General features: G+C 59.7%; 3 protein-coding genes across 10 annotated transcripts in view; all 3 read left to right on the plus strand.

Moving 5' to 3' along the window:
• The first annotated feature begins 16,294 nt into the window (after positions 1 to 16,294).
• Positions 16,295 to 20,426, plus strand: LOC120398825 (interleukin-36 receptor antagonist protein-like). Of its 2 annotated transcripts, XM_039526500.1 has the most exons (5): positions 16,295 to 16,390; positions 17,257 to 17,317; positions 18,285 to 18,373; positions 19,021 to 19,145; positions 19,408 to 20,426. In XM_039526500.1, the coding sequence occupies exons 1-5, from the start codon at positions 16,360 to 16,362 to the stop codon at positions 19,615 to 19,617; spliced, it is 516 nt and encodes a 171-aa protein (XP_039382434.1). In that variant the 5' UTR covers positions 16,295 to 16,359; the 3' UTR covers positions 19,618 to 20,426. The 2 variants fall into 2 exon arrangements, with proteins under 2 accessions (XP_039382434.1, XP_039382433.1); XM_039526499.1 differs by lacking the exon at positions 16,295 to 16,390 and having other exon boundaries at positions 16,790 to 17,317; positions 19,408 to 20,425.
• A 2,076-nt stretch (positions 20,427 to 22,502) lies between these two features.
• Positions 22,503 to 28,012, plus strand: LOC120398683 (interleukin-1 receptor antagonist protein-like). Its single transcript, XM_039526238.1, has 6 exons — positions 22,503 to 22,796; positions 24,098 to 24,141; positions 24,664 to 24,788; positions 25,399 to 25,590; positions 27,082 to 27,206; positions 27,663 to 28,012. The coding sequence occupies exons 1-6, from the start codon at positions 22,632 to 22,634 to the stop codon at positions 27,870 to 27,872; spliced, it is 861 nt and encodes a 286-aa protein (XP_039382172.1). The 5' UTR covers positions 22,503 to 22,631; the 3' UTR covers positions 27,873 to 28,012.
• Positions 28,013 to 39,757: 11,745 nt separating this feature from the next.
• Positions 39,758 to 67,572, plus strand: part of LOC120399311 (PH and SEC7 domain-containing protein 4-like) — a 29,212-nt gene continuing 1,397 nt past the window's right edge. Inside the window, exons 1-15 of one of the 7 annotated variants that reach the window (XM_039527474.1) lie at positions 39,758 to 39,775; positions 52,016 to 53,211; positions 57,871 to 57,949; positions 58,394 to 58,847; positions 59,787 to 59,966; positions 60,456 to 60,536; positions 61,029 to 61,141; positions 61,853 to 61,911; positions 63,620 to 63,709; positions 64,388 to 64,431; positions 64,996 to 65,162; positions 65,498 to 65,568; positions 65,963 to 66,108; positions 66,631 to 66,775; positions 67,268 to 67,411. In XM_039527474.1, the coding sequence (XP_039383408.1) occupies positions 52,174 to 53,211; positions 57,871 to 57,949; positions 58,394 to 58,847; positions 59,787 to 59,966; positions 60,456 to 60,536; positions 61,029 to 61,141; positions 61,853 to 61,911; positions 63,620 to 63,709; positions 64,388 to 64,431; positions 64,996 to 65,162; positions 65,498 to 65,568; positions 65,963 to 66,108; positions 66,631 to 66,775; positions 67,268 to 67,411 (2,811 nt within the window). In that variant the 5' untranslated portion in view covers positions 39,758 to 39,775; positions 52,016 to 52,173. Of the gene's footprint in view, positions 39,776 to 39,819; positions 40,114 to 43,972; positions 44,173 to 44,210; positions 44,308 to 47,792; positions 47,897 to 52,015; positions 53,212 to 57,353; positions 57,368 to 57,870; positions 57,950 to 58,393; positions 58,848 to 59,786; positions 59,967 to 60,455; positions 60,537 to 61,028; positions 61,142 to 61,852; positions 61,912 to 63,619; positions 63,710 to 64,387; positions 64,432 to 64,995; positions 65,163 to 65,497; positions 65,569 to 65,962; positions 66,109 to 66,630; positions 66,776 to 67,267; positions 67,412 to 67,572 lie in introns of those variants that run through there. The other 6 variants (XM_039527472.1, XM_039527470.1, XM_039527475.1 and 3 more) reach the window with 6 other exon arrangements.

Here is a 67,572-nt window from a genome sequence, read left to right on the forward strand (position 1 = left end):
TGCAGACACAGGCGGGGTCGGGCTGGCGGGTAGTTGGGGTTCTCCAGGATATCGGCTGTGAGGCCCTGTTGGGGGGTGACTGTGTCTCTTTGGGACAGGATCCAGGCCCCGCTCCTGTTGTTGTCAGTAGCTACCGGTGTGGTGCTTTGCTCTTGTTTGATGATGATAACAGTCGGCTGCGTGCGTGTTCCCTCTGTGTGCTGTCCCGGCTCTGTGCAGATAGCTGACACCGCAGACCCCGAGAGAACCCCCAAAGACCACAGACTCTAGTAAGGTACGAAGGAACCCGAGCCAGGTTTATTGTCAAACGAAGTACAGAAATAGTTTCCTATAGACTCTACAGGACATACTATGAATTTGTGCCCCCTGGCAATGGACACAGCTCAGTCAGTGGCGGGACTTTCCACTGCCCCCTAAGCCAGACAAAGATACGCACTCCGGGACTTTCTTTTATACAGTTACAGGACAGATTACTCATCCCTCCTGACGTATTGAGGTACAGCCCCTTGATTCATTGGGGGCTGTTTCCCCCTTTGATCATGTTGTTTCTATCCATCACGCTGTCCTTTTGACCCTGTCTTTAAGATGCACCTGCTTCTAGCAGCCCTCTTCTTGCCAACTTCTGTGTGTGGGGCCTGCCTCTGGCTCACAGCCCAGCTTTTTGCTTAGCAATGCCTGGAAGTACTTTGGTTCAGGCTTCAGGCCTCAGACTGGGCCTCTGACACAAGAGGTTATGTTTCAGGGCCTCATCTTACTACACCTGTAACGGCCGAGGATTTAAATTTGAAGCCAGGGAACCAATTGGCTAAGATAGAAATGGTCAGTGAAAATGCAAATGACCTGGCTGGCAGGTGGGAGGGGCTGCTGGGCTCAGGATACCTGCCTACCTATAACCAGACCCCTGGGGCTGAGTGGGACTGAGAGATGCTCCCCACCCCCCTGCACTCCTGCACACCAGAGAGGGGGCTCACGCTGGCTCTGATGCTGTGACCAGAGCAGAGAGCTCGCTGCCTGCCCCCACTGGGACAGCCACGGCAACGGATGGGGAGCTGAGACCCCAGCTGAGTGGGGGGACAACCAGGCAGAGCAGGTCGGCTGCCAACCAGGTTTGCCTGGTCCAGACGTGCTGCTGGGAAGTGATTACACAGCAGGGAGGGAGCTACCAGGGACAGGGCTTAGGGGGGCTGTGACCCCAGGTCCAGCCAGCGAGGGGGAGCAGGTCCCACTCTCTGCCCCAGCAGCTGAATTCCAGACTGAGCTGCGGAAGGATCCCTCCTTGGAAAAGCTGAGGGAACTTGCTGGCCACAGCGCTGCAAACCCCCTTGGGGAAGGCTGCAGGGACAGAGTCCTGCGGGAGAAGGGATTCCTGTACCGGGAATGGAAGTAAAACTGGGGGGAATCGGGAGGCAGCTGGTGGTGCCCCAGGAATCCACAGGGTTCTTCCCATTTGAGCTGCTGTATGAGAGGAGAGTGAGGGGACCCCTGGACCTTGAAAGGGAGGATTTGGAGGAGAAGGGGGAAGACCCCCTGGTGGATCTTTTCCTTGAGGTGGGAGCCAATCTCCCCATCAGGTGTTCACCATTTAGAGTTACTGGGAAAGCAGCCCAAACCCTGGAGAGAGAGGTCAAGGACATGCTGGATTTAGATGTGATCCAGCCGTTCAACGGGCCTCACTCGTGGGGCTGGTCCCCAAGGAAGACAGGATGATCTACTTTTGTGGGGACTATCGGAAGCTTAAAGCCATCACCGTGTCTGATGCCCACCCCATGCCTAGGCCTGGGGAGATTCTAGACAAGCTGAGGGGGATGGGGAACTTGGCCCCGGCATACATCGATGACAGGTGTGTCTTTAGCCAGACCTGGGAGGAACAGGTGTCCCAGGTGAAGAGGGTGCTGGGCTGCCTCAAGGAGGCAGGACTGATGGTAAAAGCCGAAAAGTGCAAGGTGGAGATGATCAGAAATTGGCTCATTCCTCAGACCAAGAAACAAGTCCAGGCCTTTATCAGGATGGTGGAGGTCTACCAGAGGTTTGTACCTCACGTTATCCCCCTAGCTGCCCCCATCCCTGAGCTATGTGAGAGGGATAAGCCAGACAAGGTGGTCTGGACCGAGCAGTGCCAGAGGGCTCTCTGTATACTTATACTCTAATTCAGGGCCCGGTAAATCTGGTAAACCCAAACTTTGCCAAGCCTTTTGCAGTGCTCACCGATGCCTCAGATGCAGGGCTGGGCATGGTGCTGATGCAAGCCAATGCTGAGGGGAGGAGACACCCCATCGGGTACCTAAGCAAGAAACTGCTGCCCCAGAGAAGAAATGCCTGGCCATGGTGCAGGCCCTTAGAAAGCTGCAGCTGTATCATTTTGGGTGGGGCTTTACTGCGTATACTGACCACTCTCCCCCGACGTGGTGGCAATGGGCTGAGGCTGGGGACAGAGACACCTGTTCAGAGGGTGGCCAAGGTCCAGATGGGGGCTTTTAACCCAGAGAGCCCGAATTGCAGCCCTCCAAACTGGAGCCCTGGGAAAAGACCCAATCCCAGTTTAAACCCCAGGGGTATTGGGGTGGCAAAAGGGCCTGGGCTGCATAAACCTTCCCACATGCAGCCTGCAAGCGCCATCAAGCACAACAGACCCACAGGAGGGTGTGAAACTGGAAGGGCCTGGTGTAACTCCCACCAGGAATGGGAGAGGTGCTGGGGCCCCCATGGGAACATTGGTGGGTTCGAACTTCCCCAGGTCACCGGCTAAAGTGACCTCGCTCAGTTCAGTCTTGAAGTGAGGAGAGATGTGACAAAGTGGGACTGTTCTTAATGTTTCCTCTGAATACTGTGTGGGTGCCTCAGTTTCCCCTATGCATTTCTTAAGTCTCCAGTGTGCATAAATGGCTAACACTTTGTATCCTGGCAACAAATGACTGGGGCCCTTCCCCCCTGCAAGGGAATAGCTAAAAGTGAACAAAGAGCTCAGGTGACCTCCTGGCCCGGGAAAGAGACAAAGGCCAGAAAGGAAGGGCTGGAGGGGGTTTCAGTTTGGGAGCTGGCTGGGGACAGGGAATGAGGGCAGACGTGGGTGTCTGCCTCACGGGGCCCCAGAATGAATCTGGCTGAGGGGTCCGGTTCTCTGTACCTATGTGAAAGTTACTAGTGACCCCCCTTAACAACTAGCAGGCAGCCAGTAAAGGAAAGCAGAAGCCTCACGTACATAGTAGCTTGAACTTTTAAACCATCTTCTCTCTTCTGTCTCAAAGCAAAAAATTCTTGCTCCAAACCAGTTTTTACTAACCAAATAACAGAAGCACGGGGTTTGACACCCACCAATGAAGTGTTAACACGGCATGATCTTTGTCTGAAAGTGTATAAAAAGTTTGTGAAACTTGTGTGCAGCAAAGTTCTTTGTACCTGAGTACAAGGCTCTCCTTTTTTCTGCAGAATAAAGCAATCTTTCCTTATCCCTGTCAGGCTGTTATTGGCTCTCAGCTAAACAGACCCGATATTTCGGTAACAGTTTCTGGCACCCCCAGACGGGACTCTCCTAGCTCGGACATTGGACTCCGGACGGCTGCGGCGAACTGGGAACGGCACCAACAGGGTGTTTAGCCCCTCTTTCTCTGCTTCACCGCGGCCCCTGGGGTTTGTGCTCCGATAAGGTGAGCCCTAATAGGATAAGGAAACACTATCTGGTTCTGGTTCTGTTCTGTTTAACCGGTTACTGTTGTTTTTCTGCTCTGTTCATTTGGGCGTTAGGTGTGCGGGCGGAACTGAACCTAACGCTCCGTCTCCTGCATGTAGGGGCTGCCAGGGGGCTCCGCACGGCCCCAAGCGCCGTTCCCTGCAGTTCCCATTGGGAACCACAGCCAATGGGAGCTGCAGGGACAGTGCCTGTGGACGGGGCAGCGTGCAGAGCTGCCCGGCCACACCTCTGCGTAGGAGATGGAGGGGAACGTGCGGCTGCTTCCAGGAGCTGCTTGAGGTAAGCGCCGCCCGGAGCCTGCACCCCTGAGCCCCCCGCACCCATGCCCCATCTCCTGCCCCAGCCCTGATCCCCCTCCTGCCCGCCGAACCCCTTGGTGCCAGCCCAGAGCACCCTCCTGCACCCCAAATCCTTCATCCCTGTCCCCCTACCAGAATCCACATGCCCATCTGGAGCCAGGGCCGGCTCTACATATTCAGCCGCCCCAAACAGTCATGCGCGGGAGACGCCCCGGAGCCCCGGGAGCAGCGGACCTCCCGCTGGCTTGACTGGTGAGGGTCCGCTAGTCGCGCGGCTCGGCTGGACCTCCCGCAGCTGCGGACGGTTGGCTGGTCCGGCGGCTCCGGTTGAGCTGCCGCAGTCATGCCTGCGGGAGGTCCACCCGAGCCGCGCGACCAGCGAACCGTCCGCAGTCATGCCTGCGGCAGGTCCGGTCGTCCCGGGGCTCCAGTGGACCTCCCGCAGGCATGACTGTGGCAGGTCCGCCGGCCCAATCTGCTGCCCCTGACGACAACTGCCGCCCCACGCGCGTGCTTGTCGCGCTGGGGTCTGGGGCCAGCCCTGTCTGGAGCCCTCACTCCCCCCTAACGCCCCAACCCTGTGCACCAGCCCTGATCCCCCTCCCACCCTCTGAACCCCTTGATCCCAGCCCGGAGCACCCTTCTGCACCCCAAATCCCTCATCCCCAGAGTCTGCACCCCCAGGCAGAGCCCTCACACCGCCACATACACCTCAACCCCCTGCCCCTTCCCACACCCATAACCCCTCATTTCTGGCCCCATCCTGGAACCCACACCCCCAGCCTAGAGCCCATATCTCCTCCCATACTCCAACCCCCTGCATCAGCCCAGAGCCCCCTCCCATACTACAAACCCCTCATCCCTGACCTCATGCCAGGGCCCGCACCCCCTCTCACATCCCAACCCACTGCCTCAGCCCAGAGCCCCCTCTTGCACTCTGAACTCCTTATTTCTGGCCCCACCCCGGAGCCCACACCCTCAGCCGGAGCCCTCACCCCTCCTGCACCCCAACCCCCTGAGCCAGCCTGGTGAAAATGAGCGAGATAGTGAGAGTGGGGAGAGCAAGCCACAGAGGAAAGTGGGGATGGAGTGAGCGGGGGCGGGGCCTTGGAGAAGGGGTAGGGCGGGGTGGGGCTTCAGGGGCTGGGCAAGGGTGTTCGATTTTGTGCAAGTAGAAAGTTGGCAACCCTACTCATAGCTGATGCCTGGTGTCCTTTCTAGGCAGATCTTGGAGGACTACATTCACTGCTCTTTTCCGTCCAAAGGACATCTCCTTAGGGCAGGGGGTGCCAAAGCCGCAGGGCCTCCCGCGGAGGCTAGTCAGCACCTGCTCCACCCTGTCGCAATGTCAACTGGGCCCTCACAGCTTGCGTGATCCACCCGCATCCCAGGGTGGTTTGCAAGACTCACTGAGGTTGCTGCCGGGCAGGTCACCATGCAGCACACCAGGACCGGGCTCTGTCATGGAATGAGCCTGAAACATTTATTAGAAATGAAGGGAATTCCCTGGCCCACAACTCCACTCCTCCTGCGTTATGACTGGCCAGAGCTAGTCGTCATCTGGAGCGAGGGGACTGAGATGGGGGCTGTGTAAAATGAAAGCTAAAACTTTGCAGGTCTAGAAAACTGACATTAAGGTTCCTAGTTACACAACCCCCGAACCCAGGGCGGGCTGGGAATGCCCCGTTTGGACCTGCAACACAAAGTCTGGATCCCGATCTGGTGTTTCCTAGTCTTTACTAGCTCACCCTGCCTCTTACATTTCAATCTAGCTGGAAATAACCTCCGACCAGCGGCGAAATCGGATATTGCTCCTACTGCCCGGAGAGTTGTTTAAGAAACCGAAAACTGTTTCGCCCCAGAATGGCTTCACTCAGGAAACAGCCTGAGGGCAGTCTCCTAGGGGAGAAGTTGATTTGCACCCACGCTGTAGTCCGGATAGTCGGCAAGCTTCACGGGTGATGCTGTGCTTTGCAACACAATAAAACCTCAGTCCTTTCTGCCTGGAAATCAGCAACGTTCCCCAGGCCTCCGATGTCTGGGGCACAGCGACAGTCACGCCCCCAGGCCTCGTGCAGGGCCTGGCGAGACATTTCTCATAGAAAGTGAGCGGCAGACGCAGCAGTGACTGCTGTGGCAATTTCAGTTCCTGTCGGACCAGGCCAGCTCTTCCCCTTTGGGCAGGAGCAGCAGACACGGCTCTGCGTAAATGGGACGTTCCTTTTGCATCTGCGTCGCTGGGGAACCGAGGGGCGGCCGGCAGTTTCCCTGCCGCTCTCCTGGGAACATGGCACATTTCTAGATCTCGGGTGATTTATTCATGAGTCAAGGCGCCGTTCTGAAATCGAGACAGAGTTTTGGACTGGCTCATCTCCCCCTTCCCCCCCCCGCCAGCTGCTTTTGATTCATCCCCCACAGTCTCTTTTCAGCCCTGCTTTGAATCATGGCCTCAATCCCATTTCCTTCCTCTGTGTCCAGACGCAGCTGTGCCCCTGCCCAGGTCTGATTCACAGCCCCCGCCCCTGCTTGTGGCGGGGGGCCGCTCCTGTCCAAAGGAGTCTTCCGCCCGCCCGGAAGGAGATTGCTCAGGCAGAGAGGAAGAACAGATGTGCCATGGAGGGCCCGATCTTGCGCTCATGGATGTCAGTGGGAGCTTTGATGCTGACAAGTTGGCTCTCTGAAATTCCCAGGCCCCTTGTGCCCCTTGCCCCTCTGGCAGATGGGCATCAGACAGAATCACAGCTGTGTTCATCTGGAGGACATCTAGCTTTGCTGATATGACCACTATTATCTGGACTGGGGTAGCACCTAGTCACGGACCAGGCCCCCACGTGCCAGGCACTGTACATTCTTGGTAGTCCATCGATCCGATGATGACAAATCTGAGCAAATCATCTATTGCTGGTCTCGTGGTGTGCCCTCTGATGACTGTACAAGCCAGTTCTAGAGGTGCACATTTGGCTGCAGATGGTGCATGAGAAGTTCGCAGTCAGTGGGTTGTGCGCTGCTGGTGCTCTGTGACGTCGTTCGCGTGCCTCTTGTAGACGCCGGCAGCCATCTTCCTCAAAGGCGATGCAGGTATTTCTGACTGTTGCATGCCACTGTGTTCTGTCGCTGGCGGCGTCCTCAAGGTCCCTGGGTTTGATACTGCTGCACTACAGATTGGCTTTGATGGTGTCCTTGTAACTGGACATTATTAGGTGTATTACAGTAGTGCCTAGGTGCCCCAGTCACGGACCAGGCCCCCAGGTGCCACGTGCTGCACAGATGCTGAACACAGAGATGGTCCCTACACCCCGAAGGTTTACAATCTAAGCAGACACATGTTCCTTCTGCCTTGTGATGAAGAGCCCCAGCCCTCATCCCCTACCCTGCTTTACTCTCACGCTCACAGAGGCAGCGTGCCCTAATGGATAAAGTACCAGCTGGGGACTCAGGAGCCTTGGGTTCTGTTCCTGGCTCTGGCTTGCTGGGGGCCAGCCACTGTCCCCCCCACCCCCTGTTTACCTGGAAGCTTTCTGGGGCAGTGCCTGTCTCTTGCTCACTCTCTGTGCACTGCCCAGTGCAGCAGGGCCCTGATTTCAGCTGGCACTAATATAATAGGAATGGCCGTGTGTCTGCAGGGCAGATAGTTGCAACCACAGGTCCCATCTCATGATCCTCGAGTTTGTCTCTTTCATCACATTCAGCCAGCGCAAAGGGGTGTGATCGGTGACAACTGTGACTTCGTTCCCCAGGAGGTAGTACTGTAGGCTCTCTAGGGCCACCCAGCAGCCAAGCATTCCTTCCCCATCCTGAGTGCGCCCTCTCACGAGGAAAGAGTGCCCTGCCGATGTACACAACTGGGCGTTATTCTCCATCTAGCTCCTGGGAAAGGACCATCCATCCCTACCACCGAGGTACCTGTCTGCAATACGAATTCCCTCTCCAAGTTCAGACTGCACCACGCTGGGGATCTGCAGCGTATGTCCTTGAGCTCTTGAAAGACCCCGTCACGGGTGGGCATCCAGCGTCCATGAGACCTGCCTTGTGGCAGTGTCCTTAGTTAGTTTGTCAGCAGGGTTGCTATAGTGGTAAATGTGGTATGAACCAGTCATAGTAGCCAGCTAGGCCTAGGAAGACCCAAACTTCTGTGCCCTCCACTGACCATGTATCCCAGATAATGGGATTCCTGTTTTCCCTATCACAAACTCGCAGGGGAACTCAATGATCAGGGAACTATTCAACGTTGGTGAGGCCTCATCTGGAGTACTGTGTCCAGTTTTGGGCCCCACACTACAAGAAGGATGTGGAAAAATTGGAAAGAGTCCAGCGGAGGGCAACAAAAATGATTAGGGGGCTGGAGCACATGACTTACAAGGAGAGGCTGAGGGAACTGGGATTGTTTAGTCTGCAGAAGAGAAGAATCAGGGGGGATTAGATAGCTGCTTTCAACTATCTGAAAGGGGGTTCCAAAGAGGATGGATCTAGACTGTTCTCAGTGGTACCAGATGACAGAACAAGGAGTAATGGTCTCAAGTTGCAGTGGGGGAGGTTTAGGTTGGATATTAGGAAAAACTTTTTCACTAGGAGGGTGGTGAAGCACTGGAATGGGTTACCTAGGGAGGTGGTGGAATCTCCATCCTTAGAGGTTTTTAAGGTCAGGCTTGACAAAGCCCTGGCTGGGATGATTTAGATGGGAATTGGTCCTGCTTTGAGCAGGGGGTTGGACTAGATACCTCCTGAGGTCCCTTCCAACCCTGATATTCTATTCTAACGGCAGCTGTTTGTCCAGATGGGAATCACAATCCTTGCTGGAGAAGACTACATCGTCCAAGTGTGCGGTCGCATGTTGATTATGCAGTTGGAGTAATTGGTCCATCAAACATTGAAAAGGGGGCCACTGCCCCGTGTAACCCGAAGAGCATCGTCTTAAAATGAATTAGGCCGAGCGGTGTAGGGGAAGCCGTCTTCCTCCAAGAGTCCGGTGATAAGTGGATGTGCAAGTATCCCTTTGTAAAATCCAGAGTGGTGATGCACTGGGCTTCTCCCAGCTGGCCTAAGAGTTCATCCATCCACAGCATGGAGTAGGAACAAAGTCCACCCAGAAACACAGGGTGCCGTCCGGCTTTGCAACCAGCACAATAAGACTCCTCCACTTGCTCAGGGATTCCTCTGTTACCCCAAGTTCTAACATGGTCTTGACAGTCCCTCTCAATTTGTCGGGGATTGGTCAGAGCCCGCCCTGTATTACTTTACCAGGTTCTGTATTAATGTGATGCTGGGCCATGGACAAGCTGAGACTACCTTTGGAAAAGTGGCCACCAGCTGAAGCGCCTGTTCCTTTTGCTTCTCTCTGAGGGGCTCTGAGCTTCCTTGCGGGCAGCTGTTAATTTGGAGTTCCAGTTCCAGTTCCTCAGGATGCGGCAGGATGAAGACGCATTCCCTAGCTTTCCAGGACTTCAGCCAATGTGCTAAAGTTGTTGTTCCTTTTTTCCCCTGGTGGTTTGATTAAATAGTTCCTGGTTCCTACCTTCTTCACTACCTCAGAAGGACCTTGCCACTTGGCCATTATCTTTGATTCAGAGCTTGGAAGAAGCAGCAGAACTTGGCTGAAAGGCACATAGTCATTCCTCAGCTTCTTTGAGGTTTTCTCTTCTAGTGTAGGCCCCCATTGCCTCCCGTCTCTCACGTGACTTTGAGACGGATTGTACAAGGTTTTCAGCTCTTGGGGCCTGGCTTCCCCATGTCTCCCACACCAGGTCTGCTATGTCACCCATATGGCAGTGAAAACCTTGTGGAAGCTTGCAGGGCTTCCCTAGGGGTGAAGAGCAGGGCCGGGGATAGTTGGTCCCAGTGTCAAGGGTCATGGGTGATTAATTTCTTGAGCGTTCTCTTTGCTGTCTGATTAAATCTTTCTACTAGGCCATCCATCTGTGGGTGGTAATGCTTTTCGATAGGCCACAGACCTCGCTCATCAGCCAGGGCGTGAAACTTGTCTCTTTGGGGATCCCATGTGAAGGTCTTCAGCAGCTCAGCAATGGTCTTTATTGTACTTAAAGTACTGCACAGGATCTTTACAGGGGGAAAAGCGCCACATTTATTGGTAATACACGTATCAATCAACACTGTATCATATGCATATGATATATGTATTACACTCACGCACTTACTCACACACAAGCACACTCCGTCTTGTTGTTGTTACCAATTAGTTGCTCCCCTTAACTTCACTGGCCAAGTGAGTTGGATGGGGGAGTGGGGTTTCTGGGATAGTTCAGTGGTTTGAGCATTAGCCTGCTAAACCCAGGGTTGTGAGTTCAATCCTTGAGGGGGTCATTTAGGGAACTGGGGTAAAAATCTGTCTGAGGATTGGTCCTGCTTTGAGCAGGCAGTTGGACTAGATACCTCCTGAGGTCCCTTCCAATCCTAATCTTCCATGATCTGGATTGATGCTCCCATGTTGACAAGACAAGACTGTGGGCTTGGCTACACTTGAGAGTTGCAGCGCTGGTAGTTTACAGCACTGGTCATCCAGGTGTGCAGGAGCAGCGCTGGTGTGTGGCCACACTCACAGCTACCAGCGCTGGTGTGTGGCCACATTTGCAGCGCTGTTGGGAGTGATGCATTATGGGCAGCTATCCCCACGTTCAAGTGGCAGCAACGTGCTTTTCAAAAGAGGGGGTGGGGTGTAGTGTGACAGGGAGCGGGGGAGAGAGAGAGTGGATTTTTGGAGCCAACACTGTGTGTTAGCTTCCTGCCTTGCAAAATCAGAAAATGTTCCCGACCCCTTACGCTTAACTCTTAACTGCAAACAGCCTGCATCCAACGGACTCCCTTTCTCCCCCCCCCCCGCCCCCCACAGTTTCTCTCCTCAAGCAAACACTCACTCCCTGCCTGCCTCATTCACAGGGGTTATCTCATTTGATTGTTCACAGTCAGGTACAGATTGATCACAGCAAACAGGAGCTGTTTGTTTTTTAGATAAGCAGCTCCCGGAGCTCCGGAGCTCCGAGTTCACAACAAAACAAAGAGAGGCTGCATAACAAAACAAAGAGAGTAATTTAGTTAAAAGCATTCTGGGATATCTGCTAATACCCTGGAGGCCAATAACAGCGCTGGTGTGTGTCCACACTTGATGAGCAGCGCTGGATCACCAGCGCTGCACTCGCTACACCCCAAGCAGACCAGGTGTTCAGCCAGCGCTGCAGCCAGGGAGTTGCAGCACTGGATGTGCCTTGCAGGTGTGGACAGTTACTAAGTTGCAGCGCTGGAAAGCCTTCACCAGCACTGCAACTCGCAAGTGTAGCCAAGCCCTCAGGGTCCTCTGCAAGACACCTCACATCTATAGCAGCTTCCCTCTCATGCAAATCTGTGTCCATTGGTCCTTTGTGCTGCTTCCTTCTGGGTGCTGTCCCAATGCTGTTCAAAGAGGGTGTTTTCAAAAGAAGGTGCTCACTTCTAACCCCCAAGGCCCTCAATACGTCTGCTCTTCTTTAGTGGGCCCACTTGACATGTTTTATTGTTTTGGGGTCTGGCTTCCATCTCCTCTCCAACTGTTGCAGCTATCTGGAGGTGCTGCCTTCCCCGCCTTGCTCATTCACACCTCGTTTATTCAGCAGGGCAATTGATTAAAAGAGCAGGGGAGAGCTTATTCTACTCCTAGCAAAAAGACATTTTTTTAACATTATACCAAGGCTCAGTACAAAGTTTTCTATATAAGGATCTGATACAAAGTTGTATGAAAACAGAGGCATAATACAAAGTCATATGAAAGTTAGGTGAAGATGTTTAATGCAGAGATTTTTCTACATTTTGGCATTGGCGGACTGGGATGGTATGGACTCCGGGTATTGGGTGGCATAGTCCACAATAACAAGTATAGGCTGGTGTCTGGGGGCGCTCTTCTGTAGGGGGGCTATAAGATCAATGCAAAGGGGATGTCCACCAAGGGGAGGGGTACTCGGATAGCCTGTGGGACCCCCTTAGGGGCCACTGGTTGGTATGTGTGGTATGATGCACAGAAATTTTCAGCTACTTTAAGGACACTGGCCAAAAGTATCTGGCCAGGATCCTCGACTGTGTCGTATCCTTCCTAAGGTGTCCTGCACATGTGCTGCGTGTAGGAGCTTGCGACAGTACTCCCAGGGCACTAGTAATTGTGTCCGTATCTCCTGCATCTGCTTGTCCTGGTCTGTGCAATACAAGTCCATTGTAAGGGCAAAAGGAGGGGACTGCCATGCCCTCCAGGGTGCCCCCTCCTCGTCATCTGTCACTGCTCCTTCTTTGAAGGCCCAGCTCAAAGTCATGTCCTTTCTTTGCTCCAGGCATAAATCCAAGAGGCCTGTTAGACTCTCCAGGTCTAGGCTGGGTCCATGGAAGGCCCTTCCCCGATGTCTTTGGCCTTGTCCACATTGACTAGAGTCAGTGTTCTCCATGACGCCTGTGATGAACTGGGAATGTTCTTAATGTTTTCTCTGAATACTGTGTTAGTGCCTGTGACGTTATTGATATAATCTGGGACCATATAGAACATGGTTGCAACCAAGGTCCTGTAGTGGCACCAAATCTTATGTGAAGGGGGTCATATAAGGTGTCTAAGACCAGGTTATGGGTTACTGGTTGATTATGGTGTCTATATGTATGTATCATTTTGTATTTGAAGTTATGAGTATTGGCTGTATACTGTCTGTATTTCAAATTTGTGCTATGCTTCTGGGAAACATCCCAGACAAGTTGGTGTTAGCTCTGCCTAGCCTGCTTGATGGCCCATTAAGGACCATCAGCTACACAATTGACCCATGGAGAGGAGGCAGATACGCCTTGTAACTCAGCAAAGTATGCAGGGACTTGCCCTTGTGACTCCAGACTCCATTTTGCTGTAATTTTCCACAGTAAGAACAAAGTGTTCTTACACCTGGAAAAAACCTATAAAAGGCTGATGCTTATCTCCATCTTGTCTTCAATCCTGCTTCTTACCTCTGGCGGAACTTTGCTACGAACTGAAGCTCTGCACAAAGGACTGAATGACCCATCCCAGCGGGGGATGTTCCAGAGACTTGATTCGAACCTGCAGTTTATTTCATCACTGCTACAAGCCTGAAGCAAGAACTTTGCCATTACTGTATGGAATTGATTCCATTTAACCAATTCTAGCTCTCATCTCTATCTTTTTCCTTTTATGAATAAACCTTTAGATGTTAGATTCTAAAGGATTGGCAATAGTGTGATTTGTGGGTAAGATCTGATGTGTATATTGACCTGGGTCTGGGGCTTGATTCTTTGGGATCGAGAGAACCTTTTTCTTTTATTGGGGTGTTGGTTTTCATAACCATTTATCCCCAGGACGAGTGGCACTGGTGGTGATACTGGGAAACTGGAGTGTCTAAGGGAATTGCTTGTGTGACTTGTGATTAGCCAGTGGGGTGAGACCAAAGTCCTCTTAGTCTGGCTGGTTTGGTTGGCCTTAGAGGTGGAAAAACCCCAGCCTTGGGCTGTAACTGCCCTGTTTGAGCAATTGGTCCTGAATTGGCGCTCTCAGTTGGGTCCCGCCAGAACCGCATCATCACAGTGCCTCAGGTTCCCCCAAGCAGTTCTTGAGTGTCTGGGTGGTGTGATAAGGGGTTATGGTTGCTGCAGAGCAAAGGGCCAGTGTACCGAAATGCCTGACGCTCTGTCTCCTAGCAATTGATGACCTGGGCCCCTCCTCTGCAAAGGTGCCAGTTGAAGGTGTTGGAGACAAAGAGATCAGGTGACCTCCTGGCCCCAGAGACAAAGCCCAGAGAGGGAGGGCTGGAGGGGGTTTTCAGTTTTGAAGCTGGCTGGGAAATGGAGAGGGACACCCCAACGGGCTTGGGCTTCCCAACGGGGCTGTGGCCTCCCTGGAGGCCCCAGATGGACCTAACTAAAGGGGGTCCTGCTGTCTGTGCCTGCAAGACCTGTTTGGGACTGTGTTCCTGTCATCTAATAAACCTCTGTTTTACTGGCTGGCTGAGAGTCACGTCTGACTGCGAAGTGGGGGTGCAGGACCCTCTGGCGTCCCCAGGACCCCGCCTGGGCGAACTCGCTGTGGGAAGCGCATGGAGGGGCATATGCTGAATGCTCCCAGGAGAGACCCAGGAGGTGAAGCCGTGGGAGCTTCTTGCCTTGGAGACAGTCTGCTCCAAGGGAGAGGAGGCTCCCCAAAGTCCTGACTGGCTTGGTGGGGAGCAGTTCCAGAGCATCACCCAGGGACTCTGTGACAATGGCTATGGAGCGGGCGGCCTCTCTCTGCTCTTTCCTTCTAGGCCAGGAGGTGAGTAGGTTGGAAGAAATGTTAGGGGCCCTGTTCCTGTCCAAGGAGTCTTCCTTGGGCTCCTGCGCTACAGAAAGTTTCTGTAAGAGTTTGTCCAGTCTCGGCCTTCTCGCTGGAGGGAGATCTGGAGACACACGTGCTTTCATCCGGTCTTGGTTCCCGTCAGCAGTCACCATTACTGTCGTTCTGGGATACCATAGAATATCGCCATGGGTGCATTTAATGGGGATTCCCCCCTCGCTTCCCTGCTCTTCCCAGTATCTGCTCCCGGACAAAATGTCTGGTCACGACTCGAGTCTATGAGGGCCAGCGTCCCCGTTGTCAGCGAGAGTGACAGACTATCAAGTCTGCAGCCTTGTCGACCTCTTTCCAAGCTCCGCTGGGCCCTTCTTCCTGTGCAAGCATGGGGCAGGGGGCTGGCGCGGGCCGGGTAAAGTTGGGAGTCTTAACCATGGACCCTGAGAGGGGCACCTGTCACCTACCCTGCCCAACGACCAGTCAGGTGTCTGGGGTTTCTTGGGGTTTGCCCAAGATGGGCCACTCAGTCTCTTTCCTTCTCTAGTGTGTAGGGCGTGAACACTTCGGCAGCACAGGGCCCCCAGACAGCTTGAGCGGCCACGTAGCCCTCCGTGGATCTGCAAACCCAGCTTCGGCCCGCCGGTGGGAGAATCCAGACAGACTGCTCCTTAGCTGGGAGTCCTGCTCTCTGGGATCCCGTCTGAGAGGCTGGCTTTAACCACCACCAGCAGACGTCCTTTAGCCTTTGGGCGATCGCCCGCGCCAACGGTAGGTTTCTTCACGTAGACCTAGCCGGCCCAATATGGCAGCCTTCACCTCGTCACGTCCCCGGCATGCTGCCTGGGCTTCCCCAGTGAGGAGTGGGGCCAGGCGGACTGCCCACGGGGCTGGGGCCATCGAGAGGCTGTGGCCTCCCTTTCGGGAGTTACCAGCAATGACTCTGTTGTCTGTCGTCAGGGTTGGGGTGGTGCCCGGACATGCCGGGGACACGCTCTGCATAGCGGCGGGTCCCCAAGGAGCAGCGGGTGGTCCCAGGCCCACCAGCCATTGGGACGACTGTTGCTGGTGCAATGCCATCTGTGCAAGCGGTTGTTGCTGCGCCTGTTGTTGTGCTGGTGAGTCAGCTGGCTGGTGCAGGAGCCAGTTCCAGGGCAGCTCCAGGCCCCAACGCGCCAAGCGCGTGCTTGGGGCAAGATGCGGGGGGCGCTCTGCCGGTCACCGTGAGGGCGGCAGGCAGGCTGCCTTCGGCGGCTTCCTGCGGAGGGTCCGCTAGTCCCGTGGCTTCGGCGGACCTCCCGCAGGCTGCGGGACCAGCGGATCCTCCGCAGACAAGCCACGGAAGGCAGCCTGCCTGCCGTGCTTGGGGTGGCAAAATCCCTAGAGCCGCCCCTGGCCAGTTCACCCATCGCTCTTTGCACTGCAGCAACGGTTACATCCACCCCACTTCTGGGACTGCCTCATCCGCTGCTCTTGGGGCCGGCTCCTAACTATCTCCCTCTAGCCACCTCCAACTGGCCCAGCCCTAAAATGAGTCAATCGGCCCTTAAACTCCAGGGCGTCTGTTATCTCCCCATCAGTTCCTTAGAGGCAGCCTGGCCTGGTTGTTGCCCTCCACTATCCCAGGCCTTCCTGCCTCTCAATCTCGCTCGGTCCTCCCTCCTTTGTAGCTGTGGCTGCCTGCGGGCCTCTGTGACTGTCAGCCTGGTGCCTCTCTCCCAGGGCTCCACCTGGGTTTCGTGAGCCCCATCATGGGCGATCAGGGCCGTGCCGGGTGGGGGTCCGTGCCGGAGTGCTGCGTGCATTGCCTTCCGGCCCCAGCGCCCTGACATGTGCCGGCCTGGGAGAGTCTGCCAATGACTTTTCCCTGAGTTGGCAGCTCTAGCTTCCCGCCCAGCACGGTTTGCATGTGGAGCTGAGTGTGCTTGAATACCAGGCAGTTCCTCCCGCCTGGCGCAGCATTGTGCAACAACAGCTCCCTGCCAAGCCAGCCCTCCCAGGTGTGACCACACCTCCCCTCGCTGCAAGCAGCATAAATAGCTGGGCGATGCTTGGCTAGAAATCAGACAGGAGGCAGGCGAAGAATGGGCGACCCGGAGCCGCAGGCGGGCCTGGGTACTGTATTGCCATCAGCAAGCGACAGCTGCGAAGGGTTCTCTCTTCTGCGACTGCTCTGCTGGGGCTTTTTTCCTTCCTCTTTTGCCGAGAGTGCACTTGATCTCCTTGTAGCTGGAGCTGGGAGGCAGGCCACCCCGCCGGCATAGGCTGAGACGCAGCTCCGAGACAGGACAGACGTTTGCAGCACAACGATCGTATTTTAAAGCCAGAAAATGGGCTGATGTATAGAGATCTCGGTGGGGAGCAAGCTAGCAGCACTCCACAGGGCCAGCCCACGGCTGATCAGGGTCATGCATCCGACGAAGTGGGTATTCACCCACCCACGAAAGCTCATGCTCCGATACGTCTGTTAGTCTATAAGGTGCCACAGGACTCTTTGCTGCTTTTACAGATCCAGACTAACATGCTACCCCTCTGATACAGGGTCATTTTGATTTTCTTTGAATAAGTGAGAGTTTAGTTGTAACATGGTGAAACCCCAGCTCATTTCTAAACAAATCCCACTCTGGCTCTAACTTCAGCTGCATTTCTCTGGCTGTCGTTTCCATTCCCTCCGAGGTGACACACAGGAAGCCAAAGGTCACCGCAGTGCGGAAGTTGCAGCACTGGTTACGACACAGGCTGCAAGGCGCGTGCAGGTTGAAAATTACGCTGGTGGAAATTTTGATGCCACAGAATGAGTTACACTTTAGAGCAATGATGTACATTACGGGCATGCAGGAGCATGTGACGGCCTCTATAAAGAGACCCATGCTGGCCCAATGGCAGAGTAGATCCACAGAGCAGGGTCAGCGGGTGCAGGATGGGTTGCCCGGTGTGTTGGCTCAGTTACCTGATAGTACTTTTCCTCTTTTACTGTTCAGAGGCCCGTCCGTCCAACATTCATGAAAAGCCAGCCACCCAGCTGAAAGTCCCCAAGTACCGGTAAGTGATTTCTGTGTCCTGGCAGCGCAGGGCTGCAGAGTTCAGATCCATGGCCGAGTGATTGCGAGGATTTTCACAAGGCGGGCCTGGCTCCCTGTGGTGTTTGTTGTTCTCTGTATTGTGGTAGGGCCTCAGAGCCCCAGTTATGGAGCAGGGCCGCGTTGTGCGAGGCACTGGCAGCAGCGACAGGGCGACCGCGAGAGCAGACTCCAGCCCAAGGCGGAGTGGGTTGGGCGTGGCAAAGGGGATGTTCGGTGGGACCAGGCACCCAGCACCCATCAGCTCCTCTGAAATCTGGGAGCAGGATCCCTGAGCTCACTGCCAGCAGAGCGGGGCCTGCAGGAGGCACATGGCTGGGGCTGGGGCTGGTGGGTCTGTGGGGTTGTCGGCCCGTGGTGTCTTGTGGCACTGCTGAGTCCAGGGGCACTGAGGGCTGTGTGGAGAGAAGCTGGCATGGCCCTGCATGGATGCTTCCATTTGAGCTTGGAGCTGGTTATGTCTGTTTAGTTTAGATCAGTTGGGAATCGGCGCTGGGAGGGTTGGAGGGGCGGGGCACTGGGAGAGTTGGAGGGGCGGTGGGGGTTTGGAGAGGCAGGCCAGGGTGCTGGGCGTCGGAGGTGAGGCGGGGTGTTGGAGGCGGGCGGTGGGGTTTGGAGGGGCAGGGCAGGGGCTGGGCATTGGAGGAGGAAAGGATGCTGAGGGGTTCAGTGCTAGGGGCGGGGTACTGGGGTTTGGAGGGGTGGGGCGCTAGGAGGGTTGGAGGGGCGGTGGGGGTTTGGAGAGGCAGGCCAGGGTGCTGGGCGTCGGAGGTGAGGGGCAGGGTGTTGAGGGGCTCAGTGCTGGAGGTGGGGCTCTGTGGGGGTTGGAGGGGTGGGGCGCTGTGGGGGTTGGAGAGGTGGGGCGCTGGGGTTCAGTGCTGGGGCTGGATCTGTTTGCGGCTCATTGGCTCACACTCGCTACCTTTCAGCCTTTGGGACGTGGCCCAGAAGTCTCTCTACCTGCGGAACAATCAGCTGGTCGCCGGCTATTTGCAAGGCCCCAACTCTGCGCTGGAAGGTGAGTCGCATTCGCTGCCCCCCTGCCGCCCCTGCCCTGGGCGGGCCAGGGCCTGGGAGCCTCCCGGGCAGATCCTGTGCTGGGCACCGTACCACCACCCTCACCTGGCAGCCAGAGCCTCCGGCTGTGCCCGCCCTGCCCTGGGTGCCTCAGCACTGCTCTATCTCCCTGGCGCTTTCGCTTGGCTCCCCTGAGCTCCACACAGCTTGCAGCCATTGCGCAGCGATGCTAGAGCTCTGGGCCGCACCCCCTGCTGGAACGCCAGCCCCCCGGTACCCCAGGGCTGGCAGCATGGACCCTCCAGGGACCAAGGGCCGCAGCACGGACCCCCCCGGGGCCCCAGGGCCAGCAGCACGGACAGCCCGTGGCTCCAGGGCCAGCAGCGCGGACCCCCCCACACCCGCTTGTTCTGCTAAGCGCTAATCAGGCCAGTCTGTTTTTATTCCCAGTGGGCCCAATGCTGGGGGCTCTGGCCTCTAGGTCACGTGGGTGGTCTGAGAGCCAGCCGGGCTCTCCCACCCTGGGACTCGCTGGGGACTCTGCCAGGGCGGTATTTTCAGCTGATGGGCGAGGGGGGGCTCGGCCCTGGCCCTGCATTGGGGACAGGTGGATCTGTCCTAGGGCTCACCCCCTCTTTCTCCCCACAGAGAAGATTTACTGTGTCACCAACCGCTTCTACGAGCCGGAGAAGTTCCCCATCATCCTGGGCATCCAGGAGGGGCACCGCAGCCTGGCGTGTGGGACGGGCGCCCTGCCCGTGCTGCAACTGGAGGTGAGTGGGGACCCACCTCAGATCTCTGTGTCCTACGTCCCCTTCCCCCCTCCCTGGGGCTCCATTCTCCCGGCCCAGGCCTAGCTGCAGCGCAGGCTGGTTGTGGGTGCTCCCAGACCCCCCTGCTCCACTGGAGTCCAGATCTCTGCCCGTCACCAGTCCGAGCCCCTCCCCTCCCTGCTCAGTACAGACCAGCCCCAGACCCTGGCTGGCCCCCACGGGAGAGTCTCCATCCCTCACCAGCCTCTCTCCTCCTGCGCAGGACGTGAACATCACGGAGGTGTCCCGGGGCGGCAACGAAACCTCCCGCTTCACCTTCTTCCGCTCCTACAAGGACGGCATGTGGCGCTTCGAGTCGGCCGCCTACCCGGGCTGGCTGCTCTGCACCTCGGCCCAGTCCAATGAGCCCCTGGGCCTCACCCGCCACCCGGACGCAGCCCACATCGTCGACTTCTACTTCCAGCTGTTCTGAGCCCAGCCGCCCGGGGGGGGTGTCCCAGCCCCTGGCTGCTGCCAGCCCAGCCTTGCCCCTGGCTGCGTAGGAGACCAGCTGGGTCGGGAAGGGCTGCACGACCTCTCCCCTGACCCAGCCGCAACCAGCCAGGGTTGTGTTCCTAGGATTCCTGGGTCCCAGCAGGAGGGCCCCGGGGCCTGATCCTGCCGGGGAACTGAGCGCCCGCCCAGTGGGAGTGTTTCAGGGCACCCAGCCCCTTGTAGAGCCAGGCCGTGCACTTCAGCCAACGTGCCCCAAAGAAGGCCCCAATCCTGGGGGCCCATCTCCAGTGCCGTGGGGCCTGGCATGGCTGTCCAGGACACCCAGCCTTTTCCAAAGGGGCCTGTGGGCATCCAGCGGCAGGATGGCCCAGCAGTTAGAGCACTAGCCGGGGACTTGGGAAACCCTGCTCTGCCAGACTCCGTTGGGCAAGTTCCGGAGCCGCTCCGTGCCTCAGTTTCCCCCTCTGTACAATGGGGCCAGCAGCCCGACCCTGTATCCCGGGGCATGTGAGGGTAAATCCATTAGCCACCTGCCCATGGACGAATCCCAGAGTGTGCAGGTGTCTGCCCACGTGCCACGTCAGCACCATTCTGGCTGGGCTCGGTGTCTCCCGGCGGTTCTGCTCTGCACGGCTACGAAAGGGCCGGGTGCCCCAGGAGGGGATCTGGGTGCACCCCCTTGCTGTGTGAATAGCTTGTCCCACCAGAGAGCTCTGGACCCCCCCAGCCCCAGCCTGGCTTTGAATAAACGTGGAAATTAGCTACCCATGCCTGAGCGACACTGTTGAGTTGAGATGCACCTGCCCCGCTCTGGGCCCAATTCCCATCAAACGCCCTGGCTGGGCCATGCTGGAGCCATAACGCCAGGCTCCCCGTTCCCCAGAGCCCGGGGCTGCCACCCCCCCACCCCCAGCCTGCTCCTCACGGCTTCCAGGCTGGATAAACACGGGGCTGGCTCCCCGCAGGGCTTAGCTGGAGTATGGAATGAAAGAGCCAACCTGGGTTCCATTCCCTGCTCAGCCACCCACTCGCTTCCCCACTCTGTGCCTCGGTTTCCCCACCAGTCCCATGAGACTAGTGCTCCAGGTCTATGGCCAGGCCCTCAGCTGGTGTCAATGGGTGCCGCTCCATCGGAGTCAAGGGGGCGGCACCAGGCACAACTCCCACGCATACAGTGCTCGCTCTGTGTTACCGCCCTCCCGGGGGATTGCATGTTCCAGCTCTCCTCGCTCCCTGGGCCTGTGCGGGGAAAGTGCCCCGGGCACTCTCCCCTCCCAGCGTTACGGGCGGGCATGGGAGCAGTAGGGAATAAGCCTGGTGAACACGGGGGCTAGTGCATGGGGGGGAGGGGGAGGCAGAGGAGCTGCCCCAGGGAACGGGACTGGCCAGGTACCAAAACCAGGGGAAGGGATTTTATACAATGTCCCTCCAGCCTGGGGAACTCACTGCTGCATGGTGTCATGGAGGCCAAGAGCTTAGTGAGGTTCCACCAAGGACCCGTTTCTCCCGAGTGAGGCTGTCCAGAGCTATAGGAGAGTGGGTAACGCAGCAGCTGGGAGCTGAGCCCCTTGCCCCTGGCTCTGACAGGGTTGGGGAGAAACAGCTCCCGGGGCGGGTGGGTCTGGAATGGCCCCTCGCAGGGGCTCTCTGGAGCAGCTGGGAGCGGCCCCATGGCAGACAGGCCATGGGGTGGGCTGGGCATGGGTGCAACGTCCGTGCCCATTGGGGATGGAGTCTGGGAAGGCGCATGGCACAGACGCCACTGCCGATAAACCAGTTAGGCCAGTTTGCAGGCAAGGGACTGGGGCAAGAGAGGGGAGCATGTGCGCTGCACCCAGTCCCAGGGCGTCAGTGGGAGCGCTGGGCACGTGAGGAACATGGGGGGTAGCACCCCCAGTGAGCCGTGGGGACCGCCTGGGGATCTGGGCGCCCGAGGTTGCAAACGGACCCCTGCTGCTGGGCAGGGGCTTCCCAGGCCTCCCCAGGACACACACGTCCTTCCTTGTGGGTTTATTCACCTCGTGGGCTGCTGCTCCAGCCCCCCATCAGTGGGGAACCAGCGAGCCTGCCCCAGCCTTTGGAACGCAAGGCCAATGGCTCAGGGAAAACCAAGAGCCTTTCCCAGACAGCTCTGCCCACGGCCCAGGCGCCCATCCTGGGAACCAGGGTGCAGCTGAAATCCAGAGGGGGCTGGGGACACTCGATGCACCCGGCTGGGGGTAGGAGAACCAGTTCATTTGAGGAGGGGCCTCTGCTCACGCTGTGCGTGGAGGGCCAGCCCCACGGCGGCTGGGGCATTTCACCCATCATTGCACCCTGATTCCCCTGAGGCAATGCCGCCCACGGCTCTGGCATCACACCAGGACCAAGCTGCACCCGCAGCCTGCTTGGCAGGTTCCCTTAATTCCACCCACTGACGTGGGAGCAGCAAGATTTCAACATCCCCCAGCTTCCGCAGCTGCCTCCTCCTGGCCTGAGGTGGGGACCGGCCCAGCATGAGCCAGCTGCACATGCAGGGTCCCTCGCCATGCCTGGGGCTCCACACTGGACTCCCCGGCTTTGCATGCTTCTGACACCCCCAAGTACCCCTCCCCACGGATCAGCGATAGCACCAGCCGCAACGGGGGGCAGCTGGCTGGGGACGGCTGGGATCATGACGCAGGCGCTGGGCTGCAGCTGAGCTGACCTGGGTTCTGTGTCAATCTGTCTGGGCCTCAGTTTCCTCATCTCAGTTGGGGTCTGCACAGCCCCCAGCACGACGGGGCCCTGATCTCAGGGCGGGGGGTCTGGGCAGCACCCGGCACAATGAGGCCCTGATCTCGGGTGGGCTTTGGGCAGCATGCGGCATGATGGGGTCTCAGGTCTCTGTCTGAGGATTCCTGCCTTGGGGTTTCCTGACTGACCCAATTCCTGCCCATATGTCACTCAGTTCATGAGCTCTCCCCAGCCCTCTGGTCCGGGACTGGGTGTTGCCCCTTCCTGGAAGCCGCCATGTGTCAGCCAAATTTGCATGTTACATCAGCGCTGTCCTCTCCCAGGCCCATTATCCCAGGTGTAACCGTCACTCCCTGCGCAGCAGGGCCCATAAGAAGCTGTGGAGCTGCTGGGCGGGTGCGACGGCACATTCCAGAGCTCACAGGAACTTGTGGACTGCAGGTACCGCTCTCCCCCGGGTGCTCGGTGCCATGGGCCTCCTCTGCCAGCTCGCTGCCCTGGCGCCCGGTGTGTCCTCTGCTCTCTCTTCTGGCTGGGATGGGGGATGGGCACATACCAGGGGTCAACAGGGAGGGGCAGGAATCCAGTGCCCCACCGGGTGGGCACTGGGGCTGGGTTCAGCTAGGATTACCAGCTGCTGGCTGAACAGCCCTTTGCAGCCTTCATGGCTGGGAGTTACCTGGGCACAGGTGCCTGCCAGGGCTGGCCTGGGCCCGAGCCCAAAGCCTTTGGCATCGCCGGCAGGTCTCCCCTTGGGTTGGCACCTCAGCTGCCGTAAAGCAGCAGAGCTCCACTGACTCCCCTGGGCTCAGGCCCCGCCTGGTCAGAAAGAATGCCTAGGAGGCCTATGAGCTGCCACCATCTCACACAGCCAGGTGTTCACTCTGAAACCTAGTGATGGCCTCAGGCATGTTGCCATTGCGGACTAATGTCTCTGCTGTTGCACATGCGGCCGTCCTGGGACTGTGGGCAGATCCTGGTGCTATAGGCTGTGTTGGAGAAGGATGCCCCAATCTGAATCCCGGCTCCCTGGTTAAAGACATACTGATGCGGCCTGTATCAAAGCCCCACTGCTGGGGCTCGGTCCCAGCTGCAGGCAGGGTCAGGCCTTCGTGATAGCCAGGAATCCTGCTCAGGTGCCGGCCTCTCTCTCCCCCAGGCCCAGCCATGTCCAGCACTCCAGAGTCACACGTGGGTTGGGGGATACCCCACAGATGAGTCCTAGCCCCCAGGCTGTACCATGGAGGCTGGCCATCTGTGGGTCCCTGCCTTGCCAGGCTCCATGGGGCATGGGTGGGTGGCTGTGAGCACAGCTCATGAGCCGTGTCTATACCCTCCACCCACGCACCCCAGGAGAGCCAGTCTGGCTGGAGCTGTAAGCTGGGCCTACCCGCACCTGGGCTTGGAACGGCCTTTGGAGCCCTCTGATGTGGGCTAATGCCACGGGATGGCACCGACAGACCCTACTGCTGTGCCCAGCTCACACTGCTGGCGCTCAGCAGTGGCTCCATGGGCATCAGTGGGCCAGATCCTCTGCTGGTGTCAATTGGTGTTGCTCCACTGCTGCGTGGGGAGCCCAGGGCTGGTGTAGCAGGGGTCTACAGGTCGGGAGTGAGGGGCACCAGCAGGGCTGGTGCAGGGAGCCCAGGGCATCCCAGGGCTTCCTGAGAGGTCAGCAGCCAGGGGCAAAGGTCTGGCCGTGGGTGCTGCCGTCGCTGGTCACCATCTCCCTTTATTGACAGCAAAGCCGCCGGAGGAGGAGAGCCAGCTGGAGACAGTGTGTGGGGTAAGAGCTGGGGCTGGGCTGGGCTGGGGTCTCCCTTCGGTGGATCCACCGTGCTGGGGTGGGGGTGTGGGGAACTCAGCGCTTTCTGCCCCGTCCCAGCTGCCATCTCCCCACAAGGAGCTCTACCTCCCTCTCAGCTGGGGCTGAGAACGTAATGGTGCCGACAGCCACTATGCAGCCTTCCAGATGGCTTGTGGAACTCCCCGCTACTGGACGCCAGCTAAGACACACCCCACCCCCTGAATCAGCCAGGTGCCCCCTGTGTGCTACGGCCCGTATCTGCCCCCATGGCCAGCCCTTCCAGGGGCACATTGGGGTTGATGTTTTTCCCAGGAGGCTGTGATTGGGGGTCGGGGTGCAGAGAAGGGGGTGGGAATGCCTCCCTGCCAGGTCTGTGAGTCAAATGTGGGGAAGTGACTCCTTGGGGCAGGGTCGCCCACAGCGGGATCTAGCTCTGAGACCCCTGCTCTGTGCACGGGGGGTACGACACTGAGCTCACTGACCCCAGTCTCCCCTCTCCAGCTGGGGAGCACTGCAGGAACACCGCAGTAGGCTGGGCTCACGGGACGGGCTGAGGATGGAGCCGGATTCGTACTCGGTCGTGGACCCCAACATAGAGAAGCTGTTCAAAATTTTCTTGGATGAAGGTAGCGACCCAGGGGCTTGGGGCGGCTGTGCCAGAGAGGGAGACATAGACGCTGCTTAGCAACTTGTCTGCAGTGCCCTGTGCCCCCCATGCCCTCAGCGCCCATCGCAGCCCATCTGGGGAGGCAGAGGCTGGGGTCCCTACAGGCCCCTGGTGGTCAAATGACCCAAGAGACCAGCAGCTGGAGGCCCCATGAGGGAGTCTGGTATTAGCAACTGTAGCCACAGCTAGAGAAGCTGGCTGTGATCAGGGCCCCGTCGTGCCAGGTGCTGCCCAGACAGTGCCCGAGATCAGGGCCCTGTCATGCTGGGGACCCTGGTGTCAGGGGGATGGGGACCCCAGCTGTGGGAGTGCAGGAGCAGGGAGGGGGACCCTGGTGGTAGCAGTGGAGGGGTGGGCATAGGGTCCCTGCATGTGGGAGTTGGCAGGGGAATCCTAGTAGCAGGGTTGGGGAAGGGGACCCTGTCATCGGTGGTGCAGTGGCAGGCAGGGGGACCGGAACCCCAACCATGGAAGTGCAGGGGCAGGGAGGGGGACCCCAGTGGCGGATTTAGGGAGGGGGCGGTCACACAGCAGCACCTGGGTAATGGGCTTGTTGGTTTGGTTCCCAGATGATTTGGTTTGGGTCGGGAGCGGGCACGGGAGCGGATTTAACGTTCATGAAGAGGAGTTGATTCCTGGCTCGCGGCCGACCAAACAGCCGTTCCACTATCAGATCCGCGACACCAGCCACAAGGCCTTCTACCTGCGGGACAACAGCCTGGTGGCCGCGAACCTGCAGGGCGAAAACGCCAGCCAGGAAGGTTGGTTGCCTCCAGGGTCCCTGCTGGGGTTTCACGGCTGGTGACCTCACGCCACCCCCTTCCCAGAGCCCCCTACGCGCCTGGCTCCAGCTTCCTTGGTCCATTTAGCTCCCAGGCGCTGGGAGACGCCAGGTGGGGCTCTGTCCCCACACAATGCTCCTGGGAGTTTGCAGCCAGCAATGCCCACCCCAAGGGGCTGAGATGACAGCAGAGCCAAGCGTCCCCTGCCCCACTTGCTCTGCTGGTCTCCTGGTCTCATTCCAGCGGCTGGCACGTTGCACACTAATGGAACGGCTGCTCGGGGAGCCCTTTGCAACAAGCGTTATTGGTCCTGCAACCCCAGGAAGGGCGGAGCATGGTCCTGAGCCCCCACCCAGCCCCTCCACTGTTCCTAGGTGTCACGGAGTCCCCGGGCGATGCTCTGGAACTGCTCCCCAAAACGCCAGTCAGGACTTTGGGGAGCCTCCTCTCCCATGGAGCAGACTTTTTCAGGGCAAGAAGCTCACACAGCTTCACTTCCTGGGTCTCTCCTAGGAGCATTCATCATATGCCCCTCTGTGCGCTTCCCACAGCGAGTCCGCCCAGGCGGGGTCCTGGGGAAGCCAGAGGGTCCTGCACCCCCACTTCGCAGTCAGACGTGACTCTCAGCCAGCCAGTAAAACAGAGGTTTATTCCATGACAGGAACACGGTCTAAAACAGAGCTTGTAGGTACTGCAAACCAGACCCCTCAGCTGGGTCCATTCTGGGGCCCAGTGAGGCAGACCCCCACGTCTGCCCTCACTTCCCATCCCCAGCCAGCTCCAGACTGAAAACCCCTCCAGCCCCTCCTCTCTGCTGAGTTCCTTTCCTGGGCCAGGTCACCTGACCTCTTTGTCTCCAACATCTTTAGCATCCTCTTGCAGGGGAGGAAGGGCCTGGACACTAGTTGCTAGGCGACAGAGGGTCAGCCGGGAACTGAGGCCCCTCCACAGTATTCAGAGAAAACATTAAGAACATTCCCAGTTCGTCACACTAGAGCTGGTGGAAAATCAGGTCCCAGCCTGGGGAAATTCCCACCTTTCGAATTTAGTTTCCACCCCGAGTTGGGGTGAGCAGTCCAAATCTCGCCCAGCAGGGAGGGGCGGGTTGGGAAGGGGGAGAGGTTCCATGTCACTTTCCCGGGAGGGAGTGAATCGCGGTCGCCCCAGCCACTGCAAGGCCTCGTGGGGGCTGTAGTTCACTCGCCTCATTCTCCTCTTCTTCTCCCTGGGCCAGGTGCCCCAGCTGGACTACAGCTCCCAGGATGCACTGCCATGCAAGACCCATGATTCTACCACAGTGCATCCTGGGAGATATAGTCCAGCCAGGGAGCCTGGCCATGGAGGACAGTGGGGCCACGAGGCAGTGAAGGGGGACTAGGAGCAGCCCATGCTGGGAGGTCAGTGACCTGCCCTGGGGGAGGCCCTGACCGTGCTTTGATCACATTTTCCCCTATCGATCTCCCTCTGCAGAGACGGTCAGCGTGGTCCCTAACAGAAGCCTGGAGCGCAAGAGGTGTCCCCTGATCCTGGGCATCAAAGGCGGAAGCCAGGGCCTGTCTTGTGGAACAGCCGAGCAGCCCCGGCTGCAGCTGGAGGTGAGTGCGATGCCAGGGGCCCCCTGCCAGCCCCTCACTGAGTCTCTGCTGCGGGGTTCTCAAAGCCCTGCTCAGAGCCAGGGCTGGACCAGGGCGTAGGCCCTACCAGCCAGCGCGTGGAGCCCACCTCCTGGGGTCATGAGAGTGTCCCACACATTCAGCATTCATCACAGAAAAGGTTCATCTCCAGCTGTCCTGGCTGTGCAGAATGGGACTGGAGCAGAGCCAATGCCTGAGTTTGCAGAGAGCCTGAGCCCACAGGTCAGAGAGGAGGGACTGGCCCTGGCCTCTCAATGTGCCTGGCTGGGTTTTGGCCAGTAGGCCCCAATCCCCTTCCCTAGTCAATACAGACAGTTGCACCTGGGGCCCAGATCCACCTCCCAGCCCAACACTCCATTGTGTCCAGCTGTCCCGAGGCGTTGCTGGTTCTAACCTACCCTCATCCCTCGCCTGCAGGACATGCACCTCATCGAGCTCTTCTACAAGGATGAGGAGGCCAAGCGCTTCACTTTCTTCAAGACCTATAACGGCAGCATGCACCGCTTCGAGTCAGCTGCCTACCCGGGCTGGTTCCTCTGCACCTCAACCCAGGCCAACGAGCCCATCAGTCTCACCACCCGCCCGGGGGAAGCCGACATCACCGACTTCTATTTCCAGCCCAAATAGCCACGGGGCGGGAGCCAGATGCTGCTTCAGCCCTGCCCTCCCGGTGGCTAGCCATGGTGGAGAGGTTAGAGCTACCCACTGTGATGGGTTGGATCACAGAAACCCCCTTGGGAACTGCCAACTGATGTGCCAAGACTACTCCTGCCCCTGCTTTCCTGGCCTGGAAGCTTAGGACTCCAGCACCCTGTCTTGTTGAGCCAGACACTCCCATCTGCTCCAACAAAGACCCAGGGTCTGAATTACTTGCCCCAAAGCTGCAGACTTAACTGAAAACAGCTCACAGAAGTGTTCCTGTCTTTGACATTCAGCTGCCCAACTCCCAATGGGGTCTAAACCCAAATAAATCCGTTTTAAGCTTTATACAGGGTAAACTCATAAACTGTCCGCCCTCTATAACACTGATAGAGAGATATGCACAGCTGTTCTCCCCCCCCCCCCCAGGTATTAATACATACTCTGGGTTAATTAATAAGTAAAAAGTGATTTTCTTAAATACAGAAAGTAGGATTTAAGTGGTTCCAAGTAGTACCAGACAGAACAAAGTGAATTACCAAGTAAAATAGACTTGTGTGTTCTATTTTATGTCTAAGAAACTGAATACAAATAAAACCTCACCAGTTCCAGTAAGCTTCCGTTTACAGACTAGTCTCCTGCTAGTCTGGGTCCAGCAATCACTCTCACCCCCTGTAGTTACTGTCCTTTGTTCCAGTTTCTTTCATGTGTCCTTGGAGGTGGAGAGGCTATCTCTTTAGCAAGCTGAAAACAAGATGGAGGGGTCTCCCAGGGGTTTAAGTAGATTTTCTCTTGTGGGTGGATACCCCTTCCTCTCTCCTATGCAAAGTCCAGCTCCAAGATGGAGTTTTGGAGTCACATGTGCAAGTCACATGTCCATGCATGACTCAGTTTTTACCAGCCAAGCCACACATTCCTGGGAAAGCCCCGATATGGATTAGCATCTTCGAGTTCATTGTTGGCTTAAGTGGTTCTTGACTGGACATTTAATTTGCACATTCCTTTCTCAATAGAAATCAAGCAAGTACACAGCCAATATTCCTAACTTCAAGTACAAAAATGACACATGCATACAAATAGGAGGAATGTATTCAATAGATAGATATGTTTGTGACGTTATTGATATAATCTGGGACCATATAGAACATGGTTGCAACCAAGGTCCTCTAGTGGCACCAAATCTTATGTAAAGGGCGTCATATAAGGTGTCTAAGACCAGGTTATGGGTTGCTGGTTATGATTATGCTGTCTGTATGCATGTGTCATTTTGTAGTTGAAGTTAAGAATATTGGCTCTATCCTGTCTGTATTTCAAACTTGTGCTGTGCTTCTGGGTGACATCCCAGACAAGTTGGTGTTAGCTCTGCCTAGCCTGCTTGATGGCCCATTAAGGACCATCAGCTACACAATTGACCCATGGAGAGAAGGCAGATACGCCTTGTAACTCAGCAAAGTATGCAGGGACTTGCCCATGTGACTCCAGACTCCATTTTGCTGTAATTTTCCACAGTAAGAACAAAGAGGTTCTTACACCTGGAAAAGACTATAAAAGGCTGATGCCTCATCTCCATCTTGTCTTCAATCCTGCTTCTTACCTCTGGAGGGACTTTGCTACAAACTGAAGCTCTGAACAAAGGACTGATGACCCATCCCAGCAGGGGATGTACTCCAGAGACTTGATCTAAACCTGCAATTTACTCCATTACTGTTACAAGCCTGAAGCAAGAACTTTGCCATTACTGTATGTAATTGATTCCATTTAACCAATTCTAACTCTCATCTATATCTTTTTCCTTTTATGAATAAACCTGTAGATTTTAGATTCTAAAGGATTGGCAACAGCGCGATTTGTGGGTAAGATCTAATTTGTATATTGACCTGGGTCTGGGGCTTGATTCTTTGGAATCGAGAGAACCTTTTTCTTTTATTGGGGTGTTGGTTTTCATAACCATTCATCCCCAGGACGAGTGGCACTGGTGGTGATACAGGGAAACTGGAGTGTCTAAGGGAATTGCTTCTGTGACTTGTAGTTAGCCAGTGGGGTGAGACCAAAGTCCTCTTTGTCTGGCTGGTTTGGTTTGCCTTAGAGGTGGAAAAACCCCAGCCTTGGGCTGTGACTGCCCTGCTTTAAGCGATTTGTCCTGAATTGGCACTCTCAGTTGGGTCCCACCAGAACTGCATCATCACAATGTTACATGACATATTTAGCATAAAACATATTCCAGTTATATAGATATATATCTATAGATATATATCTTTGAAAACTCCTGGTGATTCGGGGGAGGTCCCAGATGACTGGAAAAAGGCTAATGTAGTGTCCATCTTTAAAAAAGGGAAGAAGGAGGATCCGGGGAACTACAGGCCAGTCAGCCTCACCTCAGTCCCTGGAAAAATCATGGAGCAGGTCCTCAAGGAATCAATTCTGAAGCACTTAGAGGAGAGGAAAGTGATCAGGAACAGTCAGCATGGATTCACCGAGGGCAAGTCATGCCTGACTAACCTAATTGCCTTCTATGAGGAGATAACTGGCTCTGTGAATGAGGGGAAAGCAGTGGACGTGTTATTCCTTGACTTTAGCAAAGCTTATGGGCTAGATGAATGGAATATAAGGTGGATAGAAAGCTGGCTAGATCGTCGGGCTCAACGGATAGTGATCAATGGCTCCATGTCTAGGCAGCCGGTTTCAAGCGGAGTGCCCCAAGGGTCAGTCCTGGGGTTGGTTTTGTTCAGTAACTTCATTAATGATCTGGAGGATGGCGTGGACTGCACTCTCAGCAAGTTGGCAGATGACACTAAACTGGGAGGAGTGGTAGATATGCTGGAAGGTAGGGATGGGATACAGAGGGACCTAGATAAATTAGGGGATTGGGCCAAAAGAAACTTGATGAGGTTCAGCAAGGACAAGTGCAGAGTCCTGCACTTAGGACGGAAGAATCCCATGCACTGCTACAGACTAGGGACCGAGTGGCTAGGCAGCAGTTCTGCAGAAAAGGACCTAGGGGTTATAGTGGACGAGAAGCTGGAGATGAGTCAGCGGTGTGCCCTTGTCGCCAAGAAGGCTAATGGCATTTTGGGCTGTATAAGTAGGGGCATTGCCAGCAGATAAAGGGAAGTGATAATTCCCCTCTATTCAATGTTGGTGAGGCCACATCTGGAGTACTGTGTCCAGTTTTGGGCCCCACACTACAAGAAGGATGTGGAAAAATTGGAAAGAGTCCAGTGGAGGGCAACGAAAATTATTAGGATCCTGGAGCACATGACTTACGAGGAGAGGCGGAGGGAACTGGGATTGTTTAGTCTGCAGAAGAGAAGAATGAGGGGAGATTTGATAGCTGCTTTCAACTACCTTAAGGGGGGTTCCGAAGAGGATGGATCGAGACTGTTCTCAGTGGTGGCAGATGACAGAACAAGGAGCAATGGTCTCAAGTTGCAGTGGGGGAGGTTTAGGTTGGATATTAGGAAAAACTTTTTCACTAGGAGGGTGGTGAAGCACTGGAATGGGTTACCTAGGGAGGTGGTGGAATCTCCTTCCTTAGAGGTTTTTAAGGTCAGGCTTGACAAAGCCCTGGCTGGGATGATTTAGTTGGGATTGGTCCTGCTTTGAGCAGAGGGTTGGACTAGATACCTCCTGAGGTCCCTTCCAACCCTGACATTCTATGATTCTATTATAAGCATGTTCCCATAAAGCCTTATGGGGTACATCGTCACACCCACCCCTAATGGGAACCCCCAGGGGGACGTGGCAGCCTCAGTTTCCCTGTCTGCCTTGGGCCTGTCAGCTCTTTGATTGGCCAGCACCTGGGCCCCTGGCGTATCACTGACCCATACGTGCGATGGGGCTCAGTTTGTCTCCTGGCCCCAGCGTCTTGCCAGGGTTTAAGTCTTAGCCGGCGTGAGAACCAAGCGACCAATTTGTACCGGATCCCATGTGGGAGTGGCACAGCCACTTCTCAGTGCGCACGAAGCCTGGCCTCCCCAGCCCCCCAGCCCGTTAGAGGGGCTGACGGAGGCACCGCTCCACACTGCTGATGGGAAGAGATCTTGGATTTTAGACTGAGGCCTGTCTAACTGGCCTGGCCAGCCGGGAATCCATGCACCCAACAAGCAGAGAACCAGGGTCACGCCACAGGGCCGCAGAGCCGGAGGGACCCTTGGGGGTCGTCTGCTCCAGCCGCTTTCCTGAGGCAGGATCGAGTCTGATGGGTTTCTCCAGCCTGTTCTTAACCCTCCGGTGCGGGGGGTCCCACAGCCTGTACCCATCGGGGACTGGTCTGGTGCCGGACCAGCCACGGTGCTAGGAAGTGTCACTCTTGTGTGGCTGATTTTGGATGCAGCTGCCCCCCAGGATTACCCTTGTTGACTCCCCCCTCCCGCCCCGAAAAATGCTAGGGCCAGAAGGGGCTGGTGTGCGGGTCCAGCCTGGCCTCGGGGGCCGTATTCGAGGCACGAGAGACTGGGTGGCAGGGCCTGGAGGAGCTGGAGCGTTTGGGGTTCATTTCGGTATCTGGCTTCGTATCGGCCCCTGGCCCCCGGCCACGGGTCTGGCTTTTCCCTCTCTTTGTACAGGCTGTTTTGAGAAATAAAACAGCTCGAAATGCCCAGGGAATCGCTGCCGAACATGTGAGTGCTGTGCGGGGGCATTCGGCTGAGTGTGTGGTCGACGTTTGAAAATGGTGGAGGGGAACCGACGGGCAGTGGGCTGGAGGACGGTGGCTGGTCAGGCAGGGGGAAGCTGGGAGGTAACTGGACCCCAGGAACCGAAGGGGAAGGGGATGCAGGAGGTAATGGTGTGCGGCAGGACTGCGGCGGAGGGCCAGATCTCCCAGCTCCATAGTCACAGCTGTATGAGCCAGGCTCCCTGGCTGTTTCTGGGCCTCTCTCCAGGTCACTGGGCGGAGAGAAGGGGCCGGAGGGCACTCCTGACGGGAAGGCAGGTGTCCCGGACTCCCAGGCCCTTTGGTCTCTCGGCTCCATACGGCCCCGTCAGTCTAACAGCCCTCCTCAGGCTCCACAGCTTCCTGGGCCCGCACCTCTCTGAGTCATCAGCACACCTGGCTCTGCCGTGGGCCCCTCAGGGAATCCACAAACACAACAAGGAGTCCGGTGGCACCTTAAAGACTAACAGATTTATTTGGGCATCAGCTTTTGTGTGTAAAAAACCTCACTTCTTCAGATACTTCTTCAGGGAATCCATTCGCTCGGGGCCACCACACCCAGGGGAGCAATGCCCCCCCGATCTCTAGCCTGCCGTGACTCTCCGCCAGCGTAACACAGGTGGGTTCATTGTACGTCTGGACACAGCACGGGCAGTTCTCAGGGGCCTCAGGCCTGGCCAGTGTCAGCCCCGTCCAGCTGGGTCTGTCCCCAATTCTGACTGCTCTTTGACCCCAGTCTAGCAGCCCCCTCCTCCCAGCCGACCACCCTATATCCCCTCCACCCTTTGTCTTCATTCCTGGGCAAAGAGATCACCTGGGCCCTCTTGCTTTTCTCCTTTGTTCCCCTTGGCTGGAACCAGCCGGTTGGGTCACCAGAGTCCTCTCTCCTCAGCCCCTTGTCCTCCCACTGGCCAGAACCAGAGGATCCCACACTGGGCTGGGCCTCCCAGTCACCAGGTCACCCGTCGCCGGGTCTGCCATCACCAGGCTGCTGTCTGGTGTCCAGGGGTCCCGGCTGCTAGGCGAGGTCAAACCTGGTCCTTAGCAACAACAAACCCTCTCCCACCCCCTCATTACACTGGCAGCACCCAGAGAAACAGCCCCACACCGTGTTCATGCAAAACACTAAGGAAATGCCCTGCTTTGTCACACTGGTCCTCCCCAAAGGAGCCACTCAGCTGATGCCCTGCTAGATGCCCCTCATGCCCCTGGCCTGGGGTGCCCTGTGCCCAGACACGCCCTCTGCAGCTGTCCCTCCCCAGCATGCACTGGCTGGGCAGACGGCGGTGCTGGGTCACCAGGAGGCACCAGGGCTCTGGGTGCCCAGGTGTGGCGTTGGCAGGCCATGGGGATGGCGCCAGGAGCCTGGCTGGGAGCGGGGCCTGTGGGGGCCAGTTTCTGTCTCAGCTGGATGTTTTCCCACATCTGCAAACTCAGCTGACTCTGGGGCTGGATCAATGGGCCGGACTGTGGCTCTGGCTGGAGGCATCGCCTGTGTCCCTTCGCCCCAGGCGGCATCTCCTCCTGCTTTGATTTCCTGAGCACCGAGACGTGGGCTTTCCTCGCCCAGGGTCTGGGCCGCCAGCTCTTCAGGTCAGGGAGCATCCGCCCCACTCAGCGGTGCTCTCCCAGGCTGCCTGGTAGCCTGACTTTTCCCTGGGTTCGCTGCCTCTATCCCTGGGAGCGTTCCACCCTCTCCTGTAGATCCCCTGGCGCCATCTTCCTCCTCATGCTCTTCCCAGCAAGCTCCTTCCCAGCTCCAGGTGCCCCAGGGTCCTTCCGAACCTCGGCTTGGCCCGTTGCTTTGATGGTCTGCTGGGGTCAGCTTGCCTCTTCTTTGGGTCTCCACATGGCATGGCCAGGAGACCTTCCCCATAGGCCCTGCCTGTGGCTCTGGGCTTGGCGTCTCTGGCATTCTGCAGAGAACTGGGGGTCTCCAGGTGCCCCTCACACTGATCTGTAGGGAGGGGACCCCTCAAGGGCAGCAAGCTCCTTCACTACCCCAGGCAGGGCCACCGAGAGCGGGTTCAGGCCCCGGTGAAAAAAAGTTTTCGAGCCCCCCAGCAACGGCGGACCGGCTAAACAGGGCCGACGAGAGGTGAGGGAAGCCAGGGAAGCCAGGCCCCGGTAAGGCGATGGGGGTGGGGGGAAGCTGGGCCCCGGGCCCCCTTCCGGACGGCCGGGCCCTGGTCATTTGTACCGGCTTCCCCGCCCCCTCTCATTGGCCCTGACCCCAGGTGCACGAGCCTGTGGTGGCTGGGGGATGCTCTGCTTCTGTGACCTTAGCAGCTCTGTGGGGCAGGAGCAGCCCTCTGTTCTGCGTTTGGACCGCGCCTGGTCCAGCGGTGTCCTGGGCCGTGGCTCGGGCTCTCATGTGTCGTGGTGACACAGTGCTAATATATCACAACTGTGGGGCAGGCTACCCCCCCATCCTGCAAAGGGCCCCCTGGCCGCAGCCCGAGGTGGAGCTGCACAAGGCAGGCATGTGCCCGAGGCTGGAGATGCCCAGCCAGGAGGCCCCTGGAGCGGATGCTGTGGCATTTGCTCTGGTGCTCCGTGTGCAGCTTTGCTTTCCAAAGCCTGGGACTCGGCTCTCCCTTGTGCCACTGCTACGCTGGGTGATCCGTCTAGGCTGGATATTAGGAAACACTATTTCACTAGGAGGGTGGTGAAGCACTGGAATGGGTTACCTAAGGAGGTGGTGGAATCTCCATCCTTAGAAGGTTTTAACGCCTGGCTTGGCAAAGCCCTGGCTGGGATGATTTAGTTGGAGTTGTGACGTTACACTCCATATTCTTTATGGCAACAGATGGGACTGACAGAACTGAGATGTGCTTTATATAAGATGGCGCTGTGAGGTATCATTGGAAAGGTTCCGATTTACTGAATGTGATTATCCAATGTGTGTGTCGGTATCATTTCTGTATCTGACCATGTCTCCGTATTTCAAATGGGCTACGCTGGATGAGGCCAAACAATGTTAATGGCTTACTGAGGAAATGCACAAGCACCAGAATTACCCCAGGAACTGCGTGCAACAGAAACCTCTCTGATACAGCACTGCACAATGGGACCTGTCTGACCCAGGTCACAGCAAATGAGCTTTCCAGCAAGTGGGGGGAAGATATTAAAGAGGGGCAATGACAACCTGAGGGGGCCTCACTCTCCTGACAACACCACACTGGAAAATACCTGAGGAACAAAGACTGAACTGGGAGAAGTGATGGTCCCAGGCTAAGATCTTTAGCCTGTGTATGAAAACCTGGGAAAGCCAAGGCAGCTTGTGCCTTAAGAATCTGCCAGCCTGTTTATCGCTCAGGGTGAGAATTTGCTAATTTGTATCCTACCTATTTAGTGTGTCAAGCTCAGTTTGCATGTTTTGTTTCATTTGCTTAGTAGTCTCCTTCCTTCTGTTTGCTATTCCTTTAACCACTTAAAATCTACCTTTTGTAGTTTATAAATGTATTTTGTTTGTTATTAAACCCAGATTATGTAATTTCTAACTGAGGGGGTAAGAAGTCTTGCACATCTCTCTCTTCACATTGAGGAAGAGGGTGGGTTTTTATGAGTTTGCGCTGTGCAGATTTTTCTACACAGTGCAAGACAGTATTATTTTGGGTTTACCTCCCCAAAGGGGTGTGAGTCCTCTCCCACGGAGCTGACTTCAGTCTGTGTCTGCAGCGAGGTGTGGCCCTACCTGTGTGTGTGCTGCAAGAGGCCAGAGAGCCTCATTCAGCAAAACGGGGAGAGGGAACCCACGCTGGTGGAGCAGGAGAGGCTCAGTGAAATCCCAGTACATCAGGTGATATCCCGGATGGACGGGGGCTCCAACCAATCACAGGGATTGGTCCTGCTTTGGGCAGGGGGTTGGACCAGGGCCGGCTCCAGAGTTTTTGCCACCCCAAGCGGGGAGGGGGGCGGGGAAGGCACGATCGGTGGCACTTTGGTGGCAGGTCCTTCCCTCCGAGAGGGATTGAAGGACCCGCCGCCAAAGAGCCGGGTGTGCCGCCCCTTTCCATTGGCCACCCCAAGCACCTGCTTGCTGCACTGGTGCCTGGAGCCGGCCCTGGGTTGGACTAGATACCTCCTGAGGTCTCTTCCAACCCTAATCTTCTAAGAGTCAATGATTCTATGATCCAGAGCACCTCCAACACACAGCATCAGCCCGGGGAGGAGCTCTCCACTGCTTGGACCCCCACTCCCTGTTTCACCCCCAGCTCACCCCCACTTTGCTGCACCATCCCCTGGGTCGCATGCCCCTGAACACCATCCTACTACCAGCCCCCCCAGCATCCTCCAACACCGCCTGCCCTGCCCACACTCTCCACCCTAAGCAAGAGTCCAGGGGCGCCCAGGCATCGGGAAGGCTCTCAGGGGTGAATTTCACCCAGTAGCGGTCAGGGGTGAGGTGCCTGGGGTCCAGCTGGCTGGGGTCCCCAGCTGTGGGCATGGTGCCAGCCTGCAGGGGCTCTGGGGTTCGCCCCCAGAGTGTTGGAATCCGGGTGCTGGATGAAAATGAATCCACTAAGCAAATTACAACGTGAGGCTCATGTGGGACCTAACTGAGCTTGCGATTGAGGGGCCAGGGGCAGGGCCGGCTATTTAAACCCAGACCATAAGTGAAGCCTAATTAGGCTCCCAGCCCAAGTCAGCTTCCCTTATCATTAGCATCTCTTCTGTGGTGACTGAGTCTGGCTCATCTCCAGCTCCTCAGCTTGTGGTGGTGGTGGGGGTAACTGGGCCCAGAGCTGCAGGATGCCCCCTGTGCCCCGCCTCCCCCCATCATCCATCTGCCTCCCCGCTCCATGGCCCGTCCAGCTGACATCCCTCTGTCCCGCTGCTCCCATGCCCCTGCCAGCATGCCATGTGCTTGCTTGTGCTGTCATCTACAGGCCAGTGCCCAGCACTGCACCCTGCCACCCAGACCCCAGGGCTGCGGCTGTCCTGACCCAGGGCTGGGGGGCAGAGCCTGGAGTGTTGCTCTTTGCTGGCCTTGGCACTGCAGCTCCTGGGGCTCAGCCCCGCCCAGGAAATGGGGCCCCACAGCCACAGGAGGGACGCAGACCTAGAGACCCCAGGTCACCGCAGGCAGTAGGAGCCAGAGCCCGGGGCTGTCTGCACTGGGGGGCATGGCCAGTGGAGCGCGGGGGCCGTCCCTGGCTGCGAATGAGGAGCACAGGGCTGTGCACACACTAGCCGTGAGGCCATGGCCTTGCCGGGGGGCATGCGATCCTGGGGCTGAGCAGGGGACAGCAAAGGGGACAGAGTCGGGGGTGGGGGGGCAGGGGCCCCTGTAGGGAGCCGCAGCTAGGAGAGAGGCTGAATGTGTGGGGAAGTGCAGGAGAATCGCCCAGCCTCCCTGGCAGGGCCATAGCTTCATTGACCAGAGAGGCAACAAGGGGATTGGCTAGAGCCAATCAGGGATGGGCGAGGCAGCGGGGGTCACGCGGAGCCCGTCGGGGATGGGGCGAGGCAGCGGGGGTCACGCGGAGCCCGTCGGGGATGGGGCGAGGCAGTGGGGGTCACGGGGAGCCCGTCGGGAAGGGGCGAGGCAGCGGGGTCACGGGAGCCCATCGGGGATGGGGCGAGGCAGCGGGGACACGGAGCCCGTCGGGGAAGAGGCGAGGCAGCGGGCGTCGCGCGCAGCCCGTCGGGGATGGGGCGAGGGAGCGGGGGTCACGGGGAGCCCGTCGGGGAAGGGGCGAGGCAGCGGGGGTCACGGGGAGCCCGTCGGGGATGGGGCGAGGCAGCGGGGGTCGCGCTGAGCCCGTCGGGGATGGGGCGAGGGAGCGGGGGTCACGCGGAGCCCGTCGGGGATGGGGCGAGGCAGCGGGGGTCACGCGGAGCCCGTCGGGGAAGGGGCGAGGCAGCGGGGGTCGCGCGGAGCCCGTCGGGGAAGGGGCGAGGCAGCGGGCAGAGGCACCCTAGAAGTCCACCAGACTGTGTGGGGTCCTGGCCCTGTCCCACGGATTGTGGGTTTGGATGTGTCATTGCTGCTCCCTGGCCACAGCGCCCCTGGAGCAGCCCCCCACCCTGAGCCCTGGCCAGGGTCCCCGGCAGGATGGCACTGGCAGGTGCAGAGATGGGGCCGGCCTAGCTGCCTTGACCAGCCCAGTGAACGACTGGCTGCTGTGGACCCCATGGGTGCCGGGAACGTGTAGTGGCCAGCCAGGCTGAGCTATGCCAGCCCAGCTTGTGAAAGGTATTTGGGCACATGGAGGTTGAGGGGAGTTAGGCACCCAACTAGTTTAAGACTCTGGACCCAAGGGCCGCCTATGCATGTGCTGGCTCTGACCTGGCTGAGCAAAGGGGAAGGCAGCACCAGCCGGGAAGTCACCCACGTGCCGCCTGGCACCGTCTGCTCTCCTGGGTCAGGTCTGGAGCCCAGCCCTCCACCTGATCCAACTGGTGTAAACAAGGCACAGGCCCTACTGAACCATGGGGGGTGATGGCCTCACTCCTGGTTTACACCAGTGTCACTGGCTGCAGAGTGGGGTGGGCTGCCTGCCCCTCACCCTGCACCTCGCTGCTGGTGCCTGCATCAGGGCAAAGTGGGTGCAGGGCGCTGCCTCTTCTAGGCTGGTGGCAAGTAACCCTGGCAGGGCAGCGGTGTCAGCGACAACACCAGGCGCTGGGACCTGGGAGAATAGGGTCCTCAGTGGCGTGGCAGGGGAGGATCGGGCCCACAGTGCAAGTGCAGGGGAGGATCGGGCCCACAGTACCGGCACAGCGGAGAATTGGGCCAATGGTCCTGGGGAGGATCAGGCCCACAGAGCCAGGGCAGGGGAGGATTGGGCCCAGAAAGCCAGGGCAGAGGAGAATTGGGACCACGGAGACCGGACAGGGGAGGATTGGGCCTGTGGTGCTAGGGCAGGGAAGGATCAGGCCCACAGAGCCCTGAGAGGGGAGGATCGGGCCCATGGTGCTGGGACAAGGGAGGATCGGGCCCACAGAGCCGGCGCAGAGGAGGATCAGGCCCAGCTCGTTCCCAGACCCAGACACGCCCATCCCCAGCCGGGCTCAGCTCCCGGCAGCCGCTGGCTGAGCGGGGCCGCCAGCCCCGTTCCGGGGGGTCAGGGAGAGCCGAGTTGTGGGCCCACCCCAGCAGCTCCTTTCCCGGTGGTGCGGGGAGGGGCAGGGGCCGGGACTGGGACGCGAATCTCCCAGTCTCTAGCGCCCCTCCTGCCCCCGCTCCTCCCCAGGCTGGAGCGCAGCTCTCAGGCCGCAAGGGCCAAAGGTCAGTGGCTCCGCACACAGTCAGGACGCCCCGGCCGGGGCTCCGGAGTGGGCACCGTGCCGGCAGCGGCCGTCCGGGCTTGCTGCTGTCAAACCTGTCTGGCAGCCCCGTGCCGGCTCCTCCTCGCCCCAGCGCCGGGCTCGGGCTCTTCCGCTCGGCCGAGCCACGTTTCCAGAGTCCCGGCGTGCCCCCAACATCCCTGCGCCCCTGGGCCTGGGGGAGAGCAGCCCCAAGGCCCCCTGCCCTTGGAGACGGAGCCATGAGCCTGCTGGGCCGGGGAAGGCAGAACCGAGTGGCCCTGGGCCTGTGCCCCTGCACCGAGCCCCCCCACGAGATGGGTAAGGAGACAGCTGCCTTGCCCGCGGCACGGAGGGGACGGGGCTGGTTGGCAGGGGTGAAAGGGATTGTGGGACAACCTCCCAGCATGCACTGTGGTCCCCAACTCCAGCCTAGGCCCCCCTTCCCCGCCCCCACCTAGGTCCTTGGAGGGAGGGTTTAGGGGGCTTTCCACAGCACCAGCCCCTGCTGCCTCGCATGCCCTGGCATGGGGGTGGGGGAAGGCAGCCGGGCCCCCTGTGCACTGGGAGGAGCCGTCCTGGAGGTGGTGGGAGGGATTGGGGGGGTGGAGAGGGAGGGCCTGGTTGGCCCCCCACTCTGCAGACCTAGGGGACCCCGGGGCTCAGAGCTGGGAAAGACCCGCTCGACACATCCTCCCTCTCGAGCCCAGCCGGCACATGAGGCCCCCCAGCCGGTGTCCTGGCCAGGCTAGAGGGCGTGAGGGGCTTGCCCAGCGCCCATCACCAGGGTATCTGGCAACGGCTGAGAATTTAAATCTAGAAATAGCATGAAATCCCTGCCCCCTCTCCTCCTGCAGGGGGCTGCGTGGTGGGTGGGTGCAGGACGTGTCTGGGTGTGTGTGTGTGTGTGTGATGCCCGTACGGATCAGTGCGACGGGGTCCCTAGATGAGCGTGGTTGGGGCTGCCCTGGCTCTGTCATGCCCACACCAGCCCCGTGCCCATGGGGCAAGTCTGGCCCAGGCCTGTTCCGACTGCAGCCCGTGCCCCTGGCATCCATGGGGCAAGAGTGTTAATAGCACATTAGGTTTGTGATCAGAACAACAGGGCGACACCTCTGCTCACTGGCCCCGTGGCTAAGATGCGCCGCCCACACCTGGAGGGGAGTGTCCTGCAGCAAGCAGTGAGGAGCTGGCAGAGCCAGGAATCACTTCCCCTTGTGTTTGGCCGTGCACGGACCACAGGGGACCAGACGCTCACAGGCACCAGAGGGAAACTGCTCTTGGTGGAAGGCTTGGGGAAGCCCTGACCAAGGTCAAGCTTTGTCGTGCCAGGCACTGCCCAGACTCCAACCGAGATCAGGGCCCCGTCGTGCCGGGCGCTGCCCAGACCCCGCCTGAGATCAGAGCCCTGTTGTGCCGGGCGCTGCCCAGACCTGACTGAGATCAGGGCCCGTCGTGCCGGGCGCTGCCCAGACCCCGCCTGAGATCAGAGCCCTGTTGTGCCGGGCACTGCCCAGACCTGACTGAGATCAGGGCCCGTCGTGCCGGTCGCTGCCCAGACCCCACCTGAGATCAGGGCCCGTTGTGCCGGTCGCTGCCCAGACATACCGCGTGACAGCCCCTGCCCAAGGATCTCCCAGTCTGTACAGATGAAGGATTGTTACAGATGGGCACAGAGTGGGGATGGGACCAGCCTGTGCTCACACAGGGTCTGTAGCAGAGCCAGGAACCCTGATGTCCCAAGCACAAAGCTGGCCCCAGTCATTAGGCTGGGCTCTTCCTGTCGCAGCGTGGGGCCCTGTTGGCCTGGGGCTGCAGGATCCAGCCCGCCTCAGAGCAGGGAGTGAAATCCTGGGCTGGAGACACACAGAGCCTGTCTCAGGAGGGACTGGGGTGAGCTAGGGACAAGTGCCCGTGTTGAGCACTGGCACCGTGCCTGGCACTAGACTGGCCCAGGCAGCCGCAGCCCCAGCTGGGGCGTTCACCATCCATGGGCCGGAGCCTGGACCAATGAAAAACTCCCACGGATGGCAGTTGGGGTCATGGCGGAGTGAGGGGCTGGGGGACCTGGCCTGAAGCCCTGGTCCCTGCCCACGGTGTTGGCACAGCAGGCCGGGCAGGCGGCTGGCTTGCGGCACAGAGGGCTGGGCGAGGGTGGTTCTGTGGGTCTCTTTATTTGTGCTTGGACTTGCTAATGACTGCGGCCGCCCAGCCTGGCCACACGGCGTCCCTGGGTGTGTTAGTGTTGGCACGGATCCTCGCTGCCACCCACACCAGCCCAGCAGCTGGCTGGGGAGGCAAAGGCCGGCTGGCTGCAGCCAGCCAGGTGCCCCCTGGCCCTGCTCACAGTCAGGATCTAGGCATGTTTGTGTGTGTGTGGCGGGGAGGCAGCAGTAGCCTCGTGCCAGCTCAGGGCCAGAGCAGCCGGCAGGGTTGCTCTCCAGAAGTCGGTGATGCGGCATGTGATGCGGGCGGTCCCCAGCCCTCTCCCTGCACACAGCCTTGGCATTGCTGGGGGGCCATAGGTTCCTGGTGGTGTTTGCAGGGGGCCGCAGCCAGAGACGCCGAGGAACCAGGCATGCTGGGCGGGGAGAGGTTGATAACCCAGGAGCGCGGGGAGAGATCCCAGAACCCTTCAAACTGCAAATGGCACCAGAATAAACCAATGCAGAGGGAGGGTGTTAGCAGGGCCAGCAGCCCGTGGGCACAGGCCCACCTCGTGAGCCAGGCTGTGTGGCCCAGTGGTTAGCGCTCACGCTGGGAGGCTGGTGGGGCGGGTGCTTGCCCTACCTGGAGTGGGCAGGCAGGATTGGCCTCGCTCTGCTGTAGCTTCAGCTGGCAGGACCTCGGGGGCAGGGTGGGGCTGGAGGGAAAATTGGGGTGGCTGTGACCAGGGGCATCTGGGGGAAGTGTGGCTGTGAACGTCCTCTGCCTCTCCAGGATCACTCGTTCTCACAGCTCCCCCGTGAAGAACAGCTCATCCCCCGCCCCATGGAGTAGCAACCAAGGGAGTTGCCCAAGGTCACACAGAAGCTCAGTGGCAGAGCCAGGGGCTGAACCCCTAGTCCAGGACAGCCTAGTGCAGGAGCAGGGGTCCGGCTCTCGTAGGGTGGGGCAGGGCGGAGAGGTGGGCGTGCGGCTGGAGGGGACCCTGGAGAACTGCTCTGGGGCCGGGGAAGAGCAGTCAGGGCAGTTCCTGTCTGTGTCGGGACGACGGCACGGATGTGTCGGAGCAGGGCAATAACGCAGGTGGGTGGGATCCAGGCACGGCTTGGCGTGTGCGTGTCCATGTCTCTGTGTGTGTGTCCGTGTGTGCCCGGCCCAGCGTGTGCATGTCCATGTCTGTGCGTGTGTGTCTGTGTGTGTCCAGCCCAGTGTGTGCGTGTCCATGTCTGTGCGTGTGTGTCTGTGTGTGTCCGGCCCAGCGTGTGCGTGTCCATGTCTGTGTGTGTGTGTCTGTGTGTGTCCAGCCCAGTGTGTGCGTGTCCATGTCTGTGCGTGTGTGTCCGTGTGTGTCCGGCCCAGCATGTGCGTGTCCATGTCTGTGTGTGTGTGTGTGCGTGTGTGCCCGGCTCAGCGTGTGCATGTGCGTGTGTGTCCGTGTGTGTCCAGCCCAGTGTGTGAGTGTCCATGTCTGTGTGTGTGTGTCCGTGTGTGCCCAGCTCAGCGTGTGCGCATCCATGTCTGTGCATGTGTGTCCGTGTGTGCCCGGCTCAGCATGTGCATGTCCATGTCTGTGCATGTGTGTCCGTGTGTGCCTGGCCCAGCCTGTGCGTGTCCATGTCTGTGCGTGTGTGTCTGTGTGTGTACGGCCCAGCATGTGCGTGTCCATGTCTGTGCGTGTGTGTCCACATGTGCCCAGCTCAGCATGTGCGTGTCCATGTCTGTGCTTGTCTGTCCATGTGTGCCCGGCTCAGCATGTGCGTGTCCATGTCTGTGCTTGTGTGTCCGTGTGTACCCGGCTCAGCGTGTGCGTGTCCATGTCTGTGTGTGTAAGTCCGTGTGTGCCCGGCCCAGCATGTGTGCATCCATGTCTGTACGTGTGCAGGGGCCAGCAAGCCAGAGACCTGCCCCTGTAGGCAATTCCCCCTCTTCTCCGCCCTGCGGCTGCACTCCCAGCAGCTCAAACAGATTCCTGTCCCCACTGGCGCATGGCGGTAGCCGTGGCAGCGCACCAGCATTGGGAGCAGTCAGGGCCGTTCCCTGGGGCCTTGCTGTGTGCCCCGAGATTGCAGCCCCCGGGGAACCGCTGCACCTGCCTGAGCGTTTCCTGCCACCGCAGGAGGAGCCGGCTAGTGCTGTGCAGCAAACAGGAAGCCACTGGCTGGCCCCATGGCACCGGAAGCAGGTGAAGGCCGGGCGGCTGCAGGGCTGCACTGGGTGAGTTGTTGTGACACTTCCCAAGCTGTTCTCTCGGGGGCACGGATGGGATTCCACCAGCACGTTCGCTTCCTCTCCCCTGTGCCCGCCGCTGGCAGCGGGCTGGGGCTGGACGGGACCCGTGGCTGAGCTCTGGTGCGGAGGCCTTCCGGGGGGTAGGCCGCGTCTGCACGCCCTGAGCGCTGCTGGCTAGGGAGGGCTGGTGTGAGCGGCCCAGCCGCTGCGGGGATCTCTCCACCCCAGCCACGGGGTTGCGGGCCAGGGGCTGGCTCAGCAGGTGTGAGCCAAGCAGGGTGGTGCCTGCTCGTGGCCTGGCCTGCTGCTAGCCACAGGCAGGGGAGCACCTCTCTGTAGCGCTCCCAGGCTGGGATTCTAGCCCCTAGACCCCCAAGGCGTGTGCATTGTTCTGTGTCTGCTCTCCAGGCAGCTCTTCCTACCGCCCCCATGCCGGGGTGCTTTGTCTCCCTCTAGTGGCTAGGATAAGGGTCTACTATAAGCGCTAGCTAGTGGAGCCAGTCCTTTGGCTCCAGTGGGAGAGGCTCAGGCTTTTGGTGCAGGTGGTCCCAGGTTTGTCCCCCCCACTTTTGGCCCAGGTGGGGTTGGTCACGCAGCCTCCAGGGGCCCAGCGCCATGTGCTGCCAATGGGCTGGTGGCCCAGGCTGGCTGGCTGTGGAAGGGCAAGTGGGCCGGCCTGGCCCGCTCCGTGGCAGGGAGAGGCGGTGACCGCCTGGTACCGATGGAGGGAAGCGAGCCGGGGGGGGGGCTGAAAATGGTGCTCGCTCTGTAAAGCAGCCCAGGCGGGCTATGGCCTAGAACCTGGCCTCTCGGCCTCAGGCTGGTGACCCCAAGCAGGGTCCTGGCCACAGGCCAGGGGATCACAGCCACCCCGCTCCCTCCACATCACCGAACGGTGCAAGGGATGGGAGTGGACGCCCTGGGTAGGGCAGCCTATTAGCACCGAGCTGTGGACACACAACCGAGCAGCTGGTCCTGGAGGGAAAATGTTGGGGGCTAGTGTGGCCCAGGCTGCCCTGAGGCTGCCTCTGGCTTCCCTTTGAGTTTCCCTCAGGGGCCCCAGTGGCATCTCCATCGTCATCCCTGGGGAGGCCTGGGGGAGGGAGCAGTTTGAGCACTGCTTGTGACTGCATCGGGCAGGGCAGTGCCTGGGAACCCCAATGGATGCAGGCCCGAACCCCAGCAAGAGTGCGAGGGGGGTGTCACAGCATGTGGGAGGGGGGGCAAAGGAGCCAAGCAGGAGGGAGGGGGGCAAAGCACGAGTGCTTGTGTGGTGAGACCTGGCTGCATCCCCAGGACACGGAATGGCGGCAGGGAACTGTCATCAGTCCCTCTGCCGGGAGACCCCGTACCCTCATCCCTCCCGTGGGGGGCCTCTGCCTGCGGGAGCTGTCAGTTCTGCCAGGGATCAGCCCTCCAGCAGATTTCAGCCTAGAAATTGGCATGTCCACAGTGGAGACCCCCACCCCCACACTCATTCCTCTGGAGATGCCGCTGGGTGCCCAGCAGGGTGGCACAGTGCCGCTGTTCCTCTCCTGCCTGGGAGGGGGGGCAGGTGGTGGCTGCTCATGCTGCCCCCGTCCCCTCCATGGGAGGTTTTTCCCTTTTACTATAGCCGGGGGGGATCTGGGGGAAGAAGGGTTTGAGCCCGGGTGGCAGGTGGCTGGGCAGCGCCCTTGTGGATGGGCACCGACAGACCCCCGGGTTGGCATCAGTCACAAATGTATCACGGGATCCCAGTGCGATGCTGTGGCCAAAGGGCTAATGGGGGGGAAGAGAAAGGGGTGTCTCGAGTAGGAGCAGAGAGGTGATTTCGGCACGGCTGCAGTCCTGCGTCCCGTTCCGGTGCCCGGGAGGGATCAGAGAAGAGCCACGAGAAGGATTAAAAGGCTGGAAAACCTGCCTTGTGGTGCTAGGCTCTGAGAGTGTCTGCACAGCAAAGGGAAACCAGCCGGCTTGGGCTGGTTCTTCGCTGTGTTCACTTCAGGGTCGGGCTTGCGCCCAAGCTCTGGGACCCTCCCACCTCACAGGTCCTAGAGCAGGTCTACACAGCAATGAACCAGCCCCATAGCCCGAGTCTACTGGCACAGGCCAGCCATGGGTGTCTAGGTGCTGTGTAGACAGCCCCGAGGAGCTCAATCTCTTTAGCTTAGCACAGAGACGGTGACGCGGTGTCTACGTGTGGGGAACAGAAAGTTGATAATAAAGGGCTGTTCAGTCTAGCAGGCAAAGGTCTCACACAATCGAATGGCCGGAAGTCAAAGCTAGACACATTCCAACTGGGAGTAAGGTGTAAATGTTTAACAGGGAGGGGAATTAACCATGGGAGCACCTGCTCAAGGATCAGAGTAGAGTCTCCATCACTGACCATTTCAAACCAGGCTGGGATGTTTTCCTAGTAGATCTGCTCGAGTTCAAACAGGGAGTAAGTCCGGGCCGTTGGAGGGTCCTGGGAAAAACAGCACCATCGCAAGGCTGATTTTATGCTGCGCAGCACCAGCTTGAGGGGAATTCGGCTCCCGGCTCAGTGCTTGCTTGGCTGCTGCAGTTTGGCTGTTGCTATTTGATTGCCAGGAGTTGTCCCTCTCAGAGCCAGGTGGGGCGCAGGATAGCAGGACGTGTTGGAGCCAGAGCTGGGGGCAGACCCTGCCTGGGGGCGCACCCAGGTGGAATTTAACCAGCCTCGCCTCAGTGAGCAGCCGCGGTGCATTAGCGGTTCTGGGGGCTGGAGCCGTTCACCCGCAGGTCACTGGCTGAATGCAGCCAGGCTTAGCAGGGGTTAATGATTCCCCCTCCCCATGGCCCCTAGATGAGCTGCCCAGGTGCCAAACTCACCCCCCGGCATGGCGCTCGGCTGGGCACTCTCTGGGCAGGGACTGCACTCACTAGGTGTTTGTACAGCGCCTGGCCACCATGGGTCCCCCAGCTCTGCCCCATTCTGCCCCAGTGGGACCCGAAATCCCCTCGCCCGCTGGGTACTTGTGAGAAGTGACGCCAATGCGCAGAGCGAGGGGGACTTAGCCCAGCCGCAAACCATGACTTGATTTTTTTTTTAATGTTGCAATTTTTTGGAGGCAGGGGGTAGAATCTTCTGATTGCTGGGGTTGGGGTCTGAGCCCCAGCTGGAACTTCCAGGGCTGGCAAAACAGCAGGCCCCACTCCCACCTTGGGATGCCTCCCTGGGGAGGTGGGGGCCAGTGCCAGCGCTGGGAGAGGGACGCCCCCCAACCGCATCTGCACCTCTCAGTGCCCTGCTGCTCCAGGGCTGCAACCAAACGTGCCGGAAGCTGCCGAGAAGAGTGTGTCAGCAGCGTGGGGGAGGTAACACAGAACTCCCCCCGCAACCAGCCCCATGGCCTGCCCCAGGGCTGCGGGCTTGGCTGTGGTAGGTGGGGCAGGGAAGGAGTCATGCCCCCCCATCTGTGCAGCTGTTTGCATGCCTTTAGCTTAGCCAGCAGTGGGAGGCCAGAAGGGCCTGGGCCTGGCTGCGGGGGGGGGAGCTCTCCCCCCTCCCCGCCCCATTTCTAAACCCTGTGGGCAGGAAGTGTGCAGGCAAGTGACAGCAGCAGAGCGAATGCGGGGGGGGGGGGGAGGAGAGAGCCGGCGCTTCCCCCAGCCGCCGGGAGCCAGCAAGGATGGGCAGGTCTCCCCAGGCTCCCCGCCCCCGGGCAGGGGCTGGCCCGCTCCCCAGCGCAGAGAGAAGCCCCTGGTAGGTGCCTCTGGTGGGGGCTGCTGGGCTGGGAGCCAGTGGGAGTTGGCTGGGGAAGGCGCCAGGGCCACTTGGCTTGGAGGGGAAAGTCCTGGCAGGAGCATGGGGGGAGCTCGGAGCGAGTTGTGGGGACCCCAGCAGGGAGTGGGGGGGGAAGGGGATCCAGGGGGCTGCTCCCCCCCAGCACTGCTTGCCCCCCCTCCCCGGCGCTTATGGCTGTGACACGACTCAGGAAGGATGGGAGGAGGCTGGTGGAGCCGTGTCCCTGCCTATGAATGGGGCATCTGTTCCTTCGCTGGTCCTGCCCAGCCGGGTGTGGGGCAGGACAAGACTCACACAGGGGCAGAGAGAGGGACAGACAGATGCACACACAGACAGACCCCCCCCACACACACACACACCAGACATACCCAGACCCACAGCTGGCCGGGGCTGTCACAGTCCAGCTGGCAGTGAGCTGCCCAGCCTGGGGAACCAGCCACACGCTAGCCCAGCTAACAATAGCAGGGGGAGGCTCGGGTTAGCCACTCAAGGTCCAGGCCGCCTGCCCCCGGGTCTGGGCTCAGGTGGCTAGCCCCTGCTGTCGCCCCTGCCGCCATGGCCATGCTGCCCGAGCTAGCTGCTCCCAGCACCTGTGCAGACACACAGACACAGCCATGCAAACAGAGACCCAGACACAGAGACACACAGACACAGCCATGCAAACAGAGACCCAGACACACAGACACTTACACACACACACACCCACACACCCTCCGCAGACAGACACACAGACAGACATGGATGCACAAGCAAGGCTGGGCACTCATGACGCCCATGTACGTTAGCAGGAGCCAGCACCTTGTAAATTGGACCCAGGGGCACCTGGACAGGCAGCCCCCAGAAGCAGACAGACAGACACAGAGAAGGGAAGCCAGACACATTTTTGGTCTGGCTGCTTGGGGGGGGTTGGTTCGCTCCCTCCAGTGACCATGAACTCTGGATTTCCACTCAGCCTCACACCTCTTCACGCTCAGTGCCCTCATTGTGCTGATGGGGAAACTGAGGCAAAGAGAGGGGCAAGGACTGCACCGAAGTGACAAAGGGAGTCAGTGACAAAGCCAGGAAAGGATCCCAGGAGTCCTGACTCCCCAATCAGTGCTCTAGTTATTGGACCACGCTGCCTCTTATCTAATCATCCAGCCCCCACAGCCCATACTTACCACTTCTGGGAGATTGATCATCTATCTATCCCCATCCACCCCATCTATCTAATCTATCTATCTATCCCCATCCACTCCATCTGTCTAATCTATCTATCTATCCCCATCCACCCTCAGCCTTGCTGAATCCACGGCATTGTTCCTCTTCCAGAGCCAGGGTAGGGGGCAGTGGCCCCAAGTGAGGTGCCGACATCCAGAGGTGACTCTCTCCCTGTGCTGCTCTGTCTCATTGGCTGCACAGCTAGGCCTGCCCAACCTGTGTTAGTTTCACAAACGCTGCAATTCTGATGTGCTCCCATGACTCCAGGAGCTGGAGCTTTACAGAGCAGCGAGCCTGTGGGAGAACGGGCTCTTTGCCAGCACCCAGCCTTTTCGCAGGAACGTAACGGGTTTGATTAAACTTTGGCCATGCAGCTTCTCAGACCCAGGATGGAATTTCTGGTCAGGTCACAGCAGTGAGCGAGACCCCAGAAGAGCCAGTAGCCCAGTGCTCGTGGCACTCACCAGGCAGGTTAGAGACACTCTGAAAATCACAAGCCTGGCTTAAGCATTGGCAGCGCTGCACTCTCGGCTGGGGGCTCCAAGCACGCTGTGTTTGTACAGCACCCAGCACACCGGGACCATGTTCCACGAGGGGGCTCCGGACGCTGCCCTAATACAGATGACCAGGACACAAGTGCTAATAGCAGAATTCCTCTGGGGTAGTGGTTTTTAATGCTATAGATTAGCAAACTGGATTATGGTTATGGGGATCTTTTCTACGTGACTGTGTCAGTCCCATATGTCTCTGCTTAGCCACATAAGCTGGGACTTCACATGCATCAAGCAGGCACCGGAAATGCTGTGGCTGAGTGTAACACTCTTCCGGCTTGGGCTCTGCAATTGTGGTCGCTCTCCCGGCATCTGAGTGTGCGCGTGCAGGCCCGTGTGTGCAGCCCTGCAGCTCGGGCCCCTCTGTGGACTGCTCTCTAGCTAGCTCTCAGTGATACGGGGCGAGCAGAAATGGAGCCCACGGACGCTAGGTCGGAGGTATCTGTGTGTCTGCGGGCTGGCGCATAGGGCCAGCTTCAGGGATGGGAGAACTCTGCGGACTTCAGGGACTCAGGCGTGCAGGGGCCAAAAGGGCAAATGTGATCCCAGGTGTGTCAGGAATCTCGGGTAGGAGCAGAGCGCTTATTTTCCCTCTGTATTCGGCCCTGGTGCGACTGACCACTGCTGGGATCATGTGCCCAGTTCTGGTGTCCCCGATTCAGGAAGGATGTTGATAAACTGGAGAGGGGTCAGAGAAGAGCCACGGGAATGATTAAAGGATTAGAAAATGTGCCTGAGAGTGAGAGACTCATGGAGCTTCATCTATTTAGCTTAACAAAGAGAAAGTTAAGGGGACTTGATCACTGTCTATCAGGGATCAAATATTTAATACTGGGCTCTACAGTCTAGCAGAGGAAGGTCTCACATCATGCAAGGGCTAGAAGTTGAAGCTAGACAAATACAGACTGGAAATAAGGTGTACATTTTTAATGGTGAGAGTAATTAACCGTGGGAACGATTTACCCAGGGTCACGGTGGATTCTCCATCATGGACAATTTATAAACCAAGATTGGCGGGACTGAAGTCCTGCAAAGTAGCATCTAGGCTTTGTGCGGTCCTGCACAAGGGTGATCTCCATCCCTAGCCCAGACACCAGGCATTCCCCCTCCAAGTGTACTGCACATTTCTGTGTAGCTTCTACGCTCTGGGGGGCTGTCCTTTCTCCCTGTGTGGTACAGTGTTGAGCGCACTGTGGGGGCCGGAAGCGTGACAGATAACACTCCTCATCTGAGCACTTCAATGCAGTCTGGTGTCATTATCCCCATTTTACAGATGGGAAAACTGAGGCATGGAGCAGGGCCATGGTCACCCAGAGAGTTAGTTGCAGAGCTGGGATTAGAACGCAAGTCTCCCAAGTGTGTGCCCTAGTCACTAGCCTACACTCTGAGCAGGGCCGCCCAGAGGGGGGGGCAAGAGGGGCAATTTGCCCCAGGCCCCGCGTCCCGCAGGGGCCCCCACGAGTGTTTTCCGGGGCCCCTGGAGTGTTTCCCGTTTTCCCGCGGCTCCGGTTGAGCTCCCGCAGGCATGTCGATCGGAGCCCGGGACGAGTGGACCTGCCGCAGGCATGACTGCGGAGGGGGCGCTCGTCCCGCGGCTCGGCTGGATCTCCCACAGGCATGACTGCGGCAGGTTAACCGGAGCCGCGGAACCACGGCACCCGCCCCAGTCATGCCTGCGGCAGGTCCGCTCGTCCCGGGCTCCGGTTGACCTGCCGCGCGAAGGGCCGCCCCACGCGCCTGCTTGGCGCGCTGGGGTCTAGAGCCGCCCCTGAGCGGGGGCCCCCCGCCGCCGAAGACCCCGGGCCCCCGGAATTCTCTGGGCGGCCCTGACTCTGAGTGCCGCCAATTCCTAGCTCTTTTCCTCTTTTCCAAAGGAGCTCAGTATCAATGTCCAGATGGGGAAACTGAGGCGTGAGGCGGGGCCGTGACCTATCCAAGGTCACCCAGGCCAGTGGCACAGCTAGGAATTGAACCACTTCCTTTAAAAATGAATTTCTCATGCAGATTTTGACGTCGGCAGACGCTGCTGACCAAACAGAAAAAAACCCGCCCTGTGCTGCTTGCGTTTGTCTGCTGCGCCCCCCATGTGTCTGGGCGCCTGGTGTGATAAATAAATTGTCACCCCCGTGTACTGTACAAACCCTGTGACCTCCCGGTGGATTTCCCTGCTTTCAGTATCGCTCGTCACTGCTGGGCCGGGTTGCAGCGTCTCTCGCCCCCAGCGGCTCGCATTGGCCTTTCCCGGGGTTGTCTAACGTGCCCATTTCCAGCCCATTTTGTTGAACGTTAACTTGTGGCTTTGTTTGTTTGCCCTCCTTTGCTCCAGGGTAGACCCGAGTGCCATGGGGAGCCTCTCTAGAGAGCCGGCTGCTCACTGCTTAGCAAACAAGCTGGGAGAAGAGCCCACCTTGGCTTAACTGGACCTTTCAAAGCAAAGTCAGGTGCATCGGCAACCCCGGGGCGTGGTTCCTGGTGGAGGGTGACATGGATCCAGCCGGCCCTTCCAGCCACACGGAGCCCATGGACCTCCTGGCTCCTTATGCCGCAGAAGCTCCAGGATGTAGGCCTGGAGAAAGCCTCTTTAGGATTCAAGATGCGATTGTGTTCTCCGATAATTACACAGACCCGGGCAGTGCCTTGTACACCCAGTCCCCCTCGGGCCCGGAGGGCCACGGTGTTGGCAGCTGCTCCTTGGAAGTCGCTGCCGGGGACTGCGAGACGTCTCTGGAAGAATTTGCTGGCCTGGGGGATGGAGAGATGCTGTGTGCCGTGGGGAATGCACTTGATTCGGAAATCCCTGGGAACTCAGCTTGTGCGGAGATCACATCACTTGGTTCGGAAATCCCTGCAGTGGAATTTCCACCCCCTCCAGCGGAGAACCTGAATGCTCAGGACGAGGGGAAGGATGATGCTGCCCAAGCACTGTTCTGGTCCGGGATCCTCCAAGCTCAGCTGTGCGTGCTGGACCTGCAAGGGGAGCTGGAGAAGCAAGAAGAGCCTGTCGCTGAGCTAAGCAGCTGGTCCCAGGGTCCTGAGGATGCACTGAGCCGCGTCCCGGCTGCACAGGGCTTGCCCATCTCCGAGGAGCTGCTGGATGAAAGAGCCACCGCGGCCAGCGACAGTGATGACGGGCAAGAGGCCGGCACGGGGAGGCAGGAGGAGGAGAGCTGGTCGTCCGAGGGCGAGGAAGAGCAGTGCCTCTTCTACAACAACCCGCTCTTCCAGGAGAGCCCGGGTCCCGCGGGGCCCAGTCCCTCTGACGGCCCTGCCTTTTGGAGCGCTGCTGAGGGGGACCGCGCTGGTTCCAGCGATGAGGCCGATGGGGCTCCCCAGGGCGAGCCGGTGTCAGGCAGTCAGCAGGAGGAAGAGTGGTGCCCCTTCGCCGAGGCAACCGAACCGGGAGCCGAGGATGAGACACCGGGCGATTTCCCCGCCTACACAATGCACTGCAGCACCTGGGCCCCCTTGGTGATCACGGAACGGGACATCGACGGGGCCTGCTCGATGGCCGAGGAGCCGGAGGTAAGAAGCGAGCAGCCCATTCGCCCTTTGTCAACCTCCTCTGGCGACCAGGCTGCAGGGAGGGGCTTAGTGGAGGGACAGCCCATGTCTCCGCCCCTTACCCCACCCGCTCAGGCCAACCTCAGTGATCTCCGTTTGGAAAAAGCCCCCCTCGGCCTGCCCAGGGTGTGCTGGGGATCCACTCCCGGCACTGTGGAGCTGTGAGATGGGGGGGCACGAAGGGGCTGTACCCTCCTGGGTCCGTACTGATGTGCAGTATTGACCCCCCTCAGCCCATCCAATCCGACCCGCTGCATAACCCTGGCCAGGGAACGGCACCAGAGGGAATTATTTTCCCTGCTCTGCATAAGCCTAGCAAACCAGGCTGCCAGGGGTCTGGTGGGAGGTGAATTACCTCCAGCGGTGGGAAAAGCCCTCCCCTTGGCGTAGGCAGCGCGTCTTGGGTGTAGACAGCCTCAGTAATTTGGAGGCATGGCCCGTAGGAACTACATGTCCCAAGATGCAGTGCTCCAGGGCACACTGTTGACTCATATCCAGCTTCTTGTCCACTGTAATCCCCAGGTAGGTTCAGGGGCCATGTAGGGACTTGCCCAGCCCCTGGGGTCAGTTAGAGCTACCTCCGGGCTGCTCCAACTCATGATCTGTTTCTCATAGCATCCAATGAGCCCTAGGGGTAAAGAACAGCCTCAGTGCAGCACGCCCCAGCCACGCCCCCATTCCCCCCCTCATGGGCTCTAGAGGGCAGAGAACGGACACAGTGCAAGGTGCCCCAGCCACACCCCTGATCTGCCCCCTATGGCCCTGGGGGTAGGGAACAGCCACAGCGCAGGGCTCCCCGGCCATGCTCCCGATCTGCCCCCTATATGCCCCAGGGGGCAGGGAATAGCCACAGTGCAGGGTGCCCTGGCCATGCCCCCGATCTTCCCCTATGTGCCCTGGGGGCAGGGAATAGCCACAGTGCAGGGTGCCCCCGCCATGCCCCCAATCCGCCCCCTACGGCCTTAGGGGCAGGGCTCCACACCAGCTGGGGAGGCCATTGCAGAGGCGGAAGCCCGAGGGGGCCATTTACACCTACCCTAAGGCCTGTTTAGTGTGTCAAACCAGTGCGAGGGGAAACCGAGACAAGGAATGGGGTTTGGGCCAACCCCTCAGCACCGGCACCTTGGGGCAGCCCCTGACACGCTGCTTGCCTGGGCTCAATTCTGACCTCAGCTCCATCGAGGGCCCTGATTGCTGGGCCCGTTGGGCCAAGAGCGGGGCAGGAAATGCTAGGGGCCGGGGAGCCCTGCCCCGCCCTAAGACCTCAGGCCAGGGCTCTATTTTTAAAACTGGCCTGGCGTGGCTGGAGCCTGGCTCCAACAGGGTACTGCTCAGCATGCGCCTTCCTGTGGATTGTTTGCAGCGGTGGTTTGGCACCTGGCCAGTCTCCAGGATAGGGCTGGGCTGGAGATGAGGCAGCTGGGCTGGTGCGTCAGGCTTTGCTGGGGGGAGGGTATCAGCCATCCTGCCAGGGCAGGGGGGAGTCCGTGGGGGGCGGGGTGACACACATTTCTGGAATATTTCCCAGGAGCAGCTCCTGGCTTCGGGAGCTGCCGGGGGTGACAGGAGAAGCTTGTGGTAGCTCCTGTGTTGGCTTTCCTGCCATTGCAGGAAACTGAGAGGGTGACAACCACAGTTGGGGTGCTGAGGCTGGGGCGATGGGGTGGGACTGGGGAGGGAGGGTCCCTTGGGTGAGGGCCAGCACTGCTTTTGGGGTCACTTGGTTCAGGGGCCTGGTTCTCAGCCAAGGGGAGCAGTAGGCACTGAGCCCCTCTGGAGGTCAGACCCCAGTGTGAGGCTGAGATGACACTGCCCAGAGTCTGTCAGTCTACAGGATGCTGCTGGGTTAAACTCACGGGTGTCAAGACCAGACACATCCCCTGAGCTGTTACTGACCCTGGATTGCTAGCAGAGGGAGGAATTCCTCAGAGCCGGTTCTCACCACTCCCACCTGGACTGGTCGTGTTTGTGTTACCATAACCCTTCAGGGCCCCACTCACAGACTAGCACTCCTCTGTGCTAGGCACTGTACTTATATATTGCTATTAGAGGTATTGCGGTAGCACCTAGGCACCCCAACCATGTACCAGGACTCCATTGTGCTAGGATCTGTACTTTTCTATTGCTATTAGAGGTATTACGGTAGTGCTTAGGTGCCCCAGTCACAGACATGGCCCCCTGTTTTGCCAGGCGCTGTATGTAGGGTGACCAGATCACCCAGGTCAAATATCGGGACATGGGGGCGGGGGGACAGGGACAGAGGGAAAAAAAATGGCGGCAGAGCAAAAAAAAAAAAAATCCCCCACCCCCAATTCCTCCTCCCTCCGCAAGCGCTGGAGGGAGGCCCGGGAGACTCAGGGGAGCGCGGGGCTGGGGTGAGTGTGAGTCTGGCCTGGCCCCAAGCAGGCAGGACTCGGGCGCGGTATCTGGAGGGAGAGTAGGGGGCGGCCTGCAGTGCCAGGCGGCGGTTGTTCTCCCCACCTGGGCAGCGGGACTTGGGAGCAGCCGCTGCTGCAGCTCCCACTGCCGCGGGGGGAGGAAGCGGCCGCTGGCCAAGCTTGGCGGCTGCGGCTCTAGCACCCATGAACCCCCCGAGCCCGGGCCTGCTGCGGGGACCCAGCACGCACCCAGCCCCTGGCCAGTCGTGTCTGGGCTGGCTGCCCAGCTGGTGCAATCCCGCGGGCGGCCCCGGAGTGGGGGCAGCAGGCCCCAGCCCCCCCATCCCGCTTGGGTCCCGCAGGAGAACGAATGGGGCTGGGCTGCCGATGCCTCTGCTGCGGGATTGCACCAGCCGGGCAGCCAGCCCAGACACGACTGGCCAGGGGCTGGGCGCAGTGTGCGCGCTGCTGGGTCCCTGCAGCAGGCCCGGGCTCGGGGGGTTCTGGCCCGGGCGCCAAAGCCGCAGCCGCTGAGCACCACGTGCTTGGCCGCTTCCTCCCCCCGCGGCAGTGGGAGCTGCAGCAGCGGCTGCTCCCGAGTCCTGCTGCCCAGGTGGGGAGAACAGCCGCCGCCTGGCCCCGCGGGCCGCCCCCCTACTCTCCCTTCAGGTACCGAGTCCTGCCTGCTCGGGGTCAGGCCAGACTCACACTCACCCCGGCCCCGCACTCCCCTGCGTCTCCTGGGCATGGCATGCTTGGCAAGAGGCGGGAATTTGGGGAGGGAGCCAATGGGGGAAGGAGGGGGCAGAGTCAGGGCGGGGGAGGGCGCAAGCCCTTCTGGGCTCCGGAGCCTTTGCTTGTTTGTCCAGTGTCCCGACCTAACATTGGTCGGGACGCGGGACAAACAAGCAAATATCGGGACAGTCCCGATAAAATCGGGACGTCTGGTCACCCTAGCTGTATGTCCCATTTCTCCCTAGGTGCCAGATTCCCTGGATGAACTACATCTCCCATGATGCATCATGTCTCACCTCTGAACCACATGCTGTAGCAGAGGAATCATATGAGTGCAGATGCATGCTGGGCAATGTAGTCCAGCCAGGGAGCCCCACCCATCCAGCACAATTGAATAAGAGGTACCAGCACTATAATTCCCATGAGGCACCATGGCTCCATAGACACATGTGGTTGAATGTTTCTGCACTTCTGAATTGACTTTTTTTCTGCCCTTTTCATTCTGCAAAAAAAGTCAGTATTTTTGCCTTCTGTCCGATTCAGGAGCAAAACCGATGTTGAAATACCAGGATACTGTGATTTCTGCTCAGCTCCCATCCAGCCCTGTGGGTCAGCTGGGGTCAGGTCAACCTGTCACTAAAAAGGCCAGAGCAGAAACAGAGATGGGCAAGGGCTGGGCCATTGGTTTAGAGAGGAGAAGAAGTAGGGAGATGGCAGAGAGCTGTAAAATAGAGTGAGCGAGAGATGGGGAGAACAGTAGGACCTGCCCTATTGCGTAATGCCCCTGCCAGGGGACAATCAATGAATGTTCAAGGCAACGAATGAAAAACACACACAGTGCCTAGTTAACCTGTGGAACTCCCTGCCACAAGAGATCAGAAACAAAAGAGGCTCAGCAGCAAATCAGGCTTGGTTACCTTCAGTCGTGTTATAAACCCTCCTGCATCAGGGTGTGAGCCAGCCGCTCATTAACAGGGCCCAGCAGAAACTTCCCTTCTGGGTTGGTAATTTCAGAGTCGGTTATTGTGGAAGTTTTGCTGTTTCTGCGACAGTCGCTGGTGCCAGCCACGGTCGGGGCCAGGAGCGTGGGCTGGAAGTAGGGTGACCAGATGTCCCGATTTTATAGGGACAGTCACGATTTTTGGGTCTTTTTCTTATATAGGCTCCTATTACCCCCCCACCCCCGTCCTGATTTTTCACATTTGCTGTCTGGTCACTCTAGCTGGAAGGGCCAGTGCATGTCGTTTCCAGGGAGGAGGATTAAGCAGACCAGGGGATGGGGTGGATTTTCCCTCACTCGGTGTTTTCCAATGGAGATTGGGCATCTCTTTCTACAGTCTGGGTGTCCTGGGCTGGATTGTCCACCTGCGTTGAGCAGGAGGCCAAGCTGGATCAGAGCAGCCCCGCCTGGCCTTACCAACCGACTCCCTGGCCTCCACACTGTTCCTGTTCCCGGCAGTTCTTGGGCTCCCGTGGATTTTCTAATGTGTCTTTGCTTGTTCTCCAGGCCCCGGGCCGCTCCCCCGACCAGCTGGCAGATGGAGCCGTCTGCCACCCCCCGGTTGTCCTGTGCAGCATGGAGTCAGGTGAGTCCTGGGACCATTCGGGGACGAGCCAGCTCTTCTGCGATCGCTCCTCCCTGGCCTATAGGAGGCGGGGGGCTGGCTGTGAGACCAAATGTGGGGGGCAGACCGTACCCCACCTGCTGCTGCTGGTTCCTGTGCCTCTCTGCAGCAGCTCGTGCTGCCGCTGTCCCGGATGACACTGCGCTGGGTGGGCCCTGGGTCTGAGCCAGTCGGGCCAGGCCTGTGTGCCATGCTTAAAGCCGGGGGCCTGTCATATTCTATGGAAAAGAAAGGGACATCACATCTGCCTTCCCCCTACTCCCACTCTGTCCTGCCCCCACCCCATCTGTCCTGTCATGCCAGCAGGGGTCTGGCCCCATATCGCGGGCAGGAGGCTGGCTGGGGCCACAGCAGCGGGGGAGGGGGGCTGTGCTGGGGCCATTGGTAACTGGACTGTCCCCACAGCTCTCAGTGATGCACTAGACCCGGAGGAGGGCGGCTTGCTGTTTTCGGCTTCCAGCACCTCCATGGTATCGACCCTGCTGCACACCGAAGACTGGGACCACCCCAGCCCCTGCGAGCTCCAGCCTCCAAGTCCCTCTCCGGGTGGAGGCAGCTGGAGCCCCCAGGCCTCCCCGCAGCACACCACGGAACCGGCTCAGCACCAGGAGGCGGATTTGGAGCTGCCAGCTCCTGGCCATGACAGCCTGGCGCCCCCCTGTCTGGTGGCAAAGGCGTCCCAGAGCACTTCCTGCCCGCGAGGGGAAGTCACTGCGGCCGAGTCCCCGGCTGAGTCGCTCAACACGGCGGAGGGGAAGCCGGGCAGCGCAGCGCAGGGGCAGGACATGGAGGAACTACCCCCCACGCTTGGAGATGAGCCTGTGCTGGGGGAGGAGGGCAGGCTGGAGCCCACCCCGGGGTAAGCCAGCTCGCGAGTGGGGCCATGGGGAACCAGACGGGAGGTCACGGGGCTCAGGCAGCCACGACATCCTCCAGCTGTGGTTAGGCGCCGGGGCTGAGCTGAGCTTTGCACTGTGAGGGCACCTGAGATGAAAGCTGGCAGCCATTTGGTGAGCACTCCGAGAGGGTAGAGATAGCTGAGAGCTAATGGAAACTGCTACCCGTCCGTCTGTCCATCTATCCATCCCTCCTCAGACTCCCCCTCAATCCGTCCCTCCCCAGACCCCTCCTCGATCCATCCCTCACCCGATCCCCCCGACCTCCCCTCGATCCGTCCCTCCCCAGACCCCCCTCGATCCATCCCTCACCCGACCCCCCCGACCCATCCCTCCCCAAACTCCCCCTCGATCCATCCCTCACCCGACCCCTGACCTCCCCTCGATCCGTCCCTCCCCAGACCCCCTCAATCCATCCCTGACCCGACCCCCCCACTTGATCCGTCCCTCCCCAGACCCTGGCTGGGATGATTTAGTTGGGGTTGGTCCTGCTTTGAGCAGGGGGTGGGACTAGATACCTCCTGAGGTCCCTTCCAACCCTGATATTCTATGACTGCAGGCATGGGCTGCTCCCCAGCCTTACCCCCCTCTTTGACGCACACATGCGCTGATATAGGATTTGCTCACTCCTAATGGGGAAGCAGAATGAGAACCCAGCTTCGTTCACTCTCCGAACTGCGGCCTTTGCCCCATGAGCTAACGAAGAGCACCTGAGCTAGACCCCTGAGGCTCTGCGGGTGCGGGGCGGGCAGAGCTGGGCCTTGCAGCCCGGCACATGGAGCCAGTCCCCCCCGCCCCGCCCCCGGCAGCAGGCTGGTGCAGGAGAGGGCAGGACTCAGCCATGGGGAGGGGAGTGATGGGAGGGGCCCCCCTGCTTCTGACACCTCCATCCGCCCCCTCAGGTGTCCCAAGCAGGAGGATGCAGGGGAGAAGCCAGGAGATCTGGAAGCGCTGCAGCCCGACGGGGCCCTGCTTGCCAACGGGGCCTCTGGGGACCAGGGGGCCGCTCAGCGGCTGGCAGCGCGGCTCTACCACCTGGACGGCTTCAAGAGGTCGCAGGTGGCCTCCTACCTCAGGAAGAAGTAGGACTTAAGTGACGTTTCGGGCAAGATGGATGGTGTTCTGGAGTGTCCCTCGCTGGGAGGGCTGGATTAGCCAGGAGCTCCCCCCACTGCCAGCGCCCTGCCCCACTCCCCACAGTGCTCCCTGCTGGGAGGGCTGGAGTAGTCAGGAGTTCCCCCCACAGCCAGCGCCCTGCCCCACTCCCCACAATGCCCCTCGCTGGGAGGGCTGGAGTAGCCATGAACTCCCCCCACTGCCAACGCCCTGCCCCACTCCCCACAATGCCCCTCGCTGGGAGGGCTGGAGTAGCCATGAGCTCCCCCCACTGCCAGCGCCCTGCCCCACTCCCCACAGTGCCTCCCACTGGGAGGGCTGGAGTCACTGGGAGCTCCCCCCACAGCCAGTGCCCTGCCCCACTCCCCACAGCACCCCCTGCTGGGAGAGGCCAGGCCTGGAGTAGCTGGGAGCTCAGCTCTGCGCTGCTCTGATCTGCATGTGTTGGTTCCCAGCAACGAGTTCAGCCGGCAGGTGACGGAGGAGTACCTCACCTTCTTCCAGTTCAGCGGGCAGACTCTGGACCGGGCGCTCAGGTAAGGGCACCACAGATCCGTCCAGAGCGTTTCCCAGGGGAGCAGCGCAGGACGAAAGCTTGTGGGGAGGGGGGCAGGGGGAGGGGGCGCTCGGAGCAGCGCTATGAATTCCTCATCTCGCGCCGGAGCTAAGGCCAGCCAGAGAGGGCCCCGAGGTGCCAGGTGCTGGACACACAGCATACTGGACAGTCTGCACCCCGAAGAGCTGACAAGCTAAATAGGGCAGACGTGGGGAGGGGGACGGGGATTGGAGCAAACGGCTGATCAGCTCCAGGCAGAGAAAGCCCCCAGGCCACACAGCCCTGGGTCCGGGAAGGCAGAGTCCCTGTTGCATGGGCCTGGGGCCGCAAGGTGCCAGGGACTGTACAAATACATCTGGGGCTGCAGCCGCAGCAGATGAGCGGCGTGCGCAGGGTGGGGAGAGGAGAGGATCCAACCAGTCCAGGTGCAGCTGCAAGTCTCCCAGCGTGGTGTTTCCTCTGCACCGGGCAGGTCCTTCCTCAAGGCCTTCGTGCTGACTGGGGAGACGCAGGAGCGGGAGCGGATCCTTGGACACTTCTCTAAGCGCTACCACCTCAGCAACCCCGACGCCTTCCCCTCGGCAGGTGAGCTCCCTGGGGCCCCCACATCCCCGCCCCGGCTTACAGACACCCTAGGGTCTGATGCACCCTGGGCCTGATGCTGCCACTTACTTCCCACCGGACCGGTGCTGCTCTGTGCCTCAGTTTCACTACCCACACTAGCACAGGCAGGACCATCATGCTTCTAAAGAGCGGCGATACACCCCTCCCAGCCCCCGGGCCATTCAGAGTGCTCATGGCGCCTGCCACTGAAAGGCAGCCACCTCTGGGCTGGAACCAGGGAGCTGTTTAATGGCTCCACAAGGCTGTGGGCCAGTTTAAGACAGGAAGTGAAGAGTGCCGTGCCACAGGAAGCTGCGAGGGTGGGGTGAGGGTTAGGGGCAGAGGCGATGAATGGAGCTGGAGTTTGGCTGGGATGCCCAGGTTTTACTTCGGAGCCCCGGGATGGAGGTGTTTTGGGATCCCCACTGCCCCCATGCGAAAGCCCACGATTGCCCCTGCCCCCACCCCAGCACTCAGTAGATGCCGGGGGAGGAGCCGTGCCATGGAGATCTGGGATTGCTTGCCAGGGGGCTGCCACGGTGCCTGCATGGGAGAGGTGCCGGGCGGGGCGATCTGTGCCCTGGAGGGCCGTGGGCCCCCCGCTGTCCACATGCAGCGGGCTCTGCAGATCTCTCCTGCCACGGACCCCAGGCCGGCTCCGTGCCGAACACACACTCCCTCTCTGCCCCCTAGATGCTGTGCACACCCTGACCTGCGCCCTCATGCTGCTCAACACGGACCTGCACGGGCAGGTGAGCCCATGGGCATGGGGGGAGGCTCCGGGGGGCAGCATCTGGCCTGTGGCGATCTGGGCGCCCCTCCCAGCAGGGAGGGCGGGTTCAATGGGGATCTCACCAACCAAGCCCAGAGCATGGCCCGACTGGCCATGCCAGGGCGGTGCCCAGAGCTGGGTGTTTCGTGGGGGAACGGGGTTGGTAGTGGGACGTGCCCTCCCCCTGGTGGTTCCCATTGGCTGGTGCTTTGGTGCCAGTGTGCAATGAGTTAGGGGGGCTGAGCCCATCTCCAGCAGGGAGGGCTCACGAGGGGCAGGGTGAGGACTGGGGGCAGGTGGCTGTGCACGTTCTGGGTTGCAGCGGGGGGGAGGGATGGTCCGTCCATCTGGCCCTTTTCGCCAGCGCCGCAGTCACTAAGGGAACCAATCGCATGAAAAAGCAAGGCTAAAAAGCTCGTTAGCAAATCGGCAGGCTCAGTCTGGGGAGGGACAGGCCTCCAGTTAGCGCACACGTGCGTGGACACAGGCTCCGTGATCTCGCACATACTTGCGTGTGCATGGCCATCTGGGTGCTTGCCCAGGCGTGTGCTCATGAGCTAGTGCTAGCGTATGCCCATGTCAGGGGGGAGGGAGATCCGTGGAGCTGGGGCTGCCCGCTGGTTTCGGCTGGCATTTCGCTTTGCTGGGCGAGTCTCCTTGGCCCTCACCCAGCTGTCCCTGGTCACACACAATTCCAGCACCGCTCAAGGGGCCCATTAGTCTTTGGCTGATCTGGGGAGTTGGGCAGTGCGGTGACTGGCCCTGCAAACTCCCCTTCTCCTGCTGCTCTGGGAGCCACCCCTGGTGCCTGGTGGCACCCAGCTGGGCCCCTGGCAGCTGTTCTCCATGGGACCCCAGGCCTCGTACCCGGGAGGAGCTGTGCCCGTGAGTCACACCCTGGGTCAGGGGAAAGGTCACCCCTGAGAACAGTGCCCCCCACCCAGATGCGTCATGGCTCCATGCTGCAGCTCCAGGGTGAAATTCTGTGTGAGTGTGGGCATAAGGCCCTGGGTGTGCACGCCACACGGGCTGTTTGCCCAAGAGCAGGCATGTGTGTGAACAGGGGAGTGCCTGTGTGCAGAAACACGGGCGTGGAGGGGTGTGCCCAAGCAGGCTCCAGCACAGACCTGGCCTCCGGACTCCTGGGTTCTGCTGCTGCCTGCCACCCCCCTCTCGCTTTGTGCTCTTAGGGGCAAGGAGCGACTCTGCCTGTCACTGGGATAGCCACGTTGTCACGGGCAGGCTAGCGGAGCGAGGGGTGCAGGGCCTACCCCCCAGCTGAGTTGTCAGCCTGAGGGATGGAACCGTGGGCCCCTCCTCCATAAGCATGTGTCTGTGGTCCTGGCCAGCACTAGAGGGGGCCAGACATGGCACTGCTGCCCTCTGCTGGCTGGATGTAGCGTCATGTAACAGTGTGTCATAGCCCGGGAGCAGCTCCTCTCCAGGGCTCTGGGAGCAGCAGGCTCTGAGTGCTAGAAAGATTATTTGCTCCATTATTCAGGCTGCGGGAGGTCAGTGCCCCTGCCCCTGGGGCCAGCCCTGGCCTAGGGTGGGGCCATGTGTGGGGGCCATGTGTACTGGGCAGCATTGAGTGCCCCGCGGGCACAAACCCAGCCCTGTTCTCACTGTGATCCGTGTTTCTCCCACCCTGGTGTGCATGTGGCACCATCGCCCCCTTGTGGCTGCAGAACATCGGCCGCAGCATGACCTGCCACGAGTTTGTAACCAACCTGGATGGCATGAGAGACGGGCAGAACTTCCCCAAAGATCAGCTCAAGGTACCGAGCCCATCGGCCAGGCAAGATGGCGCCACTGGCCTCGAGAGCTTCCGGCCTGCATGCCAGCTGAGGGCCTGGCACACCCGATACCTACCCAGCTGTGTGTCCAGCCATTGCACCGTCCATGCAGTCATCTGTCTGTCCATCCTGTACAGATCTATCCATCCACCCCCGTATCTATCTATCAATCCCCCCACACTCTATCTATCTATCTATCTATCTATCTTCATACACCCCCTCCAGCTATCTCTACCTATCCCTGGCACCCTGCCCCCAGTGTCTCAGTGCTGCATGGGGTGGGGAGGGTAACAGGGCTCCGCGTGGCCCTGTGTGTGGGGGAGGAATGTGGCTAATCCCGGAGCCCAGGCCCATTCCTAGAGTGCCATTGGGGAGACAGCCCAGGGAACGGCTGTGGGGTTGCAGTGATTGCAGCGAGGGTGACGCCCTCCCAGATGGGGGTGCCCAGCCGTCCCAGCTAGGGCTGTCTCTGCAGAGGGCAGCATTTGCAGCAGCAGGCAGTCTGGCAGCTGAACAGCCCTGCCTGGGGTAGTGCCACGGGGAGGCAGGGACCCCCAGCTGTCTTGCTGCTAGGGGGCAGCGTGGGGCCTGCCCCATGCAGGGGGCGGGGCTCTCATGGGTGGGCGTGGCCCCTTTGACACCCTGTTGCTCTCCTGGCAGGCCCTGTACTACTCCATCCGCAACGAGAAGCTGGAGTGGGCCATGTGAGTACTCAGGGCCCCGCCAGCCTCCCACTGCCCCCACTGCCTGCAATGGTCCTTCCCGGGAGCCACATAGTCTGGTCCAACCCACATTCCACCCCATGGATCAATGGCATGTTCCATTCTGATGGCGGGGGGGAGCCACAACCTGTTCCTTTCTGAGCATGGGGGGAACAAGTGGGAGCCACAGCCTGTTCCATTCCAACCATGAGGGGGAAGTTAGGAGTCACGCCATTCTGACACGGGGATAAGGGGGAGCCATGGTCTGTTTCATTCTGACCATAGGGAGGGTGGGCAGGAGCTACAGCCTGTTCCATTCTGATGACAGGGGAGTAAGGGAGAGCTGTGGCCAGTTCCATTATGATGGGGAGTAAGGGAGAGCCAGTTCCATTCTAACCACGGGCGGGGGGGGGGGGGTGTTGCAGGAGCCATAGTACATTCCTTTCTGACCATGGGGAGGCGAATGAGGGGTGGGGGGGACAAACCCCAGCCTGTTCCATTCTGACCGGGGGGAGGGCACTGTGCCAGCCCAGCCTGTGATGCTGGGCTCCGTGGCTCCCCCTGCAGGGATGAGGAGGAGCTGGTCAGCGCCCTGACGCCCCGGCCACCCAGCACCCCGTCCAGCCGGAAGAAAAGTAACCCCTTCCTGACGCTGACCCAGGACGCCAAGGCCACCACGTACAAGGAGGGGCAGCTTGCCCGCAAGGTGCACGCCGAAGCCGACGGCAAGAAGAGTGAGTGTCGTCCGTCTCCCCAGCAACCAGCATGCGGGGAGTGACATCTGTTGCCTGGCAGTCAGCATGGGGGGAGTGATACTTGGCAACCTGTATGGGGGCGGGAGTGACACCCGTCACCTGGCAACCAGCGCAGGGTGTGTGATGCCTGTTGCCCTAGCAACCAGTGTGTGTGTGTGTGTGAGTGAGAGAGAGAGAGAGAGAGAGAGAGGTGTCACCCTGGGAAACAAGCATTGGGGGGTGACACCCATCACGGGCTGGGGCGGGTGGAGCCCTCATCCTCCCTGGGGCGGGAGGGGCTGGGATCTCACCCTGCATGACCTTTGCCCTTCCAGCACCCTGGGGGAAGCGAGGCTGGAAAACCTTCTACACAGTGCTCAAGGGGATGGTGCTCTACTTCCTCAAGGTAATGCTGGGGTCCTGCTGGGGGTGAGTGCAGGGAGGGGTGGGCAGCGCCGTGGGGCTGGGGGCACGGGGAGAGCAGCCCTTCAGGGTCTAATCCCCAGCCCCTACCTCATGGCTGGGGGGCACCATATCTAAAGTGGCTTTGCAGGCTGTTTGTGGCTCAGATCCATGTCTCCCTGATGGCCAGCGAGAGCCCCCGGCAGACACCAGCCAGGCCCAACACCCCTGGCCCAGCCCACGGAGCAGGAGCCGCCCTGGGAGTGGGTCCCTGGTGTGGGGGCACAAGGGGCAGGCAGTGGGGGGCAGACGGGCTGTGCCGGGTGGGGGCTAGGGCTCCAGACAGGGCTGTCTGCTCCCGCCTCTTGGCTCATGTGCCGTGTGCCCCTCCCCTGCAGGACGAGACCCGGGCGGAGGCTCCAGGCATGGAGGAGCCGATCGGGGTGCACCATGCGCTGGCCGAGAGAGCCTCCAAGTACAACAAGCGCCCGCATGTCTTCCGCCTCCAGACGGCCGACTGGCGCATCTTCCTCTTCCAGGCGCTGTGAGTGGCCCCCAGGCATGGTACCTCCCGCCCTGGGTACACTCCCCCCATCATGGGCATGCTGCCACATTCCCCCACTCCAGGCACAAAGCCCCCCACCCTGCCCTTCTCCCCTGGCCAGGGCACATTGCCTCCCAACCCGTCCTGGACACGCTGACCCCACCCTGGCCATGCTCCTCCCCTGCCCTGCGTGGGCACTCTGCCCCCGCCCCCACACCCCAAGGCACACTCTCCCTGCTCCTTTACCTCAGTCCCCCCTGTCCTGGGGCCTGCTGCCCATCCCACCCCGGAGGCACTGCATGTTACATGGCTCTGCCTTCATAGCTGGAGCTCTGCCCATGCCCCTCACTCCCGACCCGCAGCCCTCACTACACCCACCCTGGGAGCTGAACACAGACTGGGACCAAGCTGGGGCAGCCGGCCAGAGCCTTCACCCCGGAGGGTGTCTGCTCCCACGCAGGCCCCAGCGGCGCTGCCTCCTCCCAGAATCCACCCCCCAGTCTCTCCCTCTCTCCTCCCCAGAAGCGCCGAGGAGATGAGCTCCTGGATCTCCCGCATCAACCTGGTGGCCGCCATGTTCTCATCCCCGCCCTTCCCGGCAGCCGTGGGCTCCCAGCGCAAGTTCATCCGGCCCATCCTGCCCACAGCACAGTGCCGCAGCTCCCTGGTGAGTTCCCCAGTGCTGCCACCCTCAGGCATGGGGCAGGGCTGCCCCCAGCGACTGCCAGCCATGGGATCCTCCAGTGATGGGACCCCCAGGGCCCTCAGCGATGGGACCCCCAGGCCCCTCAGTGACTCCCAGCCACAGGACCCCCAGGGTCCCTCAGCGATTCCCCAGCAACGGGACCTCCAGACCACCTGGGGGTTTTCTCCCTAGCCTTAGGGGCTCACTGACAGGGGCATCTTCCTTGGCTCAGTTTTGCCCCCTGGTGCCACCCCTGAGTGCCCTCCCATGGGCTCTGCCCCATCATGGATTTGTGGGCCCATCAGCACCGTAGGTGGTGACTGGATCAGCTTCCCGGCTTAACCCATGGCGGCCCCGTGCCCCATGGACTGGCTGCTTGTCGTGGCCATCCCCTCTGTCCCCAGTAGCTGTGGTTCCCGGGGGTGGGCTCCTGGGGTGTGGGGGGGCTCCTGGACTGAGCCCATGTCCCGGCAGGAGGAGCAGCACCAGGCCCATGAGGCGTGCATGGACAAGTTCTCGGATGAGCTGGGCGAGCACCAGCGGAACCTGCCCGACAAGCGGGGCCGGGGCCGCGACCTGGAGGAGTATCGGCTCAAGAAGGAGTATCTGCTCTATGAGGTGGTTACTGCCCTGGGGGGCGGGCAAGGGCTGGGGCGGGCCGGGAGATCGCTGTGTCCTCAGTAGGGACGGCTCAGAGCCAGGGGGCTCAGCAGGGGGCGCTGGGCTGCCAGGGGAGGGGCGGGGGCTCAGCAGGGGGTGCCGTGCTGCCGGGGGAGGGG

The sequence above is a fragment of the Mauremys reevesii genome, linkage group 2 (assembly GCF_016161935.1).
Source record: "Mauremys reevesii isolate NIE-2019 linkage group 2, ASM1616193v1, whole genome shotgun sequence".
In the NCBI taxonomy this organism is placed as follows: Eukaryota; Metazoa; Chordata; order Testudines; family Geoemydidae; genus Mauremys; species Mauremys reevesii.

What these genes read in the sequence shown, in the direction of transcription:
- LOC120398683 (XM_039526238.1), top strand. Translation starts at nt 22,632, where the DNA reads ATGTGTCAGCCAAATTTGCATGTTACATCAGCGCTGTCCTCTCCCAGG. An exon ending in AGCTGGAGACAGTGTGTGGG is followed by an intron (nt 24,142 to 24,663) that starts GTAAGAGCTGGG and finishes TCCCCTCTCCAG; the next exon opens with CTGGGGAGCACTGCAGGAAC. An exon ending in CGAAAACGCCAGCCAGGAAG is followed by an intron (nt 25,591 to 27,081) that starts GTTGGTTGCCTC and finishes CTCCCTCTGCAG; the next exon opens with AGACGGTCAGCGTGGTCCCT.
- LOC120398825 (XM_039526499.1), top strand. Translation starts at nt 17,196, where the DNA reads ATGGGTTGCCCGGTGTGTTGGCTCAGTTACCTGATAGTACTTTTCCTC. An exon ending in CTGAAAGTCCCCAAGTACCG is followed by an intron (nt 17,318 to 18,284) that starts GTAAGTGATTTC and finishes GCTACCTTTCAG; the next exon opens with CCTTTGGGACGTGGCCCAGA. An exon ending in TGCCCGTGCTGCAACTGGAG is followed by an intron (nt 19,146 to 19,407) that starts GTGAGTGGGGAC and finishes CCTCCTGCGCAG; the next exon opens with GACGTGAACATCACGGAGGT.